Source organism: Thalassophryne amazonica, chromosome 19, assembly GCF_902500255.1.
Source record: "Thalassophryne amazonica chromosome 19, fThaAma1.1, whole genome shotgun sequence".
In the NCBI taxonomy this organism is placed as follows: Eukaryota; Metazoa; Chordata; class Actinopteri; order Batrachoidiformes; family Batrachoididae; genus Thalassophryne; species Thalassophryne amazonica.
Window position 1 is genome coordinate 37,614,713 of NC_047121.1, and position 72,089 is coordinate 37,686,801.

The 72,089-nt window shown below is 40.5% G+C and overlaps 1 protein-coding gene across 1 annotated transcript; it reads left to right on the forward strand.

Annotated features, from left to right (window-relative positions):
* The first annotated feature begins 1,609 nt into the window (after nt 1-1,609).
* On the forward strand, nt 1,610-57,901 carry crip2 (cysteine-rich protein 2). The gene is made up of 8 exons (XM_034195522.1): nt 1,610-1,762; nt 49,291-49,385; nt 54,841-54,898; nt 55,118-55,246; nt 55,597-55,665; nt 55,768-55,862; nt 56,934-56,991; nt 57,244-57,901. Exons 1-8 carry the CDS (start codon nt 1,720-1,722, stop codon nt 57,309-57,311), a joined length of 615 nt encoding a protein of 204 aa, XP_034051413.1. The 5' UTR covers nt 1,610-1,719; the 3' UTR covers nt 57,312-57,901.
* Nucleotides 57,902-72,089: the final 14,188 nt, after the last annotated feature.

Here is a 72,089-nt window from a genome sequence, read left to right on the forward strand (position 1 = left end):
GTTTGGAGGATTCTTGGGGAATACCAGAATGACTTTGTGGCAAATGAATGGGAACTTAGGGAGCCTAAAATGAGGAATATCACTCACATTGTGAGGGGGTGTCAGCTATGAAATTTAGTCCAGTGTGTAGGTGCTCAGGCTTCAGGATTTATGTACATTTTTTGCTGTCTAAGCGGTACACTGTGATCACCACAGGGAATATCATTTTGAATTACTGTGTTAACAAAATGGAAAGAATCGATTTGTTTATCCACCTTTTCATTCACTCACTGCCTCGGCTTTTCCAAAACCCAGAAAAATATAATGAGCAATATTAGTGGAGCGGCATTGCAAAACAATTGTTCATTTTGTGATAAAAGCATGGAATTTGGTACACATATTCTGAATTAACTAATGTTTATTTTCAGATATGGAGCCATCCTGGAGCTGACCTCTAATGAGTTACAGGGGTCAATAAAGAATTACACAGGGGTCAAACTTTTAAAATGCTCCAATCATGTTGATAACTATACCACATTATTTGTTTGATCATAACGATTCCAAAAAGGTATAGTTTGGACTATCTATGACTGAATTCCATGGAGTTATGAAGTAAAAACAGCAAAAATGGTGACAAAGGTCGTTTCAGTTTGTACAGGGGTCAAAAGTTAAAGTGCTCCAATTTTGGTAAAAAATTATGCAAATTATTGGTTGAGTGAATATCATTTTTAAAAGGAATAGTTTGCACCATCTGTCATGCTTAGTTATCAAGTTACGGGGTAACATATGTCATACGTCATAGAATCCAATGGACGTCGACCTTGTTTGACCTTTACTTTGGAGACCAAGCATTCAACACAGTCAAAACTATTCCATTTATTAATATTTTTATTTCAACCAATAATTTGCATCACTTTTTACCAAATTTGGAACTTTGACTTTTGACCCCTGTACAAACTGAATCTTATCGTTGTCACCATTTTTACCCCATAACTCCAGAACATTCAGTCATAGATAGTCCAAACTATACCTTTTTGGAATCATTATGATCAGACAAATAATATGGTATAGTTTTCAACATGATTGGAGCATTTTAAAATTTTGACCCCTGTAGCTCTTTAGAGGTCATATCTGCAAATAAACATTAGTTCATTTAGAATATGTGTGCCAAATTCCATGCTTTTATCACAAAATAAACAATTTGCAGGGAAATTTTAGCAAAGCTGCACCACTATATCTGGAATTGGAATTTGACAAGTTCTTAAAAATTTGGGAAAATTTGAGTGTGAATCCCGCCTGTCTAATAAGAAATGTATATTTATGTCAAAGTTAAATTCAAATTTTTTTTTTTTTTTTTTTTTTTCTATACTTCCATAAATCACTCATTATACCAAGTGATTAAAATAAAAAAGAAAGAAAAGACAACCAGCTCAAACATAAATCAAACACACAGACTGTGGTTAACAGAGTAAGAACCTGTGTCCAATGTAGTATGTGGAGGGGAAAAAAATAATGAAGAAAAGAAAAACAGGCTCCTGAATCGCACACAGTAGCGACGTTTCCAAAAACACGTGAAGGAGGCATGATGAGGCAGCTGGAGCTGGGGGCGGGGCTATGTAAATGAGCGCGGATAGATGCTGTGTGTGTGGGACAGAGAGCGGACACTTGCTGGTGCACGGACATAGAAGAAGCTTCTCAAAACCAAACTTATCGCTTTCACTCGAAGCATAGCTTCCCAACATGGCTTCAAAATGCCCCAAGTGTGACAGAACGGTGTATTTCGGTAAGTAGTCTCTCTTTGGCCATAGCTTTGAAATGACTTTTGGCGCTCAGTCGGCAAGTGATGTTGTTGATAGCAGACATATTTGTGTCATCGTCAAACCCTTAATTGGTTTTTACATTTAGATAGTGGTTAATAAATGTTTTAATCTGTTCTTATTTGTATACAGAAGACGCACAAAAAAAGCACGCACACATTTAATAGAATTAAAAAAAAAACATGTGGGTTCAGTTTACAATAACGTTTGATTTTTGATTTTTTTTTTTTTTTTTTTATTACCAATTTTTTTAAAACACTTCCTGCAAACAATCTCTTAGCACACTGTGATCTAATGAGTTTCATGAATGTGTTCTAATATTAGGTCAAAATAAAATAGTTGTAGCATTCACTGGTGGCTCCAATGCTTTTTTTTCTTGGTGGGCAAAGGTGACAGCATTTAACATTAGGTTGTGGGGTGACAATATGTTTAATGTTGCGTTTACACATAAGGACGACAAGTCATGAATGTGATGATTTGAGGCAGAGGCATCAGGTGTCCTCAGGAACTGCTGCAACCTGTTACCACGCGTTACAATTAATGGCACGTCTTGCGGGTGAATTACACTATGTAACAATTTTTTATTTTTGTTTTGTTCCTGGGTACACAGTGTGTTTTACTAACCTGTTATGTCTTAAATAAATAGAAAATAGCTGTTATTCCACAGAAACTTTGCTTCTGTGATCAGGACAATGATATTTTGAAATTTGTCTGTTTTCAAGAATATTCTCAATTCGCCTTCACTACTACTGAGTAGTCTTCTAGGATATTCTTTTAACTTGTAGAACTGTCCAGAATTTTCTAGAAGTTTCCAGAATTATCTAGAAATTTCAAGAAACTTTTAGAACTTTCTAGAACATTTAAAAAATAAATAAAATCAAAGTTTTTGCTGACTGTAGTCATTTTTCCATAGACTTCAGACATAAGCAGTTGAAATATAACACTTAGAAGCCAGGAACAAAAATTGTGTTACATAGTGTTATCAGGAACCATTACGCACGGTCAAGAATAATGTTCCACGCTGTTGCGTGCTGTTCCGCATTACGTTTTGTCACGTGAATGAGGCAAATTATCTCCACACACACACCCATATTCATCCAACCATCAGCTGATGAACATTTCAGATCGCTCCAGTTTGCTCCTCAAAAGTTAGATTAATTCACAGCAGAAGAACTTTGTGATTGCATGCTTAATTGGGCTCTGTGCCATGGGGTGGTGCAGAGAGGAGGAGGAGATGGAGAGAGCCAGATGTGTGGCTCCACGTGGCTCTCGTCTCGCTCATTTATCCAAACAGGCACAGAAACAACAGCAGTTGGAACACTTGCAGGAGCGCGCTGAGGAGCATTGGAACGAGATTTTTAGCCGACTTGGCATCACTATCCTTCCTCAGCATACTGCAGCAATAAAAGTGAATGCGGTGCAGCAGGATTTATTTGTGCGCACGTCAGAGAAGAACCCCGTCACCCTCTATTAAGGATCACCACTCATCAAGACGGATCAACACGCTCAATTGTGACCTCCACGACATGAGGCAAAATGAGGGTGGTGTGTGACATTCGTGGAAGATTTTTTTTTTTTTTTCACAGCCAAAAACATGCTCCACGAAAATCATGAATATCACGCACCAACACTCACTATTAAGAAACCTATTCAGATGCGTTAAGTCATGTTAAGAATGTCAGGAATGTGCCAAGAATGACGCAAATATGACATTCATAATGCGTCCTGCCTATGTGTAAACGCAGCATTATAAACATGCAAATATGCATTTGTAAGTCAATTTCAAGTGCCTTCTACAAAATTATTTTGGTCAGAGTCATCACAACATTTGCGATATGGGTCTGCATGCTGGTTTGGCGCAAGCCTTCCTAATGTAAGATGGCAGTGTATTGCAACACATTAGTGCCAAACAGCACTCGCGGGATAAAACATGCATTCTGGCGTATTATATTATTTCACAGACATAGATATGAACAGCGAGCATACAAATGATCTCTACATGTGCGCACTCAGAGGAAACTCCTCCCAGAGCGTGGAAAAAGTGCTGCGAGTGAGGAGGAATATGTGATCAGCGCGCCAAACAACCACTCAAAAATCACCCTGATCTCTTGAAGTGGATTTCTGCTCTCTCGCTTGAAACTTTTGGCATAATGGGGGAGGAAACCAGCGTTGGTACTGGCTCTGCTGTGACTGGTTGTTTCTGAAGAGTAAGATTTGATTGACAGCGGTTATAAGAATTAACCACCGGTAATTTGTGATGCACTGGTTTAAGGCCAAAATCAAAGTTAGTCAGCAATGCACATGTTCAAAGAAACAGGGAATCCATAAATTATGTAACTTTTTCATTATTCTTACATTTTTATATAAGTATTGTTTATGTATCAAAGCACTGCAGTCCCAGTTTATTCACATATTTTATTACGTTTCAACACCAGAGGTAGCAAATCAACTGGAACATTTTGAACCAGTTGTTTTGAAACACTTGCTGAAATAACAAAGCCCCATTTTGCACAGCACATGAAATCTTATTTTTGATAAGGACCCCAGAACTCTGTTCCAAAATGGGTGTTACAGAGATTCTAAAATGCTCTTGAACAGTTTGTCAAGTCAGCCATTACTAATTTGTCTAACAGTTTAAAAGTTATGGGCTCATCCCAGCCACTAGGGGTGTCACAATACATGTATTTATATTGAACCGTACGATACGCATGCAGTGTTTTGGTGCATAGAACTGTACGCAGAGTACACGGCACATTATGATTATACACACGTGCGCATTTGTTTCCATAAGTCACCGACATCTCAGTGAGCTGTGCTGCTCGTGTCCACAGACTGTGCCCCCCTAGTTTCATGCTTTGTGCAGGAGGAGGCGGGGTCAGCTCCCCCAGCCTGCTCTTTGTGTGTGAGGCAATCAGAACAGCGACTGTGCTAGTTGAAGTAAGCTACCTCATTATTCCTCCCAGAAACATCCGCATGTGTTGAATCACTGTCCCTGGATGAGATCAATCTGTTTAAACAGTCAGTTCCACCAGTGTGTTATAGAAATTAATGTAAAATTTCAAGGATGAGATGTTTGCCGAATAGTGACATTGTGTACACTGATTTTACAGTGCATCCGGAAAGTATTCAAAGCGCTTCACTTTTTCCACATTTTATGTTACAGCCTTATTCCGAAATGGATGAAATTCATTTTTTTCCTCAAAATTCTACACACAATACCTCATAATGACAATCTACAAAAAGTTATTTTTTAGATTTTTTTCCAATTTATTAATAGTAATAATAAAAAAAACATAATAAATCACATGTAAGTTTTCACAGCCTTTGCCATCAAGCTCAGAATTGATCTCCGGTGCAAGTGATCCACTGATCAGTGCATATCAGAGCACAAATCAAGCATGAAGTCAAAGGAATTGCCGGTAGATCTCCGAGACAGGATTGTCTTGAGGCACAAATCTGTGGACGGGTACAGAAACATTTTTGCTGCTCTGAAGGTCCCAGTGAGCACAGCGGCCTTTGTCCATAAATGGAAGAAGTTCAGATGCACCAGGACTCTTCCTAGTGCTGGCCGCCCATCTAAATTGAGGGAGAAGGGCCTAGTCAGGGAGATGACCAGGAACCTGATATGCACTCTGTCAGAGCATTTCTCTGTGGAGAGAGAACCTTTCAGAAGGACAACCATCAGCAATCCACCAATCAAACCTGTATGGTAGAGTGGTCAGACAGAAGCCACTCCTTTGTAAAAGGCACATGGCAGCCCACCTGGAGTTTTCCAAAAAGCACCTGAAGGACTCTCAGACCATGAGGAACAAAATTCTCTGGTCTGAGACAAAGATTGAACTCTTTGGTGTGAATGCCAGGCATCATGTTTGGAGGAAACCAGGCACCATCCCTACCGTGAAGCATGGTGGTGACAGCATCATACTGTGTGGATGTTTTTCAGACACAGGAACTGAGAGACTAGTCAGGATTGAGGGAAAGATGAATGCAGCAATGTACAGAGACATCCTGGATGAAATCCTGCTTCAGAGTGCTCAACTTCAGACTATGGTGACTGTTCGTCTTTCAGCAGGACAATGACCCTAAGCACACAGCCAAGATATCAAAGGAGTGGCTTCAGGACAACTCTGTGAATGTCCTTGAGTGGCCCAGCCAGAGCCCAGACCTGAATCTGATTGAACATTTCTGGAAAACTCTGAACATGGCTGTGCACTGACGCTCCCCATCCAACCTGATGGAGCTTGATAGGTACTGCAAATGGGCAAAACCACCCAAAGATAGGTGCACCAAGCTTGTGGCATCATATTCAAGAAGACTTGAGGATGTAATTGCTATCAAACGTGCATGAACAAAGTATTCAGCAAAGGATGTGAATATTTATGTACATGTGACTTATTAGGGTTTTTTTTTTATTTTTAATAAATTTGCTTAAAAAAACAACTTTTTTTATGTTGTCATTATGGGGTGTTGCGAGTAGAATTTTGAGGGGGGAAAATGAATTTACTCCATTTTGTAATGAGGCTGTAACATAACAAATTGTGGAAAAAGTGCAGCGCTGTGAATACTTTCCAGATGCACCGTAAGTCTGTACAGAGTGAGGTTTTATGAGATGCCATCATTTATGCAAAAATCAAACTTAAAATGGACAAAATATTGAAGGCAGTCTGATTCGACACATCATGCAACATAAAAACAAAACACTTAAAACACACAATAAATTCACCCCAACGATGGTGACGAGATGTAATCCAATTCATAAACATTTAATGAAAAAAAGTTTACATTTTCACCTTGTCTCACAGTGCTAAAGTGTCTGATGGCAGCTCTCTGCTGCTCACAGATTACAGCTACTTGAAGAATTTTCAAAAACCAAACTCATACCAATCTGAGATGTGTACGAAACCGTGACGTCTGTGTGCCGTGATACCACAACCAGCCACACATTTTGAAATGATGTTATTTTTGTCAGTAGTTCCCAACCCATTTGTGCTTAAAGGCCAGCTATTATTACAGAATTCTGTCTTTTATAGTCATCAGGTCATTGTGACAATGTTAGAATGTTAAAAAAAAGTAGAAAAATGTAAAAGAATGTTTAAAAAAACAAAAACAAAGTAAGAAGCACTAGAAGCTCACTTCGCTGCTTTGAAATATTTTGAGATTAAATGAAAATGATTCATGGCGATGACTCACCACCAAAATCTGCTCAGCTCTTTCCCAAGCACCTTCTTTCCCCCATTCATTCATTATCTGAACCTGCTTATTCCATTTAAGACGGAGGTCTCAAACTGATTCCAGAAAGGGCCGAGAGGGTGCACGTTTCTTTGCAATCACCCACTCCACCAGGTGATTTCACTGACTAACTGATTCTATCTGCTCAAACTGATGTTAATCAGTGAAATCACCTGGTGGAGTGGGTGATTGCAAAGAAACGTGCACCCTCTCGGCCCTTTCTGGAATCAGTTTGAGACCTCTGATTTAACGGATACGGGAGAGCTGGAGCTTATCCCAGCAGTCATTAGCTGAGAGGCAGGGAACACTTTTGCAGGGCATCTGGGCTTTCGCAGGACTGACCCGTGTAGACAGACAAACCCATTCACCCTCTCACCTACACTCAATATAGGGTCACCAATTATTTCACCTGCATATCTTTGGAAGAGGGAGGGAGACTGAGCACCTGTAGGAAACCTAGAGAGAACATGCAAACTCCACACAAAAAGGACCAGGTTAGAAGCGAACCTGGGACCTCTTTGCTATGAGGCAACAGTGCTAACCACTAATCCACCTTGCTGCCTTAAATCTCTTTGATTTTCTGTGTGCAATATGGCCACATAACCTCTGCCCTCCTCTGTTGGTTGATGGAGGTAATGATTCACAGAAACAAACCAAAAGCTGCAGGGGGAGTGATGTCAATAGACTTCCCATCAGCAAACATTGAATTGTTTTTAACGCATTTAAAAAAAAAAAAATTGTACATATCATGTTCTGTCTGCACTTCACATTATTCCACATACTTATCTTGCGTTGGCACTCATCTGTGCTCTTTTAAATTTGTTGTGTCTGATAAGCAGCCAAGCGTGGCAGTTGGATTTGTGGGTTGCTGATAGAAGCCTTTTGCCAAGAGTGCAGAAATGGCATATGCACAGTAACATCATGCTGCGTCAGTGGGAGATAAACCTGTAAACACACTACTTTTTTTCTTTTTTTTATGTGAGCGCTTATGTACACTGACACAAATTAAAGGTTTGCAAGTAGGACTCTTTCATGAACACGCTTCTGTTGTTCTGTTAAACTTCTGTTTGGCTGCTTTAGAGAGCACAAAAATTTGTGCTTTCCGAGTTTGATTTGCCACGCTTCACATCACACAGAGCTGTCATGTGGTAAAAATCAATGGTGTGATCTTGCGCTCACTTACGTAACGGGAGCGGTACTGAATATCAGCTGCTGCTCATCCTTTGCATCCCTTGAGTCGGTGGCCTAGAATCACGTCTGCGCTAATAAGATTTCCTTAAAAACACTTATGCATGTCTGAGTAACGATTTTCATCCTTTATGTGCAGCAGTGAGTGTGTGGGATCCTGCCTCGTGGAGTTATTTTTGGTTGGGGTGTGGCTTGTATGGTGGGGAGTGTCTGAGCAACAGGCTGATGATGATGATGATGATGACAGAAGTAATGACTAAATACAAGGAGAAACCTGGCTGCACGCATCAAATCGGGGCGTAGCGGAGAAAATGAGGCAAGGCGGTAATTGCAGCTATAAAGTTTCAGTTATTGCATGAGCGGGAGTAGCTGTTTAAGGTCAGAAAGGGAGAAGTGTGCCTGCGCTACCCACGTCCTGGAGCATCTGCATGATGCCAGTGAGTTTCACATACAACCCCTGGCAAAAATTATGGAATCACCGGCCTCGGAGGATGTTCATTCAGTTGTTTAATTTTGTAGAAAAAAAGCAGATCACAGACATGACACAAAACTAAAGTCATTTCAAATGGCAACTTTCTGGCTTTAAGAAACACTATATAAGAAATCAAGAAAAAAAGATTGTGGCAGTCAGTAACGGTTACTTTTTTAGACCAAGCAGAGGAAAAAAATATGGAATCACTCAATTCTGAGGAAACAATTATGGAATCACCCTGTAAATTTTCATCCCCAAAACTAACACCTGCATCATATCAGATCTGCTCGTTAGTCTGCATCTAAAAAGGAGTGAACACACCTTGGAGAGCTGTTGCACCAAGTGGACTGACATGAATCATGGCTCCAACACGAGAGATGTCATTTGAAACAAAGGAGAGGATTATCAAACTCTTAAAAGAGAGTAAATCATCATGCAATGTTGCAAAAGATGTTGGTTGTTCACAGTCAGCTCTGTCTAAACTGTGGACCAAATACAAACAACATGGGAAGGTTGTTAAAGGCAAACATACTGGTAGACCAAGGAAGACATCAAAGCGTCAAGACAGAAAACTTAAAGCAATATGTCTCAAAAATCGAAAATGTACAACAAAACAAATGAGGAACGAATGAGAGGAAACTGGAGTCAACGTCTGTGACCGAACTGTAAGAAACCGCCTAAAGGAAATGGGATTTACATACAGAAAAGCTAAACGAAAGGCATCATTAACACCTAAACAGAAAAAAACAAGGTTACAATGGGCTAAGGAAAAGCAATTGTGGACTGTGGATGACTGGATGAAAGTCATATTCAGTGATGAATCTCGAATCTGCATTGGGCAAGGTGATGATGCTGGAACTTTTGTTTGGTGCCTTTCCAATGAGATTTATAAAGATGACTGCCTGAAGAGAACATGTAAATTTCCACAGTCATTGATGATATGGGGCTGCATGTGAGGTAAAGGCACTGGGGAGATGGCTGTCATTACATCATCAATAAATGCACAAGTTTATGTTGATATTTTGGACAATTGAAAGGATGTTTGGGGATGATATCATTTTTCAAGATGATAATGCATCTTGCCATAGAGCAAAAACTGCAAAAACATTCCTTGCAAAAAGACACATAGGGTCAATGTCATGGCATAGGGTCAATGTCAGTGAGCAGATCTGATTTGATGCAGGTGTTAATTTGGGGGATGAAAATTTACAGGGTGATTCCATAATTTTTTCCTCTGCTTGGTCTAAAAAAGTAATCGTTACTGACTGCCACAATCTCTTTTTCTTGATTTCTTATAGTGTTTCTTAAAGCCAGAAAGTTGCCATTTGAAATGACTTTAGTTTTGTGTCATGTCTGTGATCTGCTTTTTTTCTACAAAATTAAACAACTGAATGAACATCCTCTGAGGCCGGTGATTCCATAATTTTTGCCAGGGGTTGTAGTTTAAAATGAGCACAGCCTACATACGTCCTCCTCTCACTCACTTTAAGTCCAAACAGCAGTGTTACTGTCAGCAAACGGGCACGGATGGGGTGGAAAGTAGGAAGAAGAAAACCCACCGCTTTTTATGGACAGCAGCACACGTGTTACTGATAGTGAAAATTGTCTATTTCCTGTCAGTGCACAGAAGATCAAACTGTTGTCCCATTTGTTCTTTTTTCCTTGTGGTTGGGGGTGTGCTATATAGAGCAGGGACAAGCCCACCATCTCCTTACCCACCTGGTCCTCCAGCTGGTGTGGCCTTTTATTGGGCTGAACAGGCATGGCCTTCAGCACTTTACTCTCCTCTCTCCTTTGGCGTAAATGTCATTTCGGATGACGGCGGTACGCCACAGTCTGGGAAAAAAACAAAACATTCTTTTGGTTTCTGGGGTTTTTTTTTTTTTTTACTGTTTTTTGTACTTTACGTTAATGAACAGCTGGTTCACGGTGGTTCTGTTTCATTGCCCCAAAAGACGTCAGTCGGTGATGGCACAGTTTCTGTTGACTAACTTGAAAAAGCCTTCCACATTCCTGAATGGGACAAAATAATCTGTTAGTAGTGAAATGAAAGTTCAGCAGTTTTTCTTCTCATGCATTATGGTGTTTCAAGAAAAAATGAACCATATTTATGCAAAAGAAATTTGGCTGGGGATGGACCAAGCATGGTACAGTACAGAAATGTCCATTGCAAATAATTTTGGCAAACTCGGTTTACTGCCTAATCCGACCAGTCCAACCTGTCTGATTCAGGGTGTTAAATTTCATAATGGAAACTATAGAGGTGGGATGTACACCAGTGTCATAGTTCTTACCGGTGTGACATGGATTATACAGTATTGTCACCAACGAGAGAACTCTTATAAAAGCACAGATCCCACCAGGCCAAATACACAATATAGTGCATCCAGACAGTATTGAGAGCGCTTCACTTTTTCCACATTTTCTTATGTTACAGCCTCATTCCAAAATGGAGTAAATTTGTTTTCCCTCAAAATTCTATCACAACACCCCATAATGACAACATGAAAAATGTTTTTTTTTTTTAATTTCTGCAAATTCCTAAAAAACAAACAAACTAGGAAACCATACGTACGTAAGTATTCACACCCTTTGCTCAATGCTTTGTTGATGCACCTTTGGTGGCAATTACAGGCTCAAGCAGCTTTGTCCATTCCTCTTTGCAGCACCTCTCAAGCTCCATCAGGTTGGATGGGGAGTGTTGGTGCACAGTCATTTTCAGAGAACAGAGATATTCAATCAGATTCAGGTCTTTGTTCTGGCTGGGCCACTCAAGGGCATTCACAGAGTTGTCCTGAAGCCATTCCTTTGATATCTTGGCTGTGTGCTTAGGGTCATTGTTCTGCTGAAAGATGAACCGTCACCCCAGTCTGAGGTTGAGCACTCTGGAGCAGGTTTTTATTCAGGATGTCTCTGTACATTGCTGCATTCATCTTTCCCTTAATCCTGACTAGTCTTCCAGTTCCTGCCGATGAAAAACATCCCCACAGCATAATGCTGCCACAAACATGCTTCACTGTAGGAATGGTGCCTGGTTTCTTCCAAACATGATGCCTGGCATTCACACCAAAGAGTTCAATCTTTATGTCATCAGACCAGAAATTTTGTTTCTCATAGTCTGAGTCCTTCAGGTGCCTTTTGGTGAACTTCAGGTGGGCTGCCATGTGCCTTTTACTAAGGAGTGATTTCCATCTGGCCACTACCATACAGGCCTGATTGGTTTATTGCTGCAGAGATGGTTCTCCTGTCTACAGAGGAATGCTGGAGTTCTGATAGTGACCATCAGGTTCTTTGTCACCTCCTTGAGTAATGCCCTTCTCTCCCAATTGCTCAGTTTAGATGGGTGACGAGCTCTAGGAAGGGTCCTGGTGGATCTGAACTTCTTCCATTTATGGATGATGGAAGCCACTGTGCTCATTGGGACCTTCAGAGCAGCATAAATGTTTCTGCACCCTTCCCCAGATTTGTGCCTCGAGACAATCCTGTCTCGGAGGTCAACGGACAATTCCTTTGACTTCATGCTTGGTCTGTGCTCTGACCTGCACTGTCAATTATAGGACCTTATATGTAGAGAGGTGTGTGCCTTTCCAAATCAAATTTACCCCAGGTGGACTCCAGTTAAGCTGTAAAAACATCTCAAGGATGATCAGTGGAAACAGGATGCACCTGAGCTCAATTTTGAGCTTCATGGCTATGAAGCCTTGTGAACATGTAACTTTTTTTTTTAATTAAGAAAAAAAAACTTCACGTCATTATGGGGTACTGTGTGTAGAATTTTGAGGAAAAAGGAATTTCATCCATTTTGGAATAAGGCTGTAACATTAAAAAGTGACAGGCTGTGAATACTTTCTGGATGCAGAGATGGAGGTGGTCTGTGGACTGTGGTGTGTCCATGTCTCATTGATGTAACTGACTAGTTGTTTGCTGCTCATGAAGATGCAACACTCATGGAAGTGGTTAAAATAGGATTGTTATAAATCTTTGAGTTATGATTTTCTCTTTTCCATCTAGATTTTAACTTTGAGAAAATGAATTTGAAAATTATAAACGCCCAGATTAAACTCTTACTCAAATAAGAAATCTGTTTAAAGGGATCATATAGTTTAAAACCAGTCATACACTGACAAATATGATATGTCAGTGTCCAAAAAATGGAAACATTCTGTGATATTACCACCCACACCTGGTAAACAAAGAAAGTGTGCTACATTTGCTGAAACCATTGACCCAATTGCTGAAATGCTTTTAGGGTGTTGTGCACACATGACGTTAAGGTCACCATGCTGAATTTATTATGGGGTAACGTAGCCTGATACAGAGACTTTTGCTCTGATTATGAGGAGAAGAATGTTGACAAGATGGATCCTTGAGTCCAATATCCATGGACTCGATGACCTATATATTTTGCACAGAGACTCTAGCTCCCACAGCTGGCAAGATCATGAACATTGCGGCTCACGTGCTCAACTGAATTGGTCCGTTGTGCACGTACGTATCCCACTTAAATTTGAAGTGAGAAGAAAGACAGGTCTGTAAGGAAAAATATGGCTGATGACACAACACAGCTGACCATGGTAGCATGATGTTGGTGCAGCTGTCAGTTGTAAATTTTATTGGTGCAACCCCTCCCGTTTCCACATTAAGCAAGATTTCAGTGTATCGATGCCAAGCTCACAGGCTGCTTGAGGACATGCACTGCAGTCTTTAAGCTGCACTGTTGATGCTGTTGTCTTTTGACGGGTCTGCGACCTAAAATACACCTCCTGTGGTAACTTTTTTGTGGCTAATGGGAGCTAAGTAGTAAATGAACTGTATTTACCACTTTTCCATCTGAGTCATGTGCTCAACATGCTTTAAAACGATGTCACATTCACCCATTGACACACTGGTATCAGGGTGCTGCCATACAAGGTGATCAACTGCACACCAGGAGCAACTTGGGGATTAAGGAACTTGCTCAAAGTGTCACTTTAAGCCTCTGTTCTCACTTTCATAGATACGCATCCTGGAAGGTCGTGGTGTATATCCATTCCAAACTGGCATGTAATATCGTGCTTGGGCACAATATGGGACCTAATGCCCATTTTGATTTCGGATAGGGGTGTAACAGTATCCATAACGGCACCTAAAACTTTCAGTACCAACCTTTTGGTTCGGCGTGCACATGTACCAAAAAGATACAGTATTGGCAAATACAGAATATTTTTCTGTGTGCGGGACTCCCTTTGACGCTCTGTGACTGGATTTTATTTCGGCCCATGTGTGCAACGCAGACTCTGTTATTTGAAAAAACTACTCTTACTTGTAGTAGAGAAGCTTGAATCTTCAACTGGACTGGGTTGCTTGACGCAACAATGTTTTGTGTCAAATCGCAGAAGCTTCCTCAGCTAAAATTCTTGCTCTGGTAGTCTGACTTCTGTCTGACCCTTGTCGAGAAGAACAAACAGAAGCCACAAAAGCTGGAGTTTTAAACCTAACCAGATGCCTCCTACCGAGAGGCAGACTGCTATTGGCTAGTGACAGATGTCAGACTACCAGAGCAAGAATTTTAGCTTGAGGAAGCTTCTGCGATTTGAAGCGAAACGTCCTCGCGCCAAGCAACCCAGTCCAGTCGAAGATTCAAGCTTCTCTACTATGGAAACCACCTGGACAACTGAGAGCCTACACAGAAATACTCTTACTCGTGTAAAAATTCTGATGATGGATAAAGCCTGATTGATTGGACAAAAGCTACATGCCAGCATTATTCATCTGTGGTCAGATATGGAGCTGTTTGTACGTCGAGCATCATCTGGACTTGCACCATGCAGTGTCTGCAAAAGCAGCCATCGCATGCCCATAGTATACCTTTAACACAACCGTGGTGCTTTGGGAAAACCTCCCGGTGATGTAACAGCATGTACCACAATGTCACAAATTTTGAACACATTGAAAATTCTGTCATGGTTAACACAAGACTTGGCACAATGATTGAATATCTCTGATGATAGCAGACACCCTCCGTAGAGGGGCTGCCTCCACAACTTTCCAAAGCAAGGGCGAGGTTTTGACCTGTGACATTCCTGGATGCACATCTGTTTAATTAATCCTGTTCACAAGCCAGCTTCTCTAACTTTTAGGCTTTATTTTCCCAAACAAAAATTTCCTTTTCTCTCTTCCATTAATTTGTTGCCCCAGGCCTTGAATTCTTCATCCCCCATTTTATAAGCAGGAGAAGTGGTAGAAACTGAGTGGGATGCCTCGCTTTTATTTTAACAGAGACTCTCAAAGGGCCTCATGCATTATAATGAGAAACATCTCTTTTCACACAAGGCTTTTCTGTCCCTGCACATCTTTGTCCTTTCACTGAGTCAGAATACCTTTTTCCTCTCAGCCTTTCCCTGGCAAAACCGAGTGGTGTTATGTAACATAATTTCTTGAGTTGTTGCCTCCTGCACAGTGCCATTGCATAACCTGCCAGCTACTGTGAGCCAGTCAATGAGGGGCTTTTTACTGCCTTTTTGAGGCACAAATATGATCCCTTAATGGAGATGGCATTAAGCTCGGTGCTGAAAGTTGCCCTGCACATCCCGTCTCAAAACAGGTGAAACCGTTCTACCTTGCAGCACTGTGACCTGTTACGTAACAGTAGAAGCACAGGAGAACAAAGCTAGCCGTCTACATTTCATGCACATAAGTGAAACTTTTACTTTTTCTCTCTGGATCCCACCCCCATTAAAAAGTGATTTACTCCTGGTACCTATCCTCTCATGTAGTCATGGTTAAATTTGCAATGAGTCTGCCTCTGCCAGGCACAATTATCTCAGGACTGGTCTAGAAGCAAGGACCCATCAAGGCACAAAATTTTCAATCTTGCAATTTGAAAAAATCTTGCAACATTTTTTTACCTCTGCCAAGGAGGCTATGTTTTCGGTCGCGTTTGTTTGTTTGTTTGTCTGTCAGCAGGATAACTCCAAAAGTTTTGAATGGATTTTGATGAAATTTTGTGGAGTGGTTGGAAATGACAAGAGGAACAAGTGATTAAATTTTAGTGGTGCTCCGGATCCCGATGCTAACGTGTTAGCATTAAGCAATTGCAGCTGTCATCACGTTCGGGTGCATTTGTTTTCAAATTGTAATATTTCTTAAATGTATTTTTATTTATATATTAATAATCTAATGATTATTATATACAATTTTAGAGAGAGACAAAAACTACTCTAGCTGCAGCATTTTGAAAGCATCGAACATTTCAGTGTGTCACAGAATTTTTCTGATTTCTGATTAAAACAGTAACAGTAAGTAAGAAATCAGTAAGAAAGAAAAAGTAAAGATCAGATTGGCTGCAAAGCTAACGGCGACCAACCCAGGCCGCGGTGTTGGCGGAGACGTACCATCCGGGCCGCGGCATTAGCGGGGGTGGACCGTCCGGGCTTGCGGCGTCGGCGCGAGCAAACCATCCAGGCCCGCAAAATTGGCAGAGGGAACCATCCAGGCTGCGGCGTTAGCGGGGGTGGACCATCCGGGCTCGCGGCGTCAGCGGAGGGAACCACCCACGTCCGCGGTGTCGGCACGAGCAAACCATCCAGGCCCGCAAAATTGGCGGAGGGAACCATCCAGACCGCGGTGTTGGCGGAGACGTGCCATCCAGGCCGCGGCGTCGGCGGAGGGAACCATCCGGGTCCGCGGTGTTGGCGCAGGAGGCGGCCCGTCCGGGCCGGCGGCATCGGTGGAGAGGGCGAACCATCTGGGCCAGCGGCGTCAGCTGAGGAGGTGATCCATCCAGGCCCACGGTGTCGGTTGCATCCGGAGTGGCGACGGCTGCACCTGAGGCTGGAGACGGCTGCATCCGAAGCTAGCGGAGGCTACATCCGGGGCTAGTGTGGCGACATCTGAGGCTGCGGCGGCTGCGACCGAGGCTGACGGCGTCTACGACCGAGGCTGGTGGGATCAACATCGGGGAAGGTTGGTGTGTGGTGACCGGATTTGTGGTGGTGGAGGTGGTGGAGACCACGAGTGGGAATTGCTTTACAATTAATAGTGGCCTGTACTGAGCTACAGGAGTTAACATGGCACCAACCAGGAAGACAGAGAAATTGAAGGAAGACTTGGAGGAGATAAAGACCTCATTGAATCGTATTTCAAAAGACATGTCCAATTTAGACAAGTTGATGGAGATTAAGGAGCTCGAAAATCTTGTTAAAGAAAAGGACAAGATTATTAAGAAACTTGAGCAACGGGTGGATGAACTTGAACAATATACTAGAAAAGATGTTATAATAACTGGTTTGGAAACAAAACATCGGTCGTACGCAAGGGTGGTGGATTCTGGTGGAGCCAGTGGGGAGGATGCACCACCTGAAGAATTACAAACATTAGAACAGCAAGTTACAATTTTTTTTTTAATCAAAAAGGTGTTGTCATACATCAAGACACTATTTCAGACTGTCACACAATTCCATCCAAAGACAGTAAAAATAAACTACCAAATATAATAATACGATTTATAAGCAGAAAATACAAAAATGAAATATTAAGACAGGCAAAGAATCTGAAAGGAACAAATGTGTGTGTGTGTATATATATAAATGAGCATCTAACGAAAAAAAAATGCAGATATTGCCAGGGAAGAAAGACTATTAAAAAAACAAACATATTGTTGCTACATGGGTCTGGAACTGTAGGGTTTGGATTAGAGTGAAAGAAGGAACAAAGGGTATACAAATCAGAGACATGGAGGACCTTACAAAGTACAGACCTGAGTAGACAAATGAATATGACGTCAGTTGGTAGTATGACTAACAAAAAATCAGATTAAACATGGAAACAGATGATAAAATATATGACATAGACACCAATATTGATGAAATATATTTGACTTGACTACAATTGGTTGAGTATTATACGGAAAAACAGTTAGTGAAAAAATTACTGAAGATACCCTGTCACTCATACATATAAACATTCGAAGCTTGTACTATAAAATGTCAAAAATAAAAGATTATTTAAACCAGTTTAAAAATAGATTCAGCATTGTTGCAATCACAGAATCTTGGCTTAAAAATGACCTCATGGCTGATGTTCAAATGGAGGGATATGAGTTATATTTTGTAAATAGAAAAGAAAAAAAAAGGTGGAGGTATTGCTTTGTACATAAAAACAGATCTGACATGTCAAATTGTAGAAGAAATGACAATTATAGATGTCATAGAAATTGTGACAGTGGAAATTGTACATGAAACGTCTAAAAATATTCTAATCAGTTGTGTATACAGAGCACCAGACTCTTGTGTTGTGAAATTTACAGATAAAATAATAGAATTATTCCATCAAATCAAAAACAAAACACTCTTTATGTGTGGAGACTTTAATGTTAATGTGGAAAGCTCCAGTTGCCAAACAGTAAGTGATTTTGTGAATTCAATGAATAGCTTGGGTTTATTCCCCTTGATAACAAAACCAACCAGAATTACATCGCAAAGTGCAACTGTAATTGACAATATATTCACAAATAGAACAGATTAAATTAAGAATGGGATATTGATGACAGATCTCAGTGATCATTTACCAGTTTTTTCAATATTTAAATATAAAAATAGGTACAAAAAAAAACTGTTATAAACTTTAAAAGAGAAGTCATTAAAAGCCTTAGAGGCATTAAATTATGATATGTCGGTGACGTTAATGTAGCATATAGTTCATTCATGAAAATACTGATGAAATCATAATAAAAATTGTAAATTAATAAAAACTAGTAACAAAAGAGTAAATAAACCATGGCTGACCAAGGGAATAAAAAACGCTTGTGTAAAGAAAAACTATTTATATAAGTGTGTTTTAAAAATGCAAAGGAAACAGAACACAGATACAAAAAATATAAAAATAAACTATTGACAATAATTAGGAAACAAAAAGATTATTATAGTGAACAATTGAATAAGAGTAAAGATAATATGAGGGCAACATGGGGAATTATAAAAAGTGTGATGGAAAGTGACGGAGTGAAATCAACTTTTCCGAATTACCTTGTCAAGGAAAATAAAGCGATAAATGATATAAAAGAAGTTGAAAATGAGTTTAATGATTATTTCAAAGGTGGGATCAAATCTGGTGGGAAATAAACCAATAGTAGAAGATAAATTAAATACAGTTGTAAATGCAGTCAATAGTATTTTCCTTGACAATGTGGAAAAAGATGAAATAAGGAATATTGTAAAAAACTGTAAGCAAAACATCAACTGACTATGAAGATTTAGACATGATGACTGTAAAAAGTATAATAGAAACTGTTATTGAACCATTCACTTACATTTGTAATCTGTCTCTGTCAACAGGAATTTTCCCAGACGAAATGAAAATTGCCAAGGTAGTCCCATTATATAAAAATGGAGACAAACATAATGTTTCAAATTACAGGCCAGTGTCATTTCTTCCACAGTTTTCTAAAATTATGGAAAAGGTTTTTATGACAAGGTTGGATAAATTCATTGAGGAACATCATATTTTAAATAATGCTCAGTATGGATTTAGAATAAAACATTCGACAGCTATGGCAATTATGGAATTAACAGAGAAAATATCAACAGCAATAGATAATGATTATATGGTAAGTGGTTTTATTGACTTGAAAAAAGCTTTTGATGTTATCGATCATTCAAGATTGCTTCACAAGTTACAACAATATGGAATAAGAGGGATTGCACATCAGTGGGTAAAAAGCTACTTAGAAAATAGAAAACAGTTTGTTCAGATAAATAATATTAAATCAGAATTGTGTAATATTATGTGTGGAGTACCACAAGCGTCGGTACTTGGACCCAAACTGTTTATTTTGTATATCAATGATTTTGTGAATATATCTAATGTACTTGGTAGCATTTTATTTGCTGACGATACAACATTATTTTACTCTGGATCGGATATACAGGAAGTAGCACAAGTGATAAATACAGAGTTGGAAAAAGTGAAATATTGGTTTGATATAAACAGATTGTCACTTAATCTTAATAAAACAAATTTCATATTGTTTAAAGACAGTTAAAAAAAAAAATGTCATTAAAAATAGATGGAATGGACATTCAAATGGTAAAAGAAACAAAATTTTTAGGAGTTATGATTGATTTTACATGGAAGTCCCACATAAATTACATAAAAAGAAACATAGCGAAAGCCATTGCTGTTTTGCATAAAGTTAAATATTCATTAAATAGTTATGGATTATTAACATTGTACAATTCATTGATTGTTCCATATTTGACTTATTGTGTAGAAATCTGGGGATCAACATGTACAACTTATACACAACCTTTATTTATTTTGCAGAAAAGAGCTTTAAAAGTGATTGGCAACAGTCGATTTAGAGATCCATCTAATCCATTGTTCATTAAGTATAGGGTACTTAAATTTCATGATTTAGTTGATTTGAAATTACTACAAATAATGTACCAAGCGAATAACAATACCTTACCAATAAACATTCAAAATATGTTTGAAAAAAGAGTAAGTAGTTATAATTTAAAGGGCATAGAAGTCTTTAAAAAAAACCAAGATAAAGGAACGGAGTATTGCAGTGAATGGTGTAAAATTATGGAACAACCTCAACAAAGCAATCAAAGAATCAAGGTCGCTTAAATTATTTAAAAAACGTGTTAAACTTGATGTATTTCGTAAGTATGAAACTATGATACTTTTAAGTAATGGTTAAAATTAGGAAAGAAGTCAGTGGCATGTGATAAAGTCATAGAAATGCAATGATGTCGATTGATGATGCTTTGCAAGATTGTATTGTAAAAAGGGGGCAGAATATATAAGACTTGTTCTTCCAAACTGCTCCTTTTTGTTCAATGTTTTGTTAATTTTGCTTTTCTGTTTTTCTTTTAAATTAATGAAATAAATCCTCAAAAGAAATAGATCAGTGTGCCAAGGACGGAATCTCTTTAGGGTCAGTGACCCTATGGCCTTGTTTAGAGTGTTTCATAAATGTTAAAAAATTCATATATTTGCAGTTTAGTTGAATAATAAATTGAATTTTGTCTATTTGTTTTTTTCTATAAGCACATGCAATATCAATATCAGTGCTCAGATGATAGTAGCTTCTGGGAAAGGCGTAAGTTGCAATAAACTGTGATGCCAAGCGCTAAGGATACATGCTATCCAGTCACAGCAGATGAAACTTTTTTTTACTACTGAGCAAACATTGTTATTCTTTTTTAAGTTCAGTGATTCCACGGCGTGTAGATGTTATGGTTGTTGGTATGTTATGTCAGTGACCCCATGGCCTTGGCGGAGGTTTGCACTCTGAGAGTGCTTCTAGTCTTCACCTGCATCTTTAGCTGGATTTGCCCAAAAATATAGGAGCAGAGCCAGGAGCATCAGTTTCAATATTTTGCAATACTGGCTTCTTTAGTTTTTAAGTTAACCTGCAAGACAGACAGGAGATATAAGATGACCTTCATTATGGAAGAAATTGCCATCTGCTTGATCCGAGTATGGCTTTCTAATGATATACCTTTGTCTTCCATATTTTAAAACTCTGTATGCTTCTGAAGTACACTAGGTGACCCATAAAGCTTTGGGGTACTGTGACCAGGTGTCGGGTTGCCAAGCTCTGTGCACACAAAGCTTGAAATATCCATGTGCCTATTTTTCTTTTTTCGTAATTTGTAAAGCCAGGAATTTGCATCTCAGACTGACTGACAGACTCCTATGTTTGTCATTTAGGGGTGTCACGGATCACAGAAACCATGGTTTGGATCTGCTTAGGGTTGGATATCGAAAACCGGTGTCGCATACCAAAAGCCCCCGATCCCCGGGGCCTCCTCCCAGTTGGACATGTCTGGGGGCATCCTGACCAGATGCCTGAACCTCTTTAACTCACTCCTTTCTATGCGAAGAAGCAGCGGCTCTACTCTGAAGCCCTTTTGGAAAATCGAGCTTAACACTCTGACCAAGATTGTAAGCCCAGTTAATGGAGGAATTTAATTTCTGACACTTGTATCGGTGATCATCTTCTTTCAGTCATTACCCAAAGCTAATGACCATAGGTGAGGATAGGAGCGTAAATTGAGAGCCTCCACATTTTTCATGTTACAGCCTTATTCCAAAATGGATGAAATTCATTTTTTTTCCTCAAAATTCCACACACAACACCCCATAATGACAGTGTGACAGATTGTTCCCCAGTCTGGATGCAGATCACCTCCAAAATTTAGTGGAGGCTTCCATGCCCTAATATCCATCTGTGGTGCAAATTTGGTGAGAATCTGTGAAATAGGTTTGACACTCATTCAGATTGTTATTTTCCAGCTCAGAGGACGGCTCATATGGAGAAAAATAAGGTTGTAGCTCATTGTCTACCTTCCTGAGGTTATAAACCAGTGCGGTTTGTTTTTCTGCAATGTTTCTCTTAACATTATTGAGCCGTTTACTGGAGGCAGAGGTTTCTGTCCTCCGAGTTTGACGCCTTCGTTACCACATGACACAGGGTTCTAGCTAGCGCAAACTTGCGTTATGGCCCGTTACGCTATAATTTTGGACCGTTACTATTTTCAGTACAGCGTCTGTAATCAACCGTTTCTGCAGCGCGATTCCAGTTTGAAGCGTGAATTGAAGCAATGCTTTGATTCAATGGCTCATGGCTCTTTGATTTGCTGCTCTTCAGAAACAGTAAGTCCGCTTCTTAACCCCTCTGAAAGCCATTAAAATATCATGTCACTTTTGTGTGGTTTAAAGTCACTAACTGGGACTCTTGTCTTGTTGCAGTCGAGAAACGAGAATCGTCCTCCGTTCCGTGCTTCAAACGCTGCGCGGCTCTCTGCTGAGACAGAGTCCGTTCGGAATTAATAACTTGAAAACGACTTGCAGCTTTAAATAAAATGACACCTCTTACAAACGTTGCAATACAGACAATAAACTACAGTCGACTAAAACATTTTTTCCTTAAAATGAGATGTGTTGCATTTGTTATAAACCTAACCTGCAGCGCAGCTGCAAGAGCTCAGCTCATAGGTATGGAAAGACATTCATGCCAATAATGATGTCTGAAAGGAAATGCTTTTGACAAAATCTAAGATTTTATTTCTGTTTATGTCCAGAGATCAAGGATCCACCATGTATTTATGTCCAGAGTTTAAGGATCCAGTAACCAATTTCATATTTATTTACTTTAAGACTCAAATGTTGTTCAGTTTCAATTTAATCAGCTTATAAAGCGCCAAATTACAACAAAAGCCGTCTCAAGGTGCATCACACAGAACATTTCAACATAAAAAATTAAAATAAATAAAAATTAAAAAAATTCAAATACCTAATTAAAAACAAAAGTAAAAGAATAAAAACTACTCATAAAGAGAATAAAAATAGGTTTTAAGTCTTGACTTAAAAATGTCCACGGACTCCGTCTCATCTGACAGAATGAGATTGCCCGCTCAACAAACTTCCCCAGCCTTCTGGACATGGTGAACTGACTGTCGTACCTGGCTTTTCCCCTTTGGGTACCCCTAGAATGGCCAATTTTTAGCTTGAATTTTCAAAAGCTTCCCCCCTTTCGCACCCCCCTTCGCTTCGCTCCCTCGACATTACCACTACACTAAAATTTTATCCTAGCTAGAACCCTGATGACAGGTGGACAGACATACTCCTCACCTGACACTCTCCCCGGAATGGGACACGCCCAGTGGGGCCGGGCTCATCACACCAGAAGCGAGAGCTGCTTGAATCGCCTCCCCACCTCACCGGCAAAAAAAAAAAAAAAAACGGAACAAAAATTTTTGCAGTGATAGGGTTTGCGATCAAGATTTCCTGCAGAAATTCATCCGTAAATCCATAAACTACTAAAACTGATATATAAAATAAAATGTATGAAATTCACGTTTTGTGAGACCCATATTCACATTTGGGAGCGCTTGTTTCAGTTTTCACGTTTTGCAATTAACGGTTTGCAGATAATTCAGGATTTGCAGTTGATTCATGTTTTGGAGGTTAACAGGGGAGATGTGGAAATGGCTGTGCACCAAGGCTCCCCAGTAGGGATGAGGCCGATCTGATCCAATATTGGTATCGGCTTTAGATACCAACGTAATTCACGGGTCGTAAATTTCCGATACAACCTTCAGAGTTTTCCAAAACAGGATTCGTCTGTGTGTCTGCTGAAATGTCTTGCTGGCTGCGGTGCTCTGCTCGGCTGCGTGCAGTGTGCGGGGAGGGGGTTCCTTACTGCGGTTTGCTGCCAGAGCACTGATGCTGGTTGCTCTGACCAACTTTTCATCACACCGGGAGGAAGAGTCCAATAATTTACCCAGAGTGACTCCAAATATGAGTAAATTAAGTACTTTTATTTCTTTTTTGGTGTTTTTTGTGGCATTTTGGAAATGCAGAAATCCGCTTCATCTTTAAAATGGTATAGGTACTTGGGCAGGTCTGCCATCTGGTGGTAAAGAGATGAAACTTCAGCCACTGGCCCAACAATGGTGCCGTTTACATGTGTAACATAAACATGTATACCATTAATCAGATATATTTCATTCTTTTACATTTGCATGTGTTTCAGCATTGGACAGAGAGAGAGAGAGAGCGAGAGCTGTCTATGCTTTTTTTTTTCATGACCTGCCATTTTTTACCAATAAAGATTTGATTCCACCCCCCCCCCACACACACACGCACACACACAGGAGCACCCCAAAAATTGCATACAAGTACATGTACCATTTTGAGGAAGGAGTTCATTTCCAAAACAAGAAACCACAAAAAATAAATAAATAAAATAAAGTACAGTGGTCCCTCGCCATATTGCAGTACACCTTTTGCTGCCTCGCAGTTTCGCGGATTTTGTTTAGTGCAGTTTTGCATGCTGCTTCTTTTTTTTTGTTTGTTTTTTTACAGCGCATTGTGTTCTGCGTCCTCATCAGGCAGGCTGGTCGGCATCACCGCGATTGCTCACTGCCTCCGATGCGCTTACAGCTGCAGCGGGCCACCCACACCGCCCCACTGTCTGCTGTGCTGAGTTGCAGCCAAAATCTGGCAACAGGTCCAGAGACTACGCTCGCTGTTTTGATGCAGAGCGCTCGAACAGCCCGCAAGGATAGAATTCAGCAGCGCTGCATGGTCTCGGTAACCTCAGCCGCAGAGCTCCATGGCCACTGAGAGAGGTTTATATCTTTTTAATGACTTGGATTCTTTGCGGGTCCCGCATCCGTCCCGCAACAGTAACACCGGAGGCAGTGAGCGAAGTGAGAGCACGCACATTGTGTTCTGTGTGTGTCTGTTTATAAGAATCTTCTCACCCAGATGAAAAAAAGAGCTTCAACAACTACCCATAGCTGTGTTCTTCACTCTGAAAAAGACACCTGCACTGAGGTGTCACTCAGTGGAAAAACACGCTGTGCAGTGGCGCCACGACGAAGAGGCGCGATCAGAGGAACTATGAAATACTGGTCAGTCACTATTAATAATTTCTTGTGTCCAACCTCGTAGGTTGATCGTTAAAATTAAATTTGTTAGTTCTAAAAGCCATCATCATTATTTATAGAAAAATGTTCTGTTTTTATTTCTGAAACAAATGTTTGGGCCTGAAAACAGGTTTTGATCTTTGGTTTCATTCTGTAATACTGGTCTTATTTTTCTACTAAGGTTTGAACTTTGAGAGTGTTTACACAGGAGAGAAGTGAGAAAATGTGTGTAGTGAGGGGTTTTACAGCCTTAAAACATCTATAATAATTGTAAAAAATAACGCTGACTAGATTTCACCTATCGCGGGCTATTTTTAGAACGTAACTCCCGCGATAAACGAGGGACCACTGTACTTGATTTTTTTTCACCAAAACATCAAATCTAGGCTTGCATCTTTGATATACCTTTTGGAACATTATAGCTCAACTTTCAGGTCTTCTTTTTAAGAAACTCCTCTATACCACTTCGTCATGAAGCTGTATAACTGAGGATAAAAAATATCCTCATATAAAATCAACAATCATGATAATAATTAGGGTTGAAACGATTAATCGAGTAACTTGAATAATTAGATTGCAAAAATGTTTGAGGCAAATTCTTTGCCTCGAGGCTTCGTTTAATGCTGTAGTACATACACCAGGCCTGTATGTGGCGCTGCAACACTCCCACAAAAAACCATGGTGCATGTGCATAACCAATGTAGCAGGCGCCGCTACAGGCTACAAAGCTGCATGCTGAGTAAAATAAAGCCTTTTAAGATAAAGGGTCCATGCTGATTTTCTGAAACAGACATATTGTGCATTTAAAGTGAAGCAGTGTGTTTGTATATACGAGGTGTGTTAGAAAAGTATCCGACCTTTTTATTTTTTTTCAAAAACCGTATGGATTTGAATCACGTGTGATTGCATCAGCCAAGCTTGAACCTTCGTGCGCATGCGTGAGTTTGTTCACGCCTGTCGGTTGCGTCATTCGCCTGTGAGCAGTGGTCCACCCCTCTCGTCGGATTTTTATTGCGAATAAATGTCTGAACGATTTGGAGCTTTGCTGCATCAATTTTTTCCAGAAACTGTGAGAGACCTCCAGCTGGTAACCATTCGGAAAATTCAAATGGCTTTGAGGGACGATTTTATGGGGATTACACAGATTAAGGAGTGCTCCAGCTGGTTTAAAGACCGCCCACAGCTGAGAGCGCGCCGCGCTCCGAGCGCCGATTGACAGGCTCAAACCCCAATGAAACAACCAGATCATTTCCAACGTGAAGGCTTTGTTGATCCGGGACGTCATCTGACTTGCACAAAAATGGCAGGAGACGTGGACATCAGTACTTTTTTGGCACATTCCACTGTTACAGGAGCTTTTTTCATGGAAAGAAAAGCGGACGATTGCGCCACCGTGGCGCTCATGGCGCGGGACAAAAGCACCTTCGTGTCCGTCTCACAGGACGGCTTTGAGATGGCTTTCAGACAGCTGTCGGTGGGTTTTCAGTTGTGTGACTAACCGAGAAATTGTGGATGAGCCTGGACATGCCAGAACATGTCCTGTGAGGCTTCATCACGGCGTTGCTTTGCGCCATGCAGCTCCACTGCGACGCGCGGAATTCCTCCGCACGTCTGTCTCAATGTGCCGAAAAAGTGCTGATGTCCACGTCTTCCGCAATTCCTGTGCTAGTCAGAGGACGTCCCAGATAAAACACAGCATCCAGTTTGGAAATGAACGGCACATTCCACTGTTAGTTTTTGTCATGGAAAGAGGAGCGGAGGAATTCCGTGCATCGCGGCGGTGCTGCATGGCGCAAAGCAACGCCGTGATGAAGCCTCACAGGACATGTTCTGGCATGTCCAGGCTCATCCACAATTTCTCGGTTAGTCACACGACTGAAAACCCACCGACCGCCGTCTGAAAGCCATCTCAAAGCCGTCCTGTGAGACCAACACGGAGGTGGTTTTGTCCCGCGCCAGGAGCGCCACGGTGGGAAAGCAGAGGGAAAAAAATATGGAATCACTCAATTCAGAGGAAAAAATTGTGGAATCATGACAAACAAAAGAACGCTCCAACACATCACTAGTATTTTGTTGCACCACCTCTGGCTTTTAAAACAGCTTGCAGTCTATGAAGCATGGACTTAATGAGTGACAAACAGTACTCTTCATCAATCTGGTTCCAACTTTCTCTGATTGCTGTTGCCAGATCAGCTTTGCAGGTTGGAGCCTTGTCATGGACCATTTTCTTCAACTTCCACCAAAAATTTTCAATTGGATTAAGATCCGGACTATTTGCAGGCCATGACATTGACCCTATGTGTCTTTTTGCAAGGAATGTTTTCACAGTTTTTGCTATATGGCAAGATGCATTATCATCTTGAAAAATGATTTCATCATCCCCAAACATCCTTTCAATTGATGGGATAAGAAAAATGTCCAAAATATCAACGTACACTTGTGCATTTATTGCTGATGTAATGACAGCCATCTCCCCAGTGCCTTTACCTGACATGCAGCCCCATATCATCAATGACTGTGGAAATTTACATGTTCTCTTCAGGCAGTCATCTTTGTAAATTTCATTGGAACGGCACCAAACAAAAGTTCCAGCATCATCACCTTGCCCAATGCAGATTCAAGATTCATCACTGAATATGACTTTTATCCAGTCATCCACAGTCCACGATTGCTTTTCCTTAGCCCATTGTAACCTTGTTTTTTTCTGTTTAGGTGTTAATGATGGCTTTCGTTTAGCTTTTCTGTATGTAAATCCTATTTCCTTTAGGCGGTTTCTTACAGTTCGGTCACAGACGTTGACTCCAGTTTCCTCCCATTCGTTCCTCATTTGTTTTGTTGTGCATTTTCAATTTTTGAGACATATTGCTTTAAGTTTTCTGTCTTGACGCTTTGATGTCTTCCTTGGTCTACCAGTATGTTTGCCTTTAACAACCTTCCCATGTTTGTATTTGGTCCAGAGTTTAGACACACCTGACTGTGAACAACCAACATCTTTTGCAACATTGCATGATGATTTACCCTCTTTTAAGAGTTTGATAATCCTCTCCTTTGTTTAAATTGACATCTCTCGTGTTGGAGCCATGATTCATGTCAGTCCACTTGGTGCAACAGCTCTCCTTTTTAGATGCAGACTAACGAGCAGATCTGATTTGATGCAGGTGTTAGTTTTGGGGATGAAAATTTACAGGGTGATTCCATAATTTTTTCCTCAGAATTGAGTGAGTCCATATTTTTTTCCTTCTGCTTGGTCTAAAAAAGTAAACGTTACTGACTACCACAATTTTTTTTTTCTTGATTTCTTATAGTGTTTCTTAAAGCCAGAAAGTTGCCATTTGAAATAACTTTAGTTTTGTGTCATGTCTGTGATCTGCTTTTTTTCTACAAAATTAAACAACTGAATGAACATCCTCCGAGGCTGGTGACTCTATAATTTTTGCCAGGGGTTGTATATATATATATATATTTTTTAACACGCTTTGGTGCACTGGCTGCTCTCCACCTCCCTAGATGAAATGAAAGGACGTGTATTTTAAGTGAATCATGTTTAACTATTCAAAAAAAAATCCGTTATTCAGATTTGATGAGTTTTTATCAACAGGCTGTACAGTGCAGCATTTGTGGAAACACTGCACTCCACAGCCGTTTATCACAGGCTGTGTTATTCGCCAAGTATCCACAGAAAACAAGGAACTTGACTTCGGTTTGAGCTGCACTCTGTACGGCGTGTATAAGTATACACTAGAGGTGGGCGATACCGGGAATTTTGGTAGTGATCTGATTCCAAGTCCATACAGGCCCAGTATCGCCGATATCAATACCGATACTTTTTCATATTTAAGCTTCATAGATCCAAAAGATCCTAGGATAGAATTTTGCCAAACATTGTACTTGACACCAAAATACTTTATCACAATCAACATTTTTGTTTAAAAACATATCACTCCATAAAACTTAAAACAAAATCTCCTGAGGTAGAGGGCTGACAAACCACAATACAACAAAATTAACATACCACAACAAATACTGTAAACATTTTCAAACTTATTCTGTTTTTCAAGTCGAACAATACAATAAAATACAAAAAATAAGGAATTTCTTCCCTTCAGTGCACTTCTCTACCTTATTTCTTAAATAGTGTAAAAAACAGAACTTAAAGCAAATCTTCTGAGGTTAGAGAGCTGACAAACCACAACAGAGAAAAACTAACACACCACAACAAATATTGTAAACAGTTTCAAACTTATTCTTTTTTTTTTTTTGAAGTTGAACAATACAAGAAAATAATGCAAAGAATAAGGAATTTCCTCCCTTCAGTGGACTTCTGGCTTTAAACAAAATAAAAACATTAAATGAAAATTAAATAAAGAACAAATAAATAATGAAAGAGCACTGCTCTTACAGACAGTAGACTTTGATGAATCTGCGTGTGCAGCAGTCAGTGCGTGCGGGAGAGAAAAAAGCTTGAGGATCGTTCAATATCAGTACCAGCGTTGGTATCGATTTTAGGATCGATCCGCACACCTCTACTAAACACTGAATAAATCACAGTAATGAAAAGTGCAATCACAGGTGGGATGAAGTGACTGTCAATTGATATTGTTTAAAAACACAAAAGTACTTTTTATCCGATTTCTCGATTAATCTATAGAATACTTGATTCCAAAAATATTTGATGGCTGTAGCTTTAATAATAATATTAAAGCAAATAGCACTCTGGTATCAGAATAGTATTGATATCGGTAAATATCCAAATTCAGGGATTGGATCGGAGTAAAACTGAAACGCAAGTTAAGCATACGCAAGTTAACTTGGTTCAAATGGAGACTGGCTTTGCTTACATGTGCTTCTATCTTCCCTCTCGCCAGTGTGTGATCTCTGAAATCACAGTTAACTGCGGTTTGGCTCAGACATGACCTTATTTAACTGTTTTCATATGGGTGCTTTTGTGTGTGTTGGTTTTTCCACAACAGGAAACAGAAGAAACACTGTTTAATGGGCCCAGACGATGTTGTCCAATAGCACCACCTTTCACATGGCTGCAGCTTTTTATAGCACCGGTAACTTCAATTAAATAATTCATTTAGCTGGCTGCAAACTTATTTGCAGTGAACCTCAGTCTTTACACATGACTATGTTGATTCAGTACATCCTCACAATAAACTCATTATCATCAAACACAAGATGTGTTTAGGTGAGTTGTGTTGTCTGCATTGCTCTTCACAGTTAAAGATAAACAACAAAGATGATGTAAAAAAAAAAAACTGAATAGTGTATTAGATACAGTACCACTCAAGAAAACCATGTTTGATCTGAGCACAGCGTGAAACGCACATTCTCACGTGTTCTTCTTTCGTGAATCTGTTTATGCTCAATAAAATATGCATGGGGTTTGTGTGTACATGTCATTTACACATCTGACCCCTTGTCTTTTTGACGTCTAACTGAGGACATAGTGTCCTGACTGGTTTGAGATGAGATGCAGGCACTGTGAACACCTAATGTGCCTGCAGCTCCTGTGACCACAGCAGACAGGATGCGAGTTAACGACAGTTAATTTACGTCAGTCGGCTGGACTCACAAGGTCGCCTCTTTATTCGCAGAGGGAGGAGGATAAAGGGAGAAGGCCTGGGGAGGAAACCTCGCCTTGGTTCAGGCGACAGATGACATCCAGAGCCAAGTTTTGCAATAGGATTGCATCAGCCTCAGGGAGAGGGATCCAAACGCACGTTTTCTTCACGCTCGCTGTAGCGTCACCACCGGGAGCTGCATGCACACGTGGACAAATCAGTGCTCTTGTTCAGCACATCATGGCCAAGGTCATCCATTTTCAGTGCTTAAATCTGGATACTCTTCGAATGCATTTTCAGCTTTCAGGTGTTAACATGAACATGGTCACGTGCAGAGGTCAAGTCCTCTGACTAATGTCAGACTTTTCATTTAAAAAAAAATTTTACTCATCAAAATCTGTCACATTCTGACCTTTGAAAGCTCTGACTGCACTCATGCAGACTGCAGCAGGAGCTTTTTCATCAGTGTTACGAACAAAATATTTCTGGCCTGGCGGGGGTGCTTTTTAGCCTGGCGGCCCCATTCTTTGATTCACCCATAATGCAGAATGCAATTTGTTGATGATATAGTATAATGAATATCATTATACTACATCATTAGGGGTGTCGGAAAAAATTGATTCACGTCCGAATCGCAATTCTTATTTATTACGATTCTGAATCGATCCAAAATGTCCAAGAATCGATTTTTAAAACATTTTTTAAACATTTTCTTGCTTACTCGCTGTGTGTACAGTTTGTCAGGCAACGGCTTCCGTACTACAGCGTCCCCGCGAGGGGGGGGAGGGGGTCCGGCGTGCTTCAAACACTTGTGAGCTGCAGAGTTCAGTGGCTGTAGCTTAGCATGGACGAAGAGCTAATTTAGCCAGCACCATCTTTGCTGAAGGCAAATGTTTGGGCGCATTTTGGATTTTATTATTTGCTGCGTAAGGAGCTTGACGTGACTTATGCAGTGTGCAAAATCTGCAAAATGAAAGTCAAATACTGCGGAAACACTTCAAATCCGCAAGCCCATATGCTACGTCATCACCCAGAGCTAAAAGAGGGGAGCAGCGTTATCTGCCGACTGACCAGTGCTTCGCTAAACTGCCAGCCAACTCCGAACGAGCAAAGCAGATAAGTAAATTTACATCTAGAATTACTTGATTAACCTTGTAAAGCTGCATTTTCTTAAACATAAACATTTTTTAAGTAATATAACTATTTCTCAGACCTCTCTGAATCGAAAATCGATTCTGAATCGAATCGTCACCCCAAGAATCGGAATCGAATTGAATCGTGAGTTGTTGAACGATTCACGTCCCTATACATGTGACAAGTGACAAAGTTTTATTCGGCACACAAAATATTCAAATAGAAAAAAATGAACAATTCCACAAACAAACACAGACAAAACTAGTGAGTCCGAAAGGGTGTGGGCTGAAGCAAAGCTTATTAGCGCCCACCCCTGCTAGTACAAGTACAACAATTCTAATCAGTCATATTTACATAAATATAAATTCACTACTACATGTCGACACACAGACATACACATCAATATACTATTCACTTATAATTATATTTATATAGTACCAGATCACAAGAAAGTCGAATCAAGGCACTTTACGCCAGTAAGGACTAACCTTACCAACCCCCAGAGCAAGCACTAGGCAACTGTGGCGAGGAAAAACTCCCTATAAGGAAGAAACCTCAAGCAGACCAGGCTCTTGGGGGTGACCCTCTGCTTGGGCTGTGCCATATATACCTATATACATACGTATATACTTTACAAACATAAATATATACATACATATACACAGTCACTTATATACATATACATATACACCTACCCATATCTATATATCTACATACGCATATACATACCCACACATTCAAATATACAATAAGTCCCACTTATAGATTGAACATTCCATATCAATCAAATTATATTTGCTTCTTTATGATACTTAGACATAATGTTCTTTTTGAGTAGTTTCTTAAATCTCACTAAGGTACTACTCATTCTAACCTCTGTTGAACATTTGTTCCATTTCCTCACCCCAACCACAGACACACAAAAACCCTTTACATTTGTTCTTACTGGTGGTTTCATAAAAATTGCACAACCTCTTAAACTATATCTGGATTCCCTCAATTGGAACAGACTCTGGACATGTCTCGGTAAGGCTTGGTTTTTCGCTCGAAATAAAGTTTGAATTGTAATGTAATTGACCAAATCAATGAATTTTAATAAATTTAAAGACACAAATAGAGAATGAGTTGGTTCACGATATTGTTTATTGCAGATGATTCGTATGGCTCGTTTTTGCAAAAGGAATATTGGATTGGTATTTGATTTGTAAGTGTTTCCCCATGACTCAACACAATTAGTCATGTATGGTACCATCAGAGAATGATATAAGGTAAGTAACCCTTCTTGCGGCAGTAGGTCTTTGGCTTTATACAAAATGGCTATAGTTTTTGACAATTTTGATTTCACATAATGTATATGTGGTTTCCAGCTAAGTTTATTATCAATTATAACACCTAAAAATTTATTCTGTTACTAACTCAATTTCCTTATTGTTTATAGTTAAATTTTTACATTTGGGTGCCTGTTTATTTCCAAATATAATACATTTAGTTTTCCCAAGGTTGAGTGACAACTTATTAGCGTCAAACCAAACCTTAAATTTTTCCAGTTCTTTCTTCACTATGTCCAGAAGCTGTTCAAGATTTTCACCGCTACAGAACACAGTTGTATCATCCGCAAAAAGGACACATCTCAGTGAACTCGACACCCAACTTATATCATTTATATAGATTATAAACAAAGGACCCAGCACTGAGCCCTGCGGCACCCCACATGTGACATCCCTGAGTTCAGAATTTTGTATTATTGAATTGAACATACTGAAATCTGCCTTGTAAATAACTAGCTATCCATTCATATGCCAGACCTCTGATTCCATATTTCTGCAGTTTACTTAATAGTATTCCATGGTTAATTGTGTCAAACGCTTTCTGTAAATAAAAAAAAACACCTATTGTGTATTGTTTATTGTCATTTGCAGTTGCTATACTTTCCACAAAGTCCATCAAAGCATGTGATGTAGTTTGAGACCTTCTGAATCCATATTGTTCTTCACAAATTATGTTATGCTTCAGTAAATAATCATTTAATCTTTTAGCAAATATTTTTTCCAAAATTTTGGAAAATTGTGGCAGGAGTGATATAGGTCTATAATTAGAAAATGTGTGTTTGTCACCAGTTTTAAACAGAGGAATTACTTTGGCTATTTTCATTTGAGAAGGAAATTTACCAGTACTTAGTGACATATTGCAAATATAATTGAACGGTTTTACTATACAATCAATAACTTTTTTTTAATAAAGCCATATCCAAATTATTAAAATCAGTCGATTTCTTACTTTTTGAACCATGAACCAGATCAAGTATTTCCCTTTCATGAGTACCACCAATGGACATTGAAACAGATTTGTTAAACGTTGAATTATTTACCCAGAAGTTATTAGTTGATGAGTCAATTTTGCTGGCAAGATTTTTACCCACATTAACGAAGTATTCATTAAAGTGTTCAGCAATAGACTCGTCGTTATCAATCGTGATGTAGTTGTTACTCTGAAAAAATGAAGGATAATCTCTAGTTACTCTATTCTTTTTTACTATTTCATTTAATATGTTCCATGTGTTTTTGATGTTATTTCTATTTTTGACAAGTAACTCATTATAATATGTTTTTTTACTGAGTCTCATGATATTGATTAACTTATTCTTATATGTTTTATACTTACTTTCAGCTTCCTTAGTTTGTAGTTTTATGAATTGTTTATATAGTACGTTTTTCTTTTTACATGCCCTCTGAAGTCCCTTAGTTATCCATGGTTTGTTGCTATATTGATTTCTATATATTTTGTCAACAAATGGACAGTGTTTATTATACAAAATGGAAATGAAAGCATCATATGACCTGTCAACATCATCAACAAAAACATCTGACCAATTCTGACTTGATAAATCCTCCCTTAAATTATCAATTGTTTCAGGTGTTACTTTTCTACTCATGAATTTGATATTGCTTCGATACATACAACAACCCTCCAATGCAAAGACTGAGAAAACTGGCAAGTGATCACTGATATCACTGACCAGTAGTCCACCACTAAGATTACCGGATATAACCTTAGTTAAAATATTGTCAATGAGAGTTGTTGTATCCATAGTTATTCTGCTAGGATGAATGATGGTTGGAAACAGTCCTAAACAGTACAAGGTGTTTATAAATGAGGTAATTTGTGGATGATTGTGAGGGTTTAAAAAATCTATATTGAAATCTCCACAGACAAATAAATGCTTATTTCTGTTGATTTTGTTGTACATTCCTAAGATAATGTCTTCAAAGGTGTCAATATTTGTCCCAGGAGCTCTGTAAATGCAACTAACAACTATGTTTTTGGAGTTTATAGATGTAATTTCTATGGTAACACATTCCATGATGTTGTCCACTGTAAATGACATGTTGTTAATGAGTTGACAGTTATAATCTGACCTTACAAACAATGCAACGCCTCCGCCCCTTCTCGTCTGCCTATTAACCAGGAACAATTCATAACCATCAAGATATACCAGATCTTTATTATCCTCATTTAACCATGTTTCTGAAATTGCAATAACTGAAAAAAGTTTTTTGGATGTTTTCAAACAATCATTAATAGTGGACAGATTACGAGAAAGACTTCTGCTGTTGAAATGTATCATTGAAAAATCTTCATCATTGATTTTATAATTTTTGAATTGTTCTGTAAAGTATTTGCACTGTCTCTCAATATTCTCACTGAAAAAGGTATCAGGATCATTTTCAGATTCGAAGGGGTGGTTAGCAGAGTTATTATAATTAAATGCATCTAGACAGAGCTCCTGGGCAGAAATAAACGGATCATTATCCTTAGTCATTATGTCTCTCTTGTCTCCGGGTGTAGATGATGTGGATGAGTGGGTTGCTCCAGTCTGCATCATGGTGCTGTGATGTGTTTGAGTCCTCATACCTATTGTTCATATTTGTCCAGCTCCTCGATGTTCCTTATTGCCATAACCTTTGCTTATTCAGGTGATCCATTCAGTTTGATGAATATTTTACAGTTTGAAGTCCATGTGTGCTGGATTTTTCCGTTTCTTTAAGAAGCGTGCTTTCCTGGCGATGTCGGCATTCAGTTTGGTGAGATGTTCATTGATGAATACGTTTGTCCCTTTCAGTTTTCTTCCTTGTTTTAACAGAGCTGTTTTGTTTTCTGTTGATGAATCTCATGATGACGGTTCGTTTATCACGGTCATTTCTCCGGGGCAGAGGGTGGCACGCTTCAATGTTATTTAAATCCATTTCTATACCTTTAGATAGGAGGAAATCAGCAACCTGTTTTTCCACAGAGCTGACCTCCTGTTCACTGGGCTCCCCTCCGCTCTCATCTGTTACCGCCCGTGCATAGGACCGTGGTTAGATGTGAAGACCTGTGATGATGACGCCGTTAATTCTGGTGTACTGCTCCAATTCAGCCACTCTATTTTCCAGCTGCACCAGATGCCGGTCTTTCTCAGCGTTCTGGAGCCGTAATGCCTTCACCTCCTCCACCAGATCCATGATTGATTTCTGTTGCTGCTTCACAACAGAAATCTCCTCTGATAGAAAGTCCAGAGATTTTTTAATATCGTCACCTTCCTCCGCTGTCAGAACCTTCTTAGGCCCCATGGTCGGCATATGAGCAGCTTGTCGATCGCCGATGTTAACAGCCTGCGTTGTTTGTCACCGGGATGGATCTGCAGTGCGCTGGTGCCGCGCGACCTCCGTGTTTCCGCACTGATGGATCCGCGGTGGCTGCACTAGGCCTCGGGGAAGCGGCACTCGTGACGCGCAGCTTTAATAACGCAGCGCGCGGCCTCAGTGAATTCACCACGTTGAGCGGGCCTCGGACGTTGTTGCTGTCCAGTCGCGGGGCTAAGTTGCCGGTTGAGGTGGTATTCCCACTGTCCGGGTTGGCAAACACCGGCGTGGCAGATGGCAACTACAAACACCACCTCTGAAAACTCAGGTACAAACTTTTTGCAGCTCGCTCTGACGACACGCAGCTCTCTGACGACACGCCTCATTCTGAGTACCAGTCCCAAGCCTGGATAAATGATTAGGGTTGCATCAGGAAGGGTATCCAGTGTAAAACTAGCCAACATAACCATGCAGAGTACAAATCGAATTTCTATACCGGATCCATCAAGGCTGGTGCCGTTGCCGAACAGGGTGGTGATGGAAATTGGGCTATTGCTGGGCGAAGAAGAAGGGGAGGAAAACTGTCTAGAGACAGTGGGAGAAGAGGAAAACTAAAAGGGTGGAAGTGACAGTGAGACTTTGAATGTTGGCAGTATGAGTGGTAAAGGAAGAGAACTAGCCGACTTTGGGGAGATGATGGTCTAGTGGTTAAGGTGTTGGGCTTGAGTCCAGAAGATCATGGGTTCAAATCCCTGCCTGACTGGAAAATCACTAAAGGCCCTTGGTCAAGGCCTTTAATAAACCCCTATTGCTCCCGGTGTGTAGTGAGCGCCTTGTATGGCAGCACCCTGACATCAGGGTGAATGTGAGGCATAATTGTAAAGCGCTTTGAGCATCTGATTCAGATGGAAAAGCGCTATATAAATGCAGTCCATTTACCATTCATGATGGAGAGGAGAAAGGTAGACATATTGTGTGCAAGAGACCAAGAAGTAAGGAGCATTGGCGGTGGGTTCAAGCTGTTGTATCGTGGCGTAGATGGGGAGAGAAATTGTTGGGGTTGACCCAGGAGCTGACAAATACGACCCAAAGTGCAAACACCACTTGGAAACAGAACCGCTCCTTCAAAGACTGAATGTCGGTGTTTATCAAGGGGAGAGGTCACAAGTCCTTGAGGGTGTTTGTACTTCAGGGAGCATCGACAGTCAGAGGATACAGAGAAGGAAACCCTGCGTTGCGATGACTCTGGCTGCTTCTTTTTTTTTGTTCTGTCCTACCGTAGGTCCTAAGATCTGAACAAGGCTTCAAATGGGGATTTTCACCCTCCTCCTATATATTGTGGATGTTTATCTCCTCCTCTTCCTTTGGACTCCGTAGCTTGTGTGTGGTGTTTAACAGCACACTGCTGTGACCAAAGCTAAAAACACCTGCGTGGTCTCAGCTGTCACTGATGGCTGAAGACAAAAAGAGGGTGAGGGCAGCGTATGTGCATTCTGGACGGGTTTACTGTGTAAAGAGGGGAACAGATGGGTCTACATTACAAAAGGCTGCAGCCAAGCAGGGGAACGATTTACAGATGATTCTTCAAAGGAGTAATTGAAGGTTTTTTTACATTATCTGTAACAACATGAATAAGAGAGTGATCGTCATTAGACAGTGATTATATATATGTGAGTTCATTTTGCAGCCATTAAAGATCCAGAACCCTTTGCTGATTTTAAATCTCAGGCTAGTCGGTATCAGCATGCAGTGGATGTGGCGGTTGTCAGAGTAAATAGATTCAGCCCCATTAGAGCCTGATCGAATTATTGAGGGTTATGAGAGCGCCCAACCCCTTGTGTATATTCCTGTCATATTGCATGCTGGGAATTCAAATGCCTTAATGTAGTTCATCACCTGTTCCGTGTTTGACATTTCAGAGTTTGCATGACGTAGAAAAGGTAAACCCTGACCCGATCTAGACCCTGGATGAAGCATCGTTAACCATGTTGTTTGGGTGCAGCCGCCCTGTTGACAATCCAGCAACCGTAATTATGCTGTTTGGAGAAATGCTGCGTTAATGTTCGCCTGTGAAGACCCCTTTTAAAAGTTGTGCTTACTGCTTTGTCCATCCACTTAGTGTGTTTTTGTGGCATTTGCTTTGGGCTTGTTTATAGACTGCTTGTCTCAGCAGCTCTGCCTGTATATGCAGCATAATTATCCAAAGTGTAAGTGTTTTTGTTATATAACACCAAACAAATTAAATTAGAACCTGTGAAAAGTTCTCAGATGCACCTCGTTATTTGCAAGGAGAAAAGATTCCCGTGAACTGTCATGAGTCACTTCTTATCAGATACTAATACCATTGAATCACTTAATTCATTATTTTATTAAAGGCCTTCTGATACCAGTTGAGTTAATTAGGTCAGAATAATGAGTTCGTTGTCAAAGATCACAATTCTCTTAAGGCCTGGTCACACGGTGACAGCTGAACGAAGGATAGTCACAAATCATCATCGAGAAAAGGTGGATGAATGATCCTGCACCTTCCCCATCACCGTAACACCTGCGAATCAAGAGCGCAAAAAGGAACAAAACCAAAACGGAACTAACAAAAGAAAAACGAAGCAACCTTGACGCTTTAAAGGAAATGAAAACAAAACATTCACAATGACGTGACCGACAGCGAGTATGAGACCGAGCACTTGCAGGGGCAGGATTTGGTTGTCCTGACAACAGGTGAGAGATGTTTATCTTCACAACAACGTGTGCGCACACGCAGGTCAGCCACAGATAGTTGGAATGTGCATAAATAGTTAAAGTAGTTGATAAAACGTTCTTACTGCTATTGTTTCTGTAGGACAACATTGCTTTTTGGCCACACATGGACGAGTCAAAGTGATACAAGGATGTTCCGTTTAGCTTGTCAAAGCTTTAGTTATTGATCTGTTCAGAGCTCGTCAACGTTCGTGCCAGACATCGGACTTTGGAGGTTGGACGAAGTTTGACGACAGTCAAACGGAACATTGACGTTACGGAAACTGCAAATGATGAGAAACCGTCAAGACGGAAAGCAAAACAGAATACGGACAAAGTGAGGTTGTCGTCGGGATTCGTTTACCTTTTCCAAGTTTGATCATTCTGACAAAGCGGCAGCTACAGGAACGAAGCTGGACGAAGGTTAAACAGTGCCTCAGAAAGTCATCGTAAGTCTAGATTTCTTGTTTTGTTTGAGCTCCGGTGTCCTTCGTTAGTGCCGTGTGACCAGGGTTTTAGCAAAAGTTGAACTTCGGCTCTTGATGGCTTGTTCTCACATGGGCAGATATTCTGAATAATACAGAATGTGACTGGCCAAAGAAATAAACTAAAGGCCCGGTCCCACTGGGGAGAGGATTAATTGCGCATGAATTGAGTATACAAATTACGGCATTCGTTGTCGTCCACGACAAAACTGGCCAAAAATGACAAATGTCCCAGTATGAATTACAGATATATTATTGCGGTCATAAAAGATGTGCACTTGGGCCTTTCGTCATCACTATTCACACCAACACCACAGCCTCTGGAGCAATTGCTGGACTTGGGCAAGTTGATTGGTATTGTAATAATCATAGAGTTGATGTTCATGTTGTTATGCAAGGGTTAACTGTTCGTGAGTTTGGGGAGTGGGAGGGGGAAGCTGCTCAGGGTTGTGAGACTGTGGTTTTTTGTGTGTTTTTTTTTTTTTTTTGAGTGTGTCATGAAAAGAGAGAGTTCAGTGTGAGTTACAGCTGTAACAGCAACTCTTCCTTTTGTTGGTGTTAAATAAGTCTTGAAAGAGAACCAAGGTCCACAGCTGACTTCTCTGCACCTGGGGATTTACAGTATGTTGTTGGATGGCAGCAGCTATTACGTCTTTGGGGATCCATAACTACATCTGTATGTCTCCACAAGTGGACTGGCACTGACTGGCAGGTCCGTCGATTTCTGCCACATATAGTACTTTTGGTTTGCGTGAGGTGTTTGTTATGCATTCGCAGATTGTCCGCAATGCAGACGTAATACAAATGCTTTATCCGTGGCCAATCTGTATGCATTCGCTACAACTTATTTTAGTTTGTGATGTGGACATGATAGGCACGCTATACAGTAGTGTTCAGAATAATAGTAGTGCTATGTGACTAAAAAGATTAATCCAGGTTTTGACTATTTCTTATTGTTACATGGGAAAAAAGGTACCAGTAGATTCTCACAAATCCAACAAGACCAAGCATTCATGACATGCACACTCTTAAGGCTATGAAATTGGGCTATTAGTAAAAAAAAAAAAAAAAAGTAGAAAAGGTGGTGTTCACAATAATAGTAGCATCTGCTGTTGATGCTACAAACTCAAAACTATTATGTTCAAACTGCTTTTTTAGCAATCCTGTGAATCACTAAACTAGTATTTAGTTGTATAACCACAGTTTTTCATGATTTCTTCACATCTGCAAAGCATTAATTTTGTTTGTTTGGAACCAAGATTTTGCTCGATTACTAGTGTGCTTGGGGTTATTGTCTTGTTGAAACACCCATTTCAAGGGCATGTCCTCTTCAGCATAAGGCAACAAGACCTCTTCAAGTATTTTGACATATCCAAACTGATCCATGATACCTGGTATGCGATATATAGGCCCAACACCATAGTAGGAGAAACATGCCCATATCATGATGCTTGCACCACCATGCTTCCGCATCCAAAATTTTGTGCAGCTCATAAATCCTGGCAACGGAAAAACGTGCCTCTGAGGATAATTGTGGTCGTGTGCGGATGTCGGCCGACACATGCAAGGATGTTTTGTGCTTTTGTTCCTGGCAAAACACCATATAAATATAGTAGCAGTAACAAATGATTTTTTTTTTTTTTTTTGTATTTTAATTCTGTATTATAAAACTTAAGTTTTTTTTTTATTTAATGGAGTAATCAGATAAAGTACTTTTGTGTTTTTAAACAATATCTAAGCAATGGCACAATGTTGCTGTGCCATCATGTAGATTTTTAAGTTTAGGGTGTTCCTTCTCTCTGTTTTCCCAGGTAATTATTTTTTCACATTATTAAGCGTTTTGGAGCTTTGCCGAACCATAAGTCCAGGCGGTCTGTGAAATCTTCAGTCTGCGGACAGAACTTTTTTTTTCTCTTATTGTGATTTATTCAGTGTTTAGTGTATATTTATACATGTCGTACAGAGTACAGGTCAAACCGAAGTCAAATTCCTTGTTTTCTGTGGATACTTGGCGATTAACAAAGCCTTTGAAAAACAGCTGTGGAGTTCAGCGTTTCCACAACAGCTGCACTGATAAATTAACTGTACAGCCTGTTGGTAAAAAGTCTTATCAAATCTGAATAAAGGCATTTTTTTCTCGAGTAGTTAAACATGATTAATTTAAAGTGCGCGTCCTTTCGCTTCATCTGCGGAGGTGGACGGCCAGTGGAGTGTTTTTGTTGTTGTTTTTTGAATACACAAACACACTGCTTCACTTTAAATGGACCCTTTCTCTTAAAATGCTTTATTTTACTCATTGTGCAGCTTTTAAAACATGTAGCGTCGCCTGCTACATCAGTTAGCACTTACATTAGTTATGCGCATGCTCTGAGTTCTGTTTTTTTTTTGTGGGAGCGTTACAGCACCAGATACAGGCCTGGCATATGTACTACAGCTTTAAACGAAGCCTCGAGGCAAAGAATTTGCCTAAAACATTTTTTTTTTTGTAATCAAATTACTCGATTAATCGTTTCAGGCCTAAGTTGGAAGTAATGATTCATAATCTGGTATATACTTTTTTTTAAAAGATAGTGTTGATCGGCGTGAGATATGCCCTTTAAGTGGTTTAGTGTTTCAGCATTGTTACATTTGTTCTTTCCTCTTTTGTAACATAAACACACTTACGTCACACACTTTTGATTTGGGTGAAACTTTTTCATGACAAAAAGCACAGCAGATAAACAAAGCTTTAAACTTTGATTTTCCACACATGCATAACATATGTTAAAACTGATCAAATCCTGTTTTCAGGTGGTACAGATTTGAGCTCTGCAGTGTTTTATACAGAACACCAAATTCATGCTTACATCAACCGATTGCTATCCCACCAGCACCTCCACTTCTTGGAAATGTGACTGTAATATTAATTTTGTCATTTTCATGCTTAAGCTCTTCTAACACAAACCTCACTGCCGCTCAGTATGTTTAAGATCAGATTCATCAAAGATCAGAGCCTTTTTCTTCTAAAGCTAATATTACAATACTTGAAGTGCTCAGTTCCGTGATATAAACATCTGCTTGAAGATCGGTGATGTGATTTCCAGACTCCAGCTGAACTCGATTGGGCTGTGGTGAATTACACAGCTGGGGTTTGCACATCAGGTGGTGCGCTGCAGCCTCATGGCCTGATGTGGCATGACTGCACCTGCACAGGTCACATTACAATATCAGCAGGGTTTTATTTTTATTATTTTGACTTACGTTCACTAAGGTATGTGCACAAATCCCTGCAAATTCACCAAAATATTTTAATGAAATGACGTTGAATTAGAAAATTACGAGTGGAGCCACACATCTGTAAGCACTGTGCGTCTACATCTCAGGAGTTGGGAGCAGCTACAGGGTCTCTCTGATTTTAAACCACATTGACAATCTTTGCAGAAGGCATCTCATCTGCAGACTGAAGAGTTTACACCAGGAATTTAAAGATGCATTTAAGCAGCTTACAGTTATGTAGGTATCACACGGTAATGACCTCTGACTTGCTCTGTGTTGTCATTCTCCTCGTTCTCTGGCTTGGATCTCGATCTTCCTGTAGCAGTGTCCTCTGCCCATCAATAAATCACACGTAGAACACAATGGCATTCATCACATTAACCTTTGACCCTCTTATGGAGAGGATATATGTGATCAGCTTTGTTTATTGCCATTATGTGAACAAGATAGTGCTTAAAGCTTTGGATTTTAAAGTATAGTATTGTTAATTTTCACTCCTGCCACATTTCTCCATGTAATGTGGAGTTGTCAGGAAGGGCATCCGGCGTAAAACTTGTGCCAATTCAACATGCAGATCCACCTTGGATTTGCTGTGGCGACCCCAAGTGCAAACAAGGGAGCAGCCGAAGGGACTTACTTTTTTTTTTTGGCAGTAGTAACATGTTACTTGTTGTTGGTGGGGCTCCATGTCATGATGTGGCTTGTAGGACTTTTAAAATGTTTCAGTTGGATTGTTTGATTATAGTAACTGGTCTTTTTTAAAGCTGTTTGAAAGATAAAATAATTTTATTTTAATTAATGCGTATTACTACATTATATTGGAGGTATATCTTTACAGTCATTTTCAGAGGTAATTCCACTGTGTACATAAAACAAAACAAAGTGTGTTCATCCATTCATTCCTTTCCTATACCCACTTCCAATCAAGTGTCACGAGGGAGCTGCAGTCATAGGACATGAGGCAGGGTACACTTTGGGCATGATGCCAGTCTATTGCAGGGTCAAACATAAACTCATTCATACACCTACAGTCAATTTAGAGTCATTGGTTTTGCCTAACCTGCACCTCTGGAAGCCGAGCACCCAAAGGGAACCCATTTGGACACAGTTACTGCATGCAAAATCCACATCGAAAGGGCCAGGCGGGAAGCGGTCAAACCACCTTCTTGCTGTGAGGCAACAGTGCTAACCGCTAAGCCACCATGCTACCTTGTATTGTGTTTAAGATTTAAAAAGAAATTAATTAAAGTATTTAAAAACATCACTTTTGGGTTGTATCTGTTACTTGCACATAGTCTTTATAACATAATGTAGTAGTTAAAGACTTTTTAACTTAACATAAAAATTGCATTTTATAGCACTTTAAAAAAAAACAGCTGTTCCAGAGGGGTTCACAAATTCATTACAACAAAAAGCACCATGAAACATATCTTTTAAACAACTGTAAAATAAAAATAGACACTATACAATATAAAATGAAAGTAAAAACTTTAACACATCATGGTTTTTATGTACAGGGTGATGATTGACCATAAATAGAATGAAATAATGTGAGCCTGTTTTCAGCAGGTAAATTATTTCAAAAATGAAAAAAAAGGTCAATAAGGGAAAGCTCCAAAGCCTGTTTTCTTTTTCAGCTTTAAAACAACTAAGTCTTCAGCCAGAGAGTAGAAAACATGAAAACATAGAATATTTTATATATTGATAAGAAACTTGTTGTTAACCTTGCATTTATTATTTGTAGTAAAATGCATTCATATAGTTTGACCCTAAATCTGGATTTTCATACTTTATTTCAGTGGTTGAAGGGGGCAGGGAATGAGGACAGAGGCTGTTTGGGAGCTGGGGGATATAAACATCTGGGCACCTCCACCGCTTCCAGAACACATAATACCAACAGACAGGCGCAGTCCTTTACAATGCTGGGCAGCCTTTAAAACAGTGGGCTCTTAAAGAGTGCACTTTATGACCGTGCACACGTCTGTCTGTGCTCATTCATGTGCTGTCTTTTCGAATCTGTCCACAGAGCTGAGCTCATGTTTATGAGTCAGTCGTTGACACTCTAAAAAAAAGAAAGGTAGAGGAGGTGTTAAGAGGTTCACGAGTAGATTTACAACGAAATTAATCAAACGCACTCATGCTTTACACCCCTGCTGGTTCCTTCCTGCAGTTTGTTTAAAGTTGGTGCAAAAATCTTGTGATTTCAACAATATGCATAAATTGATGGAGGAGGCTGCGATGTTTTGGTTTCACTCGTATCATTTGTTTGAACTCCAGTAGTGACTGGAATCAGAGCAACACGTTTAATGTTCCACTGGCCGTGTCGGCGTCCTTTTAGTTCTGATGTGTTAATAGCAGGTCCCCCCTCGTCCTCACCCTTTGCTATTTTCTCTGTGGTCTGTTGTTGCTCTTGATTTGCCTCTGACAGGGGAAACATGACAGGAGTGCAGGGAACATGCTGATCTGCTAAATCAACCCTGAAAAGGCTTCATCACACTTGGTCCAGTTTTCTTTCACTCACTTAAAAGATGCGAGTGAACAAATGCATCATTTATTTAGCAACACAGCTGAAAGTATTGTTTGGCTTTTTGATTCTTGCTTGTGTTAGTTCACTGGTTTTATCTCTGTGTGTACAGTACAGCTCAAATAGATATACCATTTGAAGGTCAAAGTGAAGGTCTAAATGTTACATGCAGGATATCAGAGTGGCTCAGGTCAGGATGGAGTGACAGCATTAGAGAGTTCAAAGTTCATGGTCATCTGTTAAGGTCAGCTTTCAATCAGTCCTGTTTTATTTATTTTGGTGTTGTACTCTGAGTGCCCTTCTAGAGTTGTCTTGAGCTAAAGTATAATTTAAAACTAATAAGTTTTACAAGATAAAGGCAGTCTTTTTTTGAAACTGATCAGAGCTCTTATACATGCAGCTTGTTTTGCAAATAGACAGTGTTTTATATTAAAAGTTGCAAGGAAAAAAGTTGAAAGAACACATAAAAATCACAGTAATTTTGTATACTGAGCAAAAATTATGCATCATGCAGTATATTCCAACTATTCTTTTCTGTGTTATGATGCATGTAGATCGTATCTCAGGAACCACTGATGTGCTGATTATAGTTTTGATGTCAAATTGTTTGTAAGGTACGAATTTCTGCAGGGTCTAATGTGACATTTTGTTAGTAACTGAAGCATTATCATGATAATGTGGGGCTTGTGGGGCATGAGTCCAGAAGATCATGGGTTCAAATCCCCACCTGACTGGAAAATCACTAAGGGCTTTGGGCAAGGCCTTTAATCCCCTATTGCTCCCGGTGTGTAGTGAGCGCCTTGTATGGCAGCACCCTGACATCGGGGTGAATGTGAGGCATAATTGTAAAGCGCTTTGAGCATCTGATACAGATGGAAAAGCACTATATAAATGCAGTCCATTTATATAATAGTCAAAACCATTTATCCACTACTCAAACCTCACTGAGCATGGCTCCCAAGTTTAGATTTGCTCCGATGGAACATTCTTTTCTGAAATTTATTTATCAGGGCTGTGAAAACTCCACGGATTTCATCATGGGGGGGTGTCAGCGTTTTACTCTGTAATCGTGATCGTCACTGAGTTTTTAAAATGTCTATCGCAAAGTGTTCTTTTTCTGTCATTAGATAAAAAAAAATTAATTTGGTTTCTGGGATCCCACGGGGCCCGAGACCCCGGCTCCTGGGCGGCTGCACCCCCCAGACCCCCTACAAATTTTCCTCGGATTTCACAATTTTCATTTCACAGCCGATTTATTTATTTTTGAACTTAAAAACAAAATTAAACCACAGAGCAGTGTTATCCTTATCCTACGTCTATCCATTTTCCGTTGTGTGTTTAGTACAGATCATTATCATTTTTGTGGCATTACTTCTCATCTATAGTGATTTGTTTCCTATGAGGTCAGATGTTGGCTGACTACACAGAGCAGGAACAACAGGAAGCAAATATCTATGTACTTGAAATCTGCATACATACTTAATGTGTGTGCACATATTTGTGTTTTTCACTGAAGGCATGTAGGAAACAGAATCTGGAATCCGGATATTTGTGCCTTAGTGTGATAAGCAACAGTGTTTCCTCTTCTGTCCACGCAACTACTTGGAACCCATTGTGTGGACTCAGCAGAGACAGGGGGAGAGGGTATTATTAGGGACCTTTGCTTGTCTGAGGGTGTAGTCAGTCTGGGCGGATGGAGGAAAAGGGCAGGGAAATGGGGCTAGAGGTTGTTGACAGCAGGGTGAGTTTACTATAGTATGGGGGATGGGATTGTGTATCTGTGGAGGGGTAACAAAGGGATCTGGGTTAGCTGTTGGCACCACCCACTGTTCCAGCTGGACTGGGACTCCTACCACTGTCTATCCTGTAATGACATCATCATAGCATCCTCTGTAGTACCAAGGCATTCCCAGTATCTCTACCCCAAAGAGAAACACAACCCCTGGCAAAAATTATGGAATCACCGGCCTCGGAGGATGTTCATTCAATAATTAAATTTTGTAGAAAAAAAGCAGATCACAGACATGACACAAAACTAAAGTCAACTTTCTGGCTTTAAGAAACACTATAAGAAATCAGGAAAAAAAATTTGTGGCAGTCAGTAACGGTTACTTTTTTAGACCAAGCAGAGGGGAAAAAATATGGAATCACTCAATTCTGAGGAAAAAATTATGGACTCATGAAAAACAAAAGAATGCTCCAACACATCACTAGTATTTTGTTGCACAACCTCTGGCTTTTATAACAGTTTGCAGTCTCTGAGGCATGGACTTAATGAGTGACAAACAGTACTCTTCATCAATCTGGCTCCAACTTTCTCTGATTGCTGTTGCCAGATCAGCTTTGCAGGTTGGAGCCTTGTCATGGACCATTTTCTAAAACGTCCACCAAAGATTTTCAATTGGATTAAGATCCGGACTATTTGCAGGCCATGACATTGACACCCTATGTGTCTTTTTGCAAGGAATGTTTTCACAGTTTTCGCTCTATGGCAAGATGCATTATCATCTTGAAAAATGATTTCATCATCCCCAAACATCCTTTCAATTGATGGGATAAGAAAAGTGACCAAAATATCAACGTAAACTTGTGCATTTATTGATGATGTAATGACAGCCATCTCTCCAGTGCCTTTACCTGACATGCAGCCCCATATCATCAATGACTGTGGAAATTTACATGTTCTCTTCAGGCAGTCATCTTTATAAATCTCATTGGAACGGCACTAAACAAAAGTTCCAGCATCATCACCTTGCCCAATGTAGATTTGAGATTCATCACTGAATATGACTTTCATCCAGTCATCCACAGTCCACGATTGCTTTTCCTTAGCCCATTGTAACCTTGTTTTTTTTCTGTTTAGGTGTTAATGATGGCTTTCGTTTAGCTTTTCTGTATGTAAATCCCATTTCCTTTAGGCGGTTTCTTACAGTTCGGTCACAGATGTTGACTCCAGTTTCCTCCCATTCGTTCCTCATTTGTTTTGTTGTGCATTTTCGATTTCTGAGACATATTGCTTTAAGTTTTCTGTCTTGACGCTTTGATGTCTTTCTTGGTCTACCAGTATGTTTGCCTTTAACAAATTTCCCATGTTGTTTGTATTTGGTCCAGAGTTTAGACACAGCTGACTGTGAACAACCAACATCTTTTGCAACATTGCGTGATGATTTACCCTCTTTTAAGCGTTTGATAATCCTCTCCTTTGTTTCAATTGACATCTCTCGTGTTGGAGCCATGATTCATGTCAGGTGCAACAGCTCTCCAAGGTGTGATCACTCCTTTTTAGATGCAGACTAGGGAGCAGATCTGATTTGATGCAGGTGTTAGTTTTGGGGATGAAAATTTACAGGGTGATTCCATAATTTATTCCTCAGAATTGAGTGAGTCCATATTTTTTTCCCTCTGCTTGGTCTAAAAAAGTAACCGTTACTGACTGCCACAATTTTTTTCCTGATTTCTTATAGTGTTTCTTAAAGCCAGAAAGTTGCCATTTGAAATGACTTTAGTTTTGTGTCATGTCTGTGATCTGGTTTTTTTCTACAAAATTAAACAACTGAATGAACATCCTCCGAGGCCAGTGATTCCATAATTATTGCCAGGGGTTGTATTAAACCACTCAGCTGGCCTGATGTTGGGACTTACAGCAGGCCCAGAGATACAAGCCAGTCATTATTTCTGAGAGTGAGACCCTAACGTAATTCCTGTTGGTGTTGGATGATTGAACGGGACATTATAAGTCACACGAAGCCAAACAGAATTGTGGGAGAAAATGAAGGCTCTTCTTAAAAATTGCACGCATGAAAACTTCATGTGAACGTCTTCATCCCTCTGAATCTGTCTTTTGTCTTTCATGTGCAGCTGAAAAGGTGTCATCACTGGGGAAGGACTGGCACAAGTTGTGTCTCAAGTGCGACCGCTGTAACAAGCTTCTGAATGCCGGAGGCCACGCTGAGGTCAGTAACAGTACGGACCCTCACTGAATTAATAAGGCTTTGTTTTTCTTGGCTCGGCGACCGTCTGCGTGCCTAGATGCCCATCCTTACGTTATTTCTCTTAGACATGAGTGCAGTGCAGTCATGATGAATCTCCCCTTTATAAAGAACACATCTCCCGTAGACATTCTACAGTCAGACAGATCAAGAGCCCCCCCCCCCCCCACAGGCTGCAGGCACATCTTCTCCAAGGCCAACAACAAAAACGAAAACTCCATCAGATGAAAAATAGACGGGAAACGAGGCCGAAATCCAAAGATGAGACCAAATACAAGGCCAGCTACAAATCAAAGACCCTGGAGGTGGAAGCAGGGCTGTGAAAACTCCGCAGATCCACGGAATTCTGCGGATTTCATCATGGGGAGGGGTGCGGGAGTGTCGGTGTTGTACTCTTTAATTGTGATCTTTACTGAGTTTTTAAAATGCTTATTGCAAAGCATTCTCTTTTTTCACAACATCATGCAAGTTTTATAAGTCCGTGGACACTGATCTGTGTGTTACAGATACAAATCAGTTTCCTCGGATCCGCGGAGTTTCAAGGAAAATAAATGCCACTCAAAGCCTGGCTGTTACGACAGTTGTCGTAAAGCGGGGCTGTCAATATATCATCCTGTGCCTGTCTGGCTGGGTGGTTGCCATCCAGGACCCAACGCTGCTCTGTGGTGTGGATGTGAGAAAGCATTGTACTAGATCATCTTCTAGTCTTCTCTCTTGATGCAGGTCCTATCAGTTTTAGCTGTTTATGCTTCTTCAAAATATTAGTAAATTGCGGTCAGTCATCACATGCAGGTCAAAACACTACAACCCCCACTGATATAATTTACACTTCAGAAGCTGTCATTGTGAAATATAACATGGTGACTGGCTATGTATGAACCTGTTGACTGACCTTGTCTGTAATGCATCCTCGTGTAAAATATTAACCATTTGGTGCAATGCTCTTTAACGGTATAAAGATTGTCATAAAGGTATTGTATTGCACAGTACAATATACAAGATGCCATTGTGCATCACAATTTAAGCAAAATTCGCACAATAGAAAATCCAGCCCGATCTCTGCAGGTACTTAAGTTAATATTTGATTTCAACTACCTATATTTCTAAGAAGAAAACATTTGGCACAAGGATTGGCACCCAATAAAGCTGTCAGTTTTACATCAGTGTTTCAGAAGATGTGAATCACAAGTTTAAAATAGCATTTTGGAATGTAGACACACTGAAGTGCTCATATTCAGCTCATTATGGCTTTCAAGTTGAACACAATGAGAAAAGGACTGTGATTAAATTAGACACAGCTGTAGCACTGCTCGTAACATGTAGAATATACCAGCGAACAGACCAAACATACATAATCATATGTAGGGATGGGTATTAAGATTTTATCGATCCTATTATCGATTCTGCTTATCGATACCACTTGTGAATTTTCTGTGTACTAAAAATAGGCTTTACAGGTTTTCTTTGTCAACATTTTGTTGAGTCTTAAAGTAAATAAATATGAAAATGGTCACTGGATCCTTAAACTTTCAGCATAAATAGAAATAAACAATCTGTAGTTTTTGTCAAAAGTATTTCCTTTCAGACATTATTGGCATGAATGTCACTCCATACATCTGAGCTGAGCTCTTACAGCTGTGCTGCACGTCAGGATGTAATTCATAAAGAATGCAGAGACGTCTCATTTTGGGAGGAAAAACGTTTTAGTCGATTGTCATTTATTGTGTGTATTACAACGTTTGGAAAGAGGTGTCATTTTATTTAAAGTGGCGATTCGCTTTGAAGTTATTCATTCTGACCGGACTCCGTGACTCGGCAGAGAGCCACGGAGCGTTTGGAGCTGTGTCAACGGAACGGAGGACGATTCTCGTTCTTGATTGCAACAACACAAGAGTCCCAGTTAGTGACTTTAATCTGCACAAAAGTGACTCACGATCAACATATTTTAATGGCTTTGAGAGGGGTTAAGAAGCGGACTTGCCCCCTTCTGAAGAGCAGCAAACCAGTGAAGCAGCGGTTCGAAGCACTGCTTCATTGATTCAACCTTCAAAGTGGAGTCACACTGCAGAAGCGGTTGCTCACAGACCCGCTGCAGGGTCTGTAATCAACGTAGCGAAATGATCATTTTCACGACAAACGCCCTCAAAAACAACGGCCGCTCTGAAGCAATCGTTAAGCAAAAAAGGTATTGATGGCGGTGGATCAACTCATTTCTTAACAATACCCGAAAAGAACCGGTTCTCGATACCCAAGCCTCATCATATGTCGTATACCATCATAAAATAATGACTTATGTATGCAACAACCCTCCCCACCCCCCTTTCTTTTGAATATATCTTAATGGAATAATTTTCCCTCATGCATACTGAGTGCAAATTCATTAAAATCCACCTGGTATTAAGTATATTTATATTGTGCTTTTGCATCTGAATCGGAAGCTCAAAGCACTTTACATTGATGCCTCACATTTTCTCTCACACACACACACACTTCAGGGTGCTGGCATGCTGTTGTGTGTGTGTGTGTGGGGGGGGGGGGGGGGGGGGGCTATAATGTAATATGAATTTTGAACAAAATGTTGTTATACCCCTCATGCTTACTCTTCATTTACTTGAAATTTTTAAATGGCCAGTTTCAGTACTTTAACATACGGTTACTCACTCTGACCTACAGTAACGGTGTGCAGAAGCCTCTGCCATACAAATACTCAAATCTCTTGACACATTATACATTATGCAGTTAAAAATAAAGGTTATAATATGATAAGCTCACAAAACAAATCCCGTGTGTTTTTTAAGCTGTTATTATTAAATAGGGTCATCCATGTGGGTATTTTAACACCCACAGTACTGCATCTGCTGTTATATAATGTTCAGACTGTTGTATCGTGTGTCAACAAACTCCCAGACTGTGGTCTGTCAACAAGCACTGCTGACTGTGTAGGACTTTCTTCTTTTGCTTCTCCTGTCCCAGCACTTTGGATTTCCAGCCTCACTGTATGTGGGTGAATAACATGCAGAGTAGTTCTCTGCATTTCCTGCTGCTTTTTTGCTCCACAACAAGGATGGCATCTCAACCGCTTTATGCACAAATGCAATTTCCATGCAGACCTCAAAGGATGCTGCTGTGCTGTTTAATCTCTGTATGATTACAGTAGTGTGTCTCTCTCTCACACACACACCCCCCTCCTCTAATACACATGCTCTCTCAGCCCTCCATCCTCTTTTTATAGATTTCAGCCAGAGCCTGACTTTAGTAGGGTAAAAACTCATCATGGATGCCAGCTACCACACAGGAATCCGAGAGATGTTGCATGAAGAGGTGAAAGAATGTAAAGGGGGCTGTGGGATCAGGGAGGGTGTTTGATGTTATTCCAGCCCTGCTGTACAAAGGTTCAGGATCTCTGCGCTGTCCGCTTCTTTAAAAGGAGTTAGAGGGCTGGACTGAGCCCAGTGTGGCTTCTTGTCCGTGTCACTGAGGTTGCCGGCAGTGAGCCAAAAATAAGGATTGTCAAAGTTGAAGCTAAAAGATTGCAGCTTCAGTTAACCCTCCTCCAAGTGGTGTCTTGACTGAAGCAAGAGGACCCAAAGAGAAGGAGGGCAAAGAGGACGCAAAGTAGGGTGGAAAAGAACGAGGAGTAGCTGGACAGATTAAATGTCAGAATGTGGGAAGTTTAGCTACTGGGAAAAGAAGGAATTCTGTCCTAATGGATAAACCATTTTTAGGGTCTCTGACATTTAGCAGCCAGGACCACGGGGACAGTGTTGGTCACACTGTACCACACAGTCATTTTGCTTGACAATGAAGCCTTCTGTGTCCTGTTCTGAGAAAGTCATCAGTGTTTAGTCATGACCTGGCACCTGCAGCTAGACCTTTGTGAATGAATGTCAAATAAGAAGTGTGAAGTGGGCGGGGCCGGTGTTGCCATGCTCGAATAAAATGTCTTCTGGGATTAAAGCTGTAAAGGTGCCACGACAAACAAAAGTGCAGTGGATTATGGGTAGTATGTCCCTGTTTGAGGCCACTTTTCCTTGGCCACCCAAGGACTGGCACCCTGCCCGTCACTGTCACATCGGTGCCCTCCGCTTGGTTGTTGTGGATGGGCATTGAGCCCACTTACCTCCAACCCGGATCCTCTGTTCAGCCTGAGTACTACATACATGAGTGCCACCTACCCAGCATGCATCAGCTACAGGCCATCTGTAGTTTAGGTCACGTTTTCATTTTCACAGGCACAATCTGTACCCATAACAAACCGGTGTGTGAGGCTCAAGCAGTCTAGCATGTGATATAGCATGAGGTTTATGACATAATGCACAGATTTGTGCCATGTGACATGTTTCAAAACAACCGTAGCATACCAGTGGTGTAACTGGCACCATGTTGGCACTTTTGGAAATCTTCCTGGTGATGTTTGCACCATTGACAAAAATGTTACGCAATCTGTAGAAATGCAAGGGATGAGGAAAGTATACTGAAGGATTTTTCTTTTTTGTTTTTTTGTTTTAATACATCATGCCAAGAATATCCCAGTTCATTATCAACAGCCTTCTGGAACCTTGTAAGGTTTTTCCAGGGTAAGGGCGAGGTTTTTTCTGGGATATCTGTGAAAGTGAGAACAGAGGTTTAGACAGACTTATTGCTTTCACAGGATACTGACTCTTACTTGTTCACATCCACTGTCATTATTATGTGGACAGTGACATCATCAAACAACCATGAGCTGGAAAAGACTTTTTGGACACATTCTCTCTGTCCCCCATGTCCACCCATTTCTTTCTTCTTTGTCTTTCAGCTGTTCCCGTTAGGGGTCGCCACAGCAGATCAATCGTTTCCATCTCACCCTGTCCTCTGTATCTTCCTCTGTCACACCAACCACCTGCATGTCCTCTCTCAGCACATCCATGAACCTCCTCTTTGGTCTCCCTCTTCTCCTCCTGCCTGGTGGCTCCATCCTCAGCATCCTTCTCCCTATATACACTGGGTCCCTCCTCTGCACATGTCCAAACCATCTCAATCTCACCTCTCTGACTTTGTCTCCAAATCATCCCACCTGAGCTGTTCCTCCAATATGTTCATTCCTAATCTTGTCCATTCACGTCACTCCCAAAGAGAATCTCAACATCTTCAGCTCTGCCACCTGTCTTGTTAGTGCCACCGTCTCTAAGCTGTACAACATAGCTGGTCTCACTACTGTCTTGTAGACTTTCCCCTTCACTCTTGCTGATATTCTTCGGTCAACTTCTTTCCTTTTCACAAATAAACAAAGCAAGAAAAGACCAAAGTCAAAAACATTAAAGAATGCAGTCCTTAAAGAAAGTAGCATTCCTCCTTTGTCACAGTTGAATCTTCTCATTTATATAATCAGACTTTTATCTTTACACACTTATTAACATGTAATGAAATTTTTCTCTCACAGCATGATGGAAGACCCTACTGCCACAAGCCATGCTATGCTGCCCTCTTTGGGCCAAAAGGTGCAGTGCATTCAGTTGGTTCAACACAAACTCCATTTTTTTTTTTTTTTTTTTTTTTTCAGAAAAACTCACCTGAGCATCCTTAATTTTACACATATGCTATTAATTTCAAGTTGTTTGAGTTTGCACTGTTGGTCATTAACTCTAGACTGAGGAGTGGAATATTCTGTTAAAACCATAATAATCTTTAATTTCCTGCACCTGTCCGCTCCCCTGCAGGTGTGAACATTGGCGGCGCAGGCTCTTACGTGTATGATCCTCCAGCCAACAACAGCTCTCATACTAGTGTGGATTCAGCTGCTAAAAGCAAGGAGAAGAAAGTCTTTGCACCCAGAGTGCCATCAAAAGGTAAATGGCCATCATGTGCACACTCTACAGTGTGTGCCGGACCGTTTGTCCTTAAAAATCTGCAGTGTGGTGCTGATGTCTCCAACAGAATAATGAAAACTTGTGGGGCTTTTTTTTTTTTTTTTTCCCAACTCACACACCCTGTTATTGGAAACAGAACTAAAACCATCTTAATAGACTTATTTTTTTTTCTTCCTTCTATCTCCTCTTTGCAGTTTTGATTTAATGTCTTTGTATTTTTGCACCAACTGCATTTCCCTTTTGTCTGTTAGCAGGCTGAATTTCACACCTAACCTTAACGGTGATCTTTTTTGCTTATTTAACACAAAGTGTCTGTAATGTGTTGGCAGCTGGCAGCATTACCACTTTTTCCGGAGAGGCCAACCTCTGTCCCAGGTGTAACAAAAGGGTATATTTTGGTAAGTAGCTCCACACGTCCAGGAAACTGCATGAGGACAAAGGGTGAATCTGCAAAGTGTTGTCATGGTATCTCAAGAGGTGTGTGTGTGTGTGTGTCACAGCTGAAAAAGTGACATCATTGGGAAAAGACTGGCATCGACCTTGTCTGCGCTGCGAGAGGTGCAATAAAACTCTGGCTGCTGGAAGCCATGCAGAGGTAAGAAAAGCATTAATTTCAGAGCAGGAAAAAAATGCAATTGAAAATGGAAGAAGACAACTGAAAGTAAAAAGGCATTTCTTATAATGATTAGATTACATTAGATAGAGCTTTACTGATCCCTTGGGAAGACTCCCTCAGGGAAACTGATGGAGGTACCAGCAGCCTTGTATAGCAGCACACAGGTTAAGAAGCACACAGAGTATCAAAAGCAAAAAAGAAAAACAGTTTGCAAATATAAATACCAGATATACTGATCATTATCACTTTATCGAGGCGTTGCTAGGCCGGTATCATAGATTTACATTGATGCTATCTGGCTATATCCGCCTGCTGTGCGTAAACAAATGACGTCATAGCGTGCACGCAGCCCAAGAACTGTCCGCGGGGGGGACTGCCTATTGAGGAAAAGATGAAAAGGCGGGAAGTGTGTTTTGGTCCCAATATGGATATTCCGGATGATTTTCTCATGGATAGTACAACAATGAACAGCAGCTAAAGCAGCCCCCAACTCCTGGGTGAGGAGTTGTAGAGTTTGATGGGCTTGAGGGACAAAGGATGGGCATCCCCATCAAGGCCCAAAATGCACCCTGCACTGTTTATTTAAAAAAAAAAACAACATTAAATCAATTTTCCACGTTTTTCACAGTTACTCTGCTGTAGAAATGAGCATTTGTTCCTGCACATTTTTGTGGCGCAGTTCTTTGTGCCATTAAACAGCACTCTTTGCTGTTTTATAAAGACATTTATTCATATTTATTTTCTTGAAATGAACATTACTGATAATTGTATTTTATCTGGAACCTGACATGAGGAAAAGCTCAATAGTAACATTGTCACACTCATTTAAAGAGTTTCCACCTCTCATTTTTAAAAGGAAAAGGCAGTTTAATGGGGTGTTTCTCATTTTGCAAGTTACATCGGACTGTAAGTCGCAGCACCTCTCAACTTAGTAAAAATAACTACGACTAATACTCCGGAAAATCTGGTAAACACAAAGGTGCACAAATGAAAAAGAAGGAAGTGCAGAGAGACTGAGAAATGAAGATTTTTTTCTTTTCCCTTTTACAGCATGATGGCCAGCCCTACTGCCACAAACCATGCTATGCTGTTCTGTTTGGACCCAAAGGTAACCGCTAGGGGGAGCTGTCGAGCCACCACTCATAAGATACACTTGAAAGACAATGTTGCATGTCTGAGCACTTGATCCTCGCTGCATACGTTGCAGATCTTACACAAAACACGTTACGTTAGTCATTTCAGCATTGCTGGTACCACACTGAATTCACGCGGGAAATGGTTTGCAACCTGTCAGGCGTGTCACCCTCTCTTGACCTTTGTCTTTACCTCGTGACACCTGATGTCCCTATGGTTTTTCCAGGGGTGAACACCGGTGGTGTGGGCAGCTACATCTATGACAAGGAACCCAGTGCAGTGGCCCAGCCCTGAACCTGTGCTCCCTCAGCTCCGCCTTTCTCCGCACACCACTGACCATCATCCACAGTATTATCCAGAACCTTTTTCTCTCCTGACATACCTGAGACAACCAGCCTCCTGCTCCACATCTTCTCCTTACTCTCTGCTCTTTATTCCCATCCCTCAAATCCCACAGCAGATTTATTGCCACGCCGGTTGAAGTATACAAATGCCGTCTAGACGTGTTTGATACTGTGTATATACAACAACTGCCTCGAGAAGCAGCATGCCTACCGTTGTCGTGCATCATTCTGTTCAATATCTCCGCCATTGTTACATTTTTCTAAACAGTGTGTCCAAGCATGAAATGTCACCACAGCAAATATTTCAACGATATCTGTAGTTTTGAGAGGGGTGCTTATAAAAATCGGTTGGATTCTCGGGTGTGAAGGGTAGAGATGAGATGCATTTATTGTAGTGTTCCGGCAGTCAGAGGAATTTTACCTTAAATCTGCTGCACATGCAAGGGGTGCTCAGGAGCACATTGCCAAGAAATCTGTATTTTTCTAATGCCATATTTACACTTTGGCTGTACGTCCTTTTGGTTTCATGTTAACAAAAAATTTGAAGCTATATTAAAAAAAAAAAAAAAAAAAAATCTAACATGCTGTTTCAAGACTGTTGCATCTTAAAAAAAAATTCTATTTTATGATTTTGAGCCAGTCTGTATTGAAACAATAACCATGATCAAATTTTCACTTTCTGCATATATTAAAGCTACAGTGTGTAGAATTTAGTGTCATTTAGTGGTGGAGTTCCAGATTGCATTATGCTGTCGCCGATCATGTTTTGCTTCTTTGATGGCAAGGATTCATGCTCCTTTGCTTGTGATAAGCAACATATATAATCATTCAGTTCACATAAATGAGGGTTCACCAGTTAGCCTGCACTGGCAATCAGTGTGTCAGGGAGCTACCACTGACTCGTCTTCTGTCGTCAATGTTCCGGCTGAACTGCAAAATGGAAAAAATGGACTGTGTCCCTTTGGGGCTACTGTATCAACATGGAGGTGCAACATTTCGACCTCTATGAGGGAGCCCACTCCCATGTAGATATAAATGGCTCATTCTAAGCTCACGAGAACAATTCTCCCTACTGCACATTGTCGCATGTGGGCCACCGTAGGGGGAACATTATTATTATGTACCTTATTTTGAAGAGATTTACAGTCAGCCGCTCTTTCGGTTGCGCTCTAACTGGCTGCCAGCATTAAAAATGCATCCAATAAGTGTAAACCAGGCTGGACAGACTCCGTAATAAATGCATACCTTGCAACACAACTGCATCCCGCTGGTTTTACTTAAGCTCCCCACAGTAATCACAGAGAATATCTTGCTGTCCAACGGTGCTTCCTGTTTCAGAGCTTTGTAACCTTACATATTTCAAAGTCCCCCATGGGGGTCATTGAACATTAGATTTCTATCGCCACCTCTTTGGTATTTTGATTCTTTCATTTGTCCAGCCACAGTCAATAAGCCTTTAAACATGTTAACCGGGTCCATTTTTCCGATGTCAATTGATTCACGAGTGAACAGACAGTTATGAATGCTGTATCTCATTTACACTCAAACACCCCAAAAATCCCAAGCGCTGTAGTTTTAATAAATCTCTTGAATGTTGTGTTAGAAATAACAAACTGTTGTAAAGTGAAACATTTTAACGATGGTGTGGATCAGTTGGACCAGGAGCACTGTGCTGAATGGCTTTGAACCCATCCCAGGGGGACAGTGTTTGTTTATTACTCTGGTCCTTTAAATTTCGCTGATGTGACACACCATCGTGGGGGTGAACTGATACAATTTAAGCTGTATAATTCTCCTTAAAACATTTTTTTTTTTATTATTATTGAGTAAATAACCCACTGTTTTCTGAGATAATGTACTAATTGAATTATTATTATTATTATTTATTTTTTTTGCTTTTAGACAGTTCAGCTTGTAGAACCAGACGTGACAGCAGACAAGTCATTCTGTAAGAATGTGCATTTTAGTGTTAATGTATCTGTTACTGAACGATGCAGGCCTCACAGTTTGCAGAACTGAAACCTGCACTCCAGACCTGCTTTTTTTTTTCTTTTCTTTTTTTTTTTTTATTCCTTCATCTCTAATATAGTATTTGTGTTGCGATGTTTATTATTTAATGAAACACCCTTTGTTTATGATGCAATAAAACTAACTACATGTGGTGCGAGTCTGGTATATTATTGTGGACAGTTTGTTTATTTGACATAATGTTAAAAAAAAAAAAAAAAACTTCTGTAATGAAAGATGTAGATGTTATGCACTAAACATTCCCTCAGCTGTACTCCATTACTTTTACACTAAGTATTTTGTTGTTGCTGTTTTTGGTTGATTCTGACAAAAATCAGGGGAAGAAATGCCTGCAATCAGCTTGAGGTTGCCACATCAGCTTGTAATCAATATTGTTAGCTATAGCTTTTTACTTGTGAAACGATTAAAAAAAAAATCCTATGGCCATTTTGACCTTTTTTATCATGGTTAAGAAGATTCCATGCATTCCATTTGCTGTATTTTCTGGACTAGAAGTCGTGCTTTTTTTTCACTTATTTGGTTTGTCCTGCGACAGATATTTTGAAGCAGTTTATATATCAAATACTGTTTGCTGCAAGATGACACCATCTAAATGCATCTAACCCACAGTCCAGAGCAGAAAGTGGCAGTAATCTGCCATTAGGCTGGATGCCATCTGCTGTAAAAGATCTGAATGAGGAAAGCATGAGTGAAAGTAAATCAGGTTCTCAGAATGAAAGGCCACAATAAAGGGAGTAACCACACTACCCAACACTCGATTACACTTTGGGACAGGACAGTGAGGACGGCTAGGTTAAGGTAAGGCTAACTATGGTAAGTCCCTTCAACTGCTCCTTTGTTTCACTCAAAGCAACCACAGCAGATCAGTCATGTTCATTTGGCACAAGTTTTACACCAGACACAAAGTAAATTAAAAGTAAGTCCCTTGAGCTGCTCCCTTATTTGTACGTGGGGTCACCACGTTACACATTGAAACCAAGCGCACTAACCACTTGTATGAAAGGGCATACAGTTTAAAAATAGATGGGACCTATGGACTCCTCAAACAAGTCATCCAGATGATCAGTGACTCACTATAGGGTTGCCAACCGTCCCTTGAAAAACGGAATCATCCCTTACTTGGAAATAAAAGTGTGCGTTCCGTATTGACCTGAAACGGGACGCAGTTTGTCCCGTATTTCTGTGAGAATCAAAAAGTCTGTAAAATGTCAATGGAATTGACTGGCGCTTTATATGGAAACTTACGGTAAATTTGATCCCAGCCTCTCTCCTGCTTTTCACCAATGAGCTGACGGACACGAGTTGACAATACAGAATCACTCTTATCTCATTGGTCGAGGGACATCTGCTCGCAAGAAGATACCGACGTCATGAGCCGACGACGGTCGCTGGACGACAATAAAGCAGCATGGCTGATATTGATACAGACACCGACACTGGCACTGCAGATATGTCTACGGACAGCAATGTCTGTAACGTCGTTACTACTCCTAAAAAAAAAACGAATGCAAAAATACAGGGGCGAATGAGAAAAGGAAAATGGCTGGGTGGGAAAGGTGCGCGACAACAGCTATAAGTATTGGTAAGTATTGTTTACTTTTCAGACTTTATTTTTTGCACTTTTTATTACACTAAATGTGTAAATGTACACTGTTACATTGTTTTGGATGATGCAAATTGTTTGTTTTTTTTTGTTAATTTATACAATTTTAAGTTAAGGAATAGCAATAGAGAGAGATTTATTTTTAAATAATTTTTTTAATTTTATGCTTTGAAGCAGGACAGAATGCTCATATTGAAATTGTGAGTGAAAATTTATTTTGCACTAAAAATAAATTGCTAAATCATTTGTTTTCCACGTGTTCATATCAGAACAAATGCATGTATGCATCTACCTAAATTCAGGGTCAAGTCAACAGTCAAATAGTTAAAAATCATTTCACACAGACGCTGGGAAGGGTGAAGGCAATGGTCGGTCGGCCCTGGCGGTGAGGTGTCCCTTATTTATTTTTCAGAGAGTTGGCAACCCTAACTCACTACCACCAGCTAATCAGTTCACTTGACATCAGCATGTGATGTCAATAATGGCAAGGGTCTGACGCAGAGTTTGACACTGAAAACTGCTCTTTTCAATATCTCATCTAGTCCCTGAGATATGGTAATGAATATACAACCCCTGGCAAAAATTATGGAAGCCTCGGAGGATGTTCATTCAGTTGTTTAATTTTGTAGAAAAAAAAGCAGATCACAGACATGACACAAAACTAAAGTCATTTCAAATGGAAACTTTCTGGCTTTAAGAAACACTAAGAAATCACGAAAAAAAATTGTGGCAGTCAGTAACGGTTACTTTTTTAGACCAAGCAGAGGGAAAAAAAATACAGACTCACTCAATTCTGAGGAATAAATTATGGAATCACCCTGTGAATTTTCATCCCCAAAACTAACACCTGCATCATATCAGATCTGCTCGTTAGTCTGCATCTAAAAAGGAGTGATCACACCTTGGAGAGCTGTTGCACCAAGTGAATCATGGCTCCAACACGAGAGATGTCAATTGAAACAAGGAGCGGATTATCAAACTCTTAAGAGGGTAAATCATCACGCAATGTTGCAAAAGATGTTGGTTGTTCAGTCAGCTGTGTCTAAACTTTGGCCCAAATACAAACAACATGGGAAGGTTGTTATAGGCAAACATACTGGTAGACCAAGGAAGACATCAAAGCATCAAGACAGAAAACTTAAAGCAATATGTCTCAAAAATCGAAAATGCACAACAAAACAAATGAACGAATGGGAGGAAACTGGAGTCAACGTCTGTGACCGAACTGTAAGAAACCGCCTAAAGGAAATGGGATTTACATACAGAAAAGCTAAATGAAAGCCATCATTAACACCTAAACAGAAAAAAACAAGGTTATAATGGGCTAAGGAAAAGCAATCGTGGACTGTGGATGACTGGATGAAAGTCATATTCATTGATGAATCTCGAATCTGCATTGGGCAAGGTGATGATGCTGGAACTTTTGCTTGGTGCCGTTCCAATGAGATTTATAAAGATGACTGCCTGAAGAGAACATGTAAATTTCCACAGTCATTGATGATATGGGGCTGCATGTCAGGTAAAGGCACTGGGGAGATGGCTGTCATTACATCATCAATAAATGCACAAGTTTACGTTGATATTTTGGACAATTTTCTTATCAATTGAAAGGATGTTTGGGGATGATGAAATCATTTCTCAAGATGATAATGCATCTTGCCATAGAGCAAAAACTGAAAACATTCCTTGCAAAAAGACACATAGGGTCAATGTCATGGCCTGCAAATAGTCCGGATCTTAATCCAATTGAAAATCTTTGGTGGAAGTTGAAGAAAATGGTCCATGACAAGGCTCCAACCTGCAAAGCTGATCTGGCAACAGCAATTAGAGAAAGTTGGAGCCAGATTGATGAAGAGTACTGTTTCTCACTCATTAAGTCCATGCCTCAGAGACTGCAAGCTGTTATAAAAGCCAGAGGTGGTGCAACAAAATATAGTGATGTGTTGGAGCGTTCTTTTGTTTTTCATAATTCCATAATTTTTTCCTCAGAATTGAGTGATTCCATTTTTTTTCCCCCTCTGCTTGGTCTAAAAAAGTAACCGTTACTGACTGCCACAATTTTTTTTTCCTGATTTCTTATAGTGTTTCTTAAAGCCAGAAAGTTGTCATTTGAAATGACTTTAGTTTTGTGTCATGTCTGTGATCTGCTTTTTTCTACAAAATTAAACAACTGAATGAACATCCTCCGAGGCCGGTGATTCCATAATTTTTGCCAGGGGTTGTATTCTCGTCAGTGACGTCTGATTTGACCTTGAGTTTGGATCTGTAACCTTGACAGGGCTGCCCTACATCCTAGAGTGTAACATCATCTCGTATTAGAAATGAGGCCACTCTGAGGATGAACGTGCTACTTTTCATTCATGACGTTAATCAAGTATAACTGAACTGTGTGTCCTTTGAGGTGACACTTCACCTGCACTTCACTCACTCTTATTTCACTCGTGCATTTAAAATGACTGACAGCAGGAATAACAAACTCACTTCTCTGAACACTATTCTTACATCACTTTATCTTATTTTCAACAGAAAATATGAAAAAACATGAATGCTCACTACTTTGTTCTAAATAGGTCAGGTGAACCTGCCTGGCTACAACCTTTTCAAATCATGCAGATGTTAATGTGGACTCATTTTACAGTCTTAATTATACTCTGGATTCATCATTGCACCAGGCCGCACCCTGTAGCTCTGTTTCCCTGGATACCAAACAGATATGAGGGCAAAGGGCCACGGCTGCCTACACGTCACCTGGACCTGAATTCCTGAAAGAAACACGTGGTTACTTATTGCTAAGGCAAAAAGGACCTTCCAGACTAATCAGGTATGGGGTTGTGTCAGTGCCCTTGGCAAAAGTAATTTACACTTCTGTGATGGGAACATTAATGCAGACATATATACTGAGATTTTAGACTAACATATGGTGCCTTCAAGGCGACATCTTCAGGGAGGTCCATGCATTTTTCAACAAGACAATGCAAAACCACATTCTGCACACATTACAAAGACGTGACTGCAGAAGAAGAGGATATGAATACTGAACTGTCCTGCCTGCAGTCCTTACCTGTCCCCAGTAGAGAATGTGTAGAGAATTTTGAAACAAATGCAACAATGACCCCGCACTGTTGCACACGTTTGCAGAAAGAATGGTGTTTCGTGACCAAGCTACACCTTTGAGACACAAATTCACCATAAGCAGCTTTCAGTCACCAAGCACAAAGTTAACACACCGAGGTGCAATGCGCATTTGATCCAGACATTAAAGGTCCCTTTCATGTAAGTGGTAAATGGACTGCATTTATATAGTGCTTTTCCATCTGCATCAGATTCACCCCGATGTCAGGGTGCTGCCATATAAGGTGCTCACTACACACCGGGAACAATAGGGGATTAGTAGGGGTGTCCCCTACGATCCAGGGGTGGGAAGCTACCACTTGTTTGCGATCATATACAAATTATCGTTTATTCCATGCAGATCAAAGCCTGTTGACGAGTCTCACTGTCCTTTTGTTCATGAGAACAAAGCGTTTCCTGCTCCATTGTTTATCAACTTGTATAGATGCTGTACATCTGGAAAATAAAGCTATTCTATTCTCTTCTAAGCTCACTCAGTGTGTCGACTCATTTTTCTTCTCATGGTCGTTTTTGACAGCACTGAGATATGTAGACGTTTTGCGCAGTGGCACACGGCCGCATCACCAGGAGCCTGGCTCCAAAGCTCCACACTGGTGACCCTTCTACTTCTACATTGGTGACCCCGACGTCCGCTCTGAAGGGTGAACAGACACGATCACGCCGGTATCGCAAGACCAAACAGTTCCCCCTAAAAATTGGTCCACCCTGCCTTCACTGCGCATGCGTCATTAGCCACAGTTCACCGATTATCACCTTGTTTCTGCTTAAAACTGCACTCCAGTCATCATCTATCTCAGCGACAGATATCTGAAGCTTTTGTACAACAATCAAGTCCACATAAATTCAACATTATTTCACCATAAAAGACGGAGGAAGCGATCAGAGCGCAGCAGCTATACGAGCTGCTAACTGATGTGTTCACTGCATGTCATTTCAAAGCGTCACCAAGTATCGCCTTGTTTCTGCTTAAAACTGACTTTAGAATGATTAAGAGGTTTTACATTGTCATCTGATTGTTAATAATCTCATTAATCCATTTGATCGCTTTGGGTGAAGAGACTGTCTCAGAGCACCGAAATGACGCATGCACAGTGGAGGCAGGGCAGACCGATTCTTAGGGGGGACCATTCGGTCTGCGACACCGGCCATCTCGGAGGCTGCTTCATCAACTGACGGCCCGCACTTCGGCTGCAGCTCCATCCCTCGAACGCTACAACAGAATGGGGCAAAATAACACTTGCAGTGCTTTATGCAGTAATGCATGTACATTAATTAAATGAAGCTGACCGGAAACCAGCACGAAATATCTTGAGTTTATTCTGTCTGCAAGGAAATTAAATAGAAATTTGTATAACATCTCTCATCCAAGAAACACAGGTCGAGGTGCTTTACATGAAGATAAATCATTAACATATCTGCACTGAAAGTATCACACAGAAGCTCATCTGTTTTTATATAATCTCTTTCATAGCTTTTTGAACATAACTTCCAGTGTTTTTCTTTTCCTTTGCTTAATTTCCTCCGCACTGAGTGAAGAGAGACATTTTCTCACACTTTCAGAAACAGTTCCACCTCCAGTAATTCTCCAAACGGAACTCGCATGCTGAGGGAGTGAATGTTCTGTGCGCTCAACCCAAGTTCCAGATGTCCAAACGCCTCAACAAACTGGCAGCCTTATTGGAAAAATGGTAATGTAATGGTCACTTTAAAAGGAAACAGCACATCTTATGGGATGCCACTTTGCCCAGCGTTCCACTCGTATAAAGTACCCACTTCCTGCGTGCAAATAAATGGTGTGTGTGCTTTCAAACTTGATAGAGTACGAACTGCTGAGTGAGGTCCCTGGATTCTTTAACATTTTGAGTTGATTTGTTACCATAAAAGGACTGTAGAACTATGCAGAGAAATAGGTGTCATCTACGGGTGTCACATATGAAAATACTTCATAACACTCAATTTGGAGAAGTCGGGCGTCAGTCCAAACCTAACACGGTTAAAAAGCTGTGCTTGGCTTCTCCAGTCCTGATCACACCCATCAGAGTTAATTAATTAGTGTCCGTATTTTATATACCTGCAACTGGGAAGTGGTCAGTAACTCAAATTATTGCACATTCTTACATCACAGCTGGTTTTGGTTTAACACCACCGTTAGAGCAGGTCCTGTATTTTAATAAAAGGGAGCAGGGGTTTGTAATTTTCCTTTTTTTTCATGTCTTTTATAGCAGCTATGTGCATTGAGAGTTTTAAAATTGTGGGTTTGACGCAGGTGTGAAAGTTTAATCGGAGCTTGTCAGTCTCTCCCTTCTGCTCGTAACATCTTCCCTGTGGCCTGCATGAGTGCAGCAGCCACATGGACCTGCATATGAAATGTGATAAATGTGAGAAGTACAATTTGCAGAAAGCCTATAAGACCTGTTAACTGATTTCATTCAATTTTTTAGTTTTTTTCAAACTAATAATTTGAACAGATTGGCACTTATAAGAAGACATGGCTGAAACTACTGTATTTTCTCCTGTTTTCTTTCAGGTTTTCAACATTTTCAGTATTGCACAATGCTGAATGATTTCCTGGACACGTCCACCAGAAGTATATCTCTGTAAGAGGTGACAGTGACAAACATCTAGAGCATCTAGAGATGCTCATAGACCTCAGCAGTGATGGTAATGACTGTGTCCTCTGTATCAATAAATGCCTGGAGGTGATGAGTAGATGTCTTTGATGCTCAGTCTCTTCAGAGGATCGTTGGGTACCTCTGGAATGGCTTTGTGTCAAACAACTGTTACTTAGGGAAACTAAGATGAAGAGAATCACTTGAATTGTGCATTGCATTTTGGCCACATGGTTCCTTTCTCTGGGTATAAACCAGAATGTAGGTGCCTTAGTGTTGAGGACCCCAGCAACTCTAGACACCTATTGTTCAAATGGCTACGGTAGATAGATGGTTACTTTCTAGAGCTGGAGATGGACTGGTTGTCTGTCTGGGTGACTGCCTTCCAAGATGCATCACAGTTTCCTTTTTTTGGTGGATGTGCTGATGTGCGAATGCAGCGCAAATGTACTTCCAAACCTGACCTGCCCTGAGTTATTCACTAATATGGTCAAATGTAAGGAAATTATATTGATTTTAGTAAAGCTGATGGTTCAGATGGCCAAAATTTCACATAATCCTATTGTTACCTCACAGTATTCAGGACTGTTTGCAATATCTATCGATCTATCTATCTATCTATCTACTCAACAAAAATATAAATGCAACACTTTTGGTTTTGCTCCCATTTTGTATGAGATGAACTCAAAGATCTAAAACTTTTTCCACATACACAATATCACCATTTCTCTCAAATATTGTTCACAAACCAGTCTAAATCTGTGATAGTGAGCACTTCTCCTTTGCTGAGATAATCCATCCCACCTCACAGGTGTGCCATACCAAGATGCTGATTAGACACCATGATTAGTGCACAGGTGTGCCTTAGACTGCCCACAATAAAAGGCCACTCTGAAAGGTGCAGTTTTATCACACAGCACAATGCCACAGATGTCGCAAGATTTGAGGGAGCGTGCAGTTTGCATGTTGACAGCAGGAATGTCAACCAGAGCTGTTGCTCGTGTATTGAATGTTCATTTCTCTACCATAAGCCGTCTCCAAAGTCGTTTCAGAGAATTTGGCAGTACATCCAACCAGCTTCACAACCGCAGACCACGTGTAACCACACCAGCCCAGGACCTCCACATCCAGCATGTTCACCTCCAAGATCGTCTGAGACCAGCCACTCGGACAGCTGCTGAAACAATCGGTTTGCATAACCAAAGAATTTCTGCACAAACTGTCAGAAACCGTCTCAGGGAAGCTCATCTGCATGCTCGTTGTCCTCATCGGGGTCTTGACCTGACTCCAGTTTGTCGTCGTATCCGACTTGAGTGGGCAAATGCTCACATTCGCTGGCGTTTGGCATGTTGGAGAGGTGTTCTCTTCACGGATGATGCGAATGCACTGCATGAGGCAAATGGTGGTCACACCAGATACTGACTGGTATCCCCCCCCCAATAAAACAAAACTGCACCTTTCAGAGTGGCCTTTTATTGTGGGCAGTCTAAGGCACACCTGTGCACTAATCATGGTGTCTAATCAGCATCTTGGTATGGCACACCTGTGAGGTGGGATGGATTATCTCAGCAAAGGAGAAGTGCTCACTATCACAGATTTCGACTGGTTTGTGAACAATATTTGAGGGAAATGGTGATATTGTGTATGTGGAAAAAGTTTTAGATCTTTGAGTTCATCTCATACAAAATGAGAGCAAAACCAAAAGTGTTGCGTTTATATTTTTGTTGAGTGTGTATATATATATATATATATATATATATATATATATATATCCATCCATTTTCTTCCGCTTTATCCATAGTCGGGTCGCGGGGGCAGCAGCTCAAGCAAAGCCGCCCAGACCTCCTGATCCACACACACCTCCCCCAGCTCCTCCGGGGGAACCCCAAGGCGTTCCCAAGCCAGCCGAGAGATGTAATCCTTCCAGCGTGTCCTGGGTCTTCCCCGGGGCCTCCTCCCAATGGGACGTGCCCGGAACACCTCTCCAGCGAGGCGTCCAGGGGGCATATGTGTGACCCCATAAAAATTGTAATAAATCCTACAAAGGTCAAGCAAATTTTTTGACATTAGCTGGACTTAAATTTTAGTCTGTGTATGATCTTTCACCAAAGTTTCAGTTATCTTGGTTGCTTTGCATAAAAGTCATATTCTTTCCAAAATATGCTCCAAATGGTATGATTTGTTGGTGAAATAGGCCTCCAGGCAAAATGTCTTTTGCTTGGTTGACCAACATGTTGGGGAAGACGATTGTCGTCTTCCCCAACATGTTTCCCCAACAACTTTGGGGAATGATCGTTCACAGACTAAAGTTTAAGTCCAGAAAATGTCTTTGTTGGATTTATTGCTATTTTTATGGGTTCTGTTTTTTTGGATCACCCTAAGACACCAGGGACACAAGCTAAGAATGTTGGTTTATTTAAAGTAGTTTTAGGTAAATAGGAGGAACCCTGTCATCAGGTTTGCCTCCTTTCGTGAGTTACTATGGAGACTGATTGAGACAACAAACAAGAAAATGGCACAGAAGGCAAACTAACTATCATGACTATCATGAAGGATTAAACAGCGACTCTTGTTCCGTCACTGCCCCAGTGACCAAACATAAACTGAGTACAGGTTTGCTGTCTGCTGCTACAAACATCGCAGAGCCGCGTACAGACAGGAAACAGTGGTGAGCAGCCACTGTCTGGGCTTAGAGCCAGAACCTTTCTGTCTCCCACACTCCGAGTCCTCTGTATCCCCCTCATTCACTGATCCCTCAAGGCTTACCCAGGCCACGGTGACTGGATTTGTATCAAGCTTTTGGTTAAGTGAGTAAGTTCATTTTTATGCAGTTATGGGTCCAGCAGCCTTTCTGGGTGTGTCAAACCTGCAGTATCTGTGTCTGAACTGCGATAGCACACAGACAGCAGAATCTGGGGCCAAACTCTGTCTTGTTTCACTCTTGCCCTTCAGACAAAACACATCAGATTATTTAACAAGACAATTATAGACCAGCCAACTCAGGAAAACCATAAAATCAGATGTTTTATGCACATCGAAAGGATTATTTTGAAGATTACATTCATGCTCAGTTTTCTTAAAGGTACAGTGTGTAGGATTTAGGGATGTTTCTTTGCAAAAATGGAATGTAGCATCCAGAACCATCTGTTTATTAAACTGCCTGCAACAATGAATATAATCTATTATATAATTTCATAATCTTACAGTCATGATCCAGCAGTCAATTTTCACCTAATCACAGTGCACTTAAGGGGACTAAACTCTCAATTCAGCCTCAGTGTACCACAGTCTACACAAAAAAGTATGCTGGCATCCAAGGGTTGTAACTATGGTGCATCCGGAAAGTATTCACAGTGCTTCACTTTTTCCATATTTTATGTTACAGCCTTATTCCAAAATGAAGTAAATTCATTTTTCCCCTCAAACTTCAACTCACAACACCCCATAATGACAACATGAAAAAAAGTTTTTTCTTTAATTGATTAAAAATAACAAAATGCAGGGGTGGTGGCCAAGTGGTTAATGTGCTTGGTTTCAGTGCAGAAGGTTCCGGGTTCAAAACCCACCCCTGGCACATTTCTCCATGTAATGTGGAGTTGCGTCAAGGGCATCTGGCGTAAAACCTGTGCCAATTCAACATGCAGATCCACCTTGGATATGCTGTGGCGACTCCAAGTGCAAACAAGGGAGCAGCCGAAGGGACTTACATTAAAAATAACAAAATAAGAAATCATACATGCATAAGTATTCACACCCTTTGCTCAATACTTTGTTGATGTACCTTTGGCAGCACTTGAGGCTGTACCTCAAGTGTGGTTGAATATGATGTCACAAGCTTGACACACTTATCTTTGGGTTGTTTTGCCCATTTCTCTTTGCAGCACCTCTCAAGCTCCATCAGGTTGGATGGGGAGTGTCAGTGCACAGACATTTTCAGATCTCTCCAGAGACGTCGGATTCAGGAGTGCATTCGCAGAAGCCACTCCTTTGATATCTTTGGTGTGTGCTTAGGGTCATTGTTCTGCTGAAAGATGAACTGTCACCCCAGCCTGAGGTCAAGTGTGCTCTGGAGCAGTTTTTCATCCAGGATGTCTCTGTACATTGCTGCATTCATCTTTCCCTCAATCCTGACTTGATCCTGCCAATGAAAAACATCCCCACATCATGATGCTACTACCCACATGCGTCACTGTAGGGATGGCGCTTGGTTTTCTCCAAACATGGCGCCTGGCATTCACACCAAAGAGTTCAATCTTTGTCTCATCAGACCAGAGAATTTTGCTTCTAATGGTCTGAGAGTCCTTCAAGTGCCTTTTGGCAAACTCCAGGCGGGCTGTCATGTGCCTTTTACTAAGGAGTACGTTGCTTCTGTCTGGCCACTCTACCTACAGGCCTGATTGGTGGATTGCTGCAAAGATGGTTCTCCTGGAAGATTCTCTTCTCTCCACAGAGGAATGCTGGATCTCTGACAGAGTCACCACTGGGTTCTTGGTCACCTCCCTGGCTAAGGTCCTTCTCCCCCAACCGCTCAGTTTAGACGGGCTGCCAGCTCTACAAAGAGTCCTGGTGGATCTGAACTTCTTCCATTTATGGATGATTGAGGCCACTGTGCTCATTGGGACCTTCAAAGCAGTACAAATGTTTCTGTACCCTTCCCCAGATTTGTGCCTCGAGACAATCCTGTCTCCGAGGTCTACTGACAATTCCTTTGATGCTTGGTTTGTGCTCTGACATGCACTGTCAACTGTGGGTCCTTATATGTAGACAGGTGTGTGTCTTTCCAAATCATGTCCAATCAACTGAATTTACCCCAGGTGTACTCCAGTTAAGCTGTAGAAACATCTCATGGATGATCAGTGGAAACAGGATATACCTGAGCTCAATTATGAGCTTCATGGCAAAGGCTGTGAATACCTATGTAGTACATGTGATTTCTTCATTTTTTTATTGTTAATAAATTTGCAACAATTTTAGTACAAAGGGATGAAAATTATTGGTTGAGCTAATAGGATTTTTAAATAAATGGAATAATTTTGGCTGTGTTCAATGCATGTCCTCCAAAGTAAAGCTCAAACAAGGTCAACATCCAGTGTATTATATGATACGACATATGTATACCGTTAACTTGATAAGTAAGCATGAGAGATGGTGCAAACTATTTCTTTTTCAAACCCTGCCAGCTCAACCAATAATTTTCATAACATTTTGCTAAAATTGGAGCAACTTTAACTTTTAACATCTGTGCAAACTGAAATTGACCTTTGTCACAGTTTTTGCCATTTTTACCCCATAACGCCATAACATTCAGTCATAGATAGTCCAAACTATACCTTTTCGGAATCTTTATAATCAGACA

What these genes read in the sequence shown, in the direction of transcription:
- crip2 (XM_034195522.1), top strand. Translation starts at nt 1,720, where the DNA reads ATGGCTTCAAAATGCCCCAAGTGTGACAGAACGGTGTATTTCG. An exon ending in ACCCAGAGTGCCATCAAAAG is followed by an intron (nt 55,247 to 55,596) that starts GTAAATGGCCAT and finishes ATGTGTTGGCAG; the next exon opens with CTGGCAGCATTACCACTTTT. An exon ending in TGTTCTGTTTGGACCCAAAG is followed by an intron (nt 56,992 to 57,243) that starts GTAACCGCTAGG and finishes TGGTTTTTCCAG; the next exon opens with GGGTGAACACCGGTGGTGTG.